General features: G+C 39.4%; 10 protein-coding genes and 1 pseudogene across 15 annotated transcripts in view; 8 read left to right on the forward strand and 3 right to left on the reverse strand.

Annotated features, from left to right (window-relative positions):
• Positions 1-1,189: 1,189 nt before the first annotated feature.
• Positions 1,190-5,006, reverse strand: LOC126793268 (beta-1,6-galactosyltransferase GALT31A). The gene is made up of 11 exons (XM_050519730.1): positions 4,740-5,006; positions 3,704-3,803; positions 3,565-3,626; positions 3,207-3,418; positions 3,064-3,127; positions 2,893-2,965; positions 2,532-2,652; positions 2,342-2,429; positions 2,139-2,264; positions 1,948-2,057; positions 1,190-1,628 (listed from the first exon to the last, which is right to left on the reverse strand). Exons 1-11 carry the CDS (start codon positions 4,847-4,849, stop codon positions 1,480-1,482), a joined length of 1,215 nt encoding a protein of 404 aa, XP_050375687.1. The 5' UTR covers positions 4,850-5,006; the 3' UTR covers positions 1,190-1,479.
• A 4,250-nt stretch (positions 5,007-9,256) lies between these two features.
• On the forward strand, positions 9,257-16,165 carry LOC126796334 (subtilisin-like protease SBT3.5). The gene is given in 9 exon segments (XM_050523141.1): positions 9,257-9,492; positions 9,617-9,708; positions 9,815-9,912; positions 10,073-10,116; positions 10,119-10,236; positions 10,327-10,456; positions 10,528-11,071; positions 11,184-11,269; positions 11,368-16,165. Coding segments are annotated over 9 exon segments (1,392 nt in total). The 5' UTR covers positions 9,257-9,387; the 3' UTR covers positions 11,543-16,165.
• LOC126794169 (equilibrative nucleotide transporter 3-like) lies at positions 15,621-18,127 on the forward strand (annotated as a pseudogene).
• An 88-nt stretch (positions 18,128-18,215) lies between these two features.
• On the forward strand, positions 18,216-24,032 carry LOC126796336 (loganic acid O-methyltransferase-like). Of its 3 annotated transcripts, none has more exons than XM_050523143.1 (5): positions 18,216-18,316; positions 18,427-18,593; positions 22,071-22,181; positions 22,532-23,188; positions 23,392-24,032. In XM_050523143.1, exons 3-5 carry the CDS (start codon positions 22,086-22,088, stop codon positions 23,731-23,733), a joined length of 1,095 nt encoding a protein of 364 aa, XP_050379100.1. In that variant the 5' UTR covers positions 18,216-18,316; positions 18,427-18,593; positions 22,071-22,085; the 3' UTR covers positions 23,734-24,032. The 3 variants fall into 3 exon arrangements, with proteins under 3 accessions (XP_050379100.1, XP_050379099.1, XP_050379101.1); XM_050523142.1 differs by having other exon boundaries at positions 22,074-22,181; XM_050523144.1 differs by lacking the exons at positions 18,216-18,316; positions 18,427-18,593 and adding an exon at positions 21,778-21,972.
• Positions 24,033-24,941: 909 nt separating this feature from the next.
• Positions 24,942-28,216, forward strand: LOC126796333 (subtilisin-like protease SBT3.10). 3 transcript variants are annotated; one of them, XM_050523139.1, is made up of 10 exons: positions 24,942-25,067; positions 25,157-25,248; positions 25,339-25,436; positions 25,515-25,667; positions 25,744-26,408; positions 26,490-26,581; positions 26,668-26,907; positions 26,974-27,088; positions 27,215-27,407; positions 27,502-28,216. In XM_050523139.1, the coding sequence occupies exons 1-10, from the start codon at positions 24,945-24,947 to the stop codon at positions 28,065-28,067; spliced, it is 2,337 nt and encodes a 778-aa protein (XP_050379096.1). In that variant the 5' UTR covers positions 24,942-24,944; the 3' UTR covers positions 28,068-28,216. The 3 variants fall into 3 exon arrangements, with proteins under 3 accessions (XP_050379096.1, XP_050379095.1, XP_050379097.1); XM_050523138.1 differs by having other exon boundaries at positions 24,966-25,067; positions 25,744-26,581; XM_050523140.1 differs by having other exon boundaries at positions 25,049-25,067; positions 25,344-25,436; positions 25,744-26,581.
• Positions 28,217-29,258: 1,042 nt separating this feature from the next.
• LOC126794252 (histone H4) lies at positions 29,259-29,750 on the forward strand. The gene has a single exon (XM_050520919.1). The coding sequence runs from the start codon at positions 29,302-29,304 to the stop codon at positions 29,611-29,613; it is 312 nt and encodes a 103-aa protein (XP_050376876.1). The 5' UTR covers positions 29,259-29,301; the 3' UTR covers positions 29,614-29,750.
• A 999-nt stretch (positions 29,751-30,749) lies between these two features.
• On the forward strand, positions 30,750-32,735 carry LOC126794748 (50S ribosomal protein L11, chloroplastic). Its single transcript, XM_050521520.1, has 4 exons — positions 30,750-31,055; positions 31,143-31,315; positions 31,406-31,469; positions 32,265-32,735. The coding sequence occupies exons 1-4, from the start codon at positions 30,824-30,826 to the stop codon at positions 32,474-32,476; spliced, it is 681 nt and encodes a 226-aa protein (XP_050377477.1). The 5' UTR covers positions 30,750-30,823; the 3' UTR covers positions 32,477-32,735.
• Positions 32,736-34,871: 2,136 nt separating this feature from the next.
• On the forward strand, positions 34,872-37,345 carry LOC126793785 (metal tolerance protein 1-like). The gene is made up of 2 exons (XM_050520408.1): positions 34,872-35,019; positions 36,028-37,345. Exon 2 carries the CDS (start codon positions 36,028-36,030, stop codon positions 37,207-37,209), a length of 1,182 nt encoding a protein of 393 aa, XP_050376365.1. The 5' UTR covers positions 34,872-35,019; the 3' UTR covers positions 37,210-37,345.
• A 685-nt stretch (positions 37,346-38,030) lies between these two features.
• Positions 38,031-40,427, reverse strand: LOC126793566 (protein DMR6-LIKE OXYGENASE 2-like). Its single transcript, XM_050520126.1, has 4 exons — positions 40,144-40,427; positions 39,807-40,054; positions 38,426-38,747; positions 38,031-38,295 (listed from the first exon to the last, which is right to left on the reverse strand). The coding sequence occupies exons 1-4, from the start codon at positions 40,363-40,365 to the stop codon at positions 38,050-38,052; spliced, it is 1,038 nt and encodes a 345-aa protein (XP_050376083.1). The 5' UTR covers positions 40,366-40,427; the 3' UTR covers positions 38,031-38,049.
• Positions 40,428-42,796: 2,369 nt separating this feature from the next.
• On the reverse strand, positions 42,797-44,806 carry LOC126793568 (mitochondrial import inner membrane translocase subunit Tim13). Its single transcript, XM_050520127.1, has 2 exons — positions 44,640-44,806; positions 42,797-43,169 (listed from the first exon to the last, which is right to left on the reverse strand). The coding sequence occupies exons 1-2, from the start codon at positions 44,754-44,756 to the stop codon at positions 43,017-43,019; spliced, it is 270 nt and encodes an 89-aa protein (XP_050376084.1). The 5' UTR covers positions 44,757-44,806; the 3' UTR covers positions 42,797-43,016.
• A 15,771-nt stretch (positions 44,807-60,577) lies between these two features.
• Positions 60,578-62,366, forward strand: part of LOC126794017 (B3 domain-containing transcription factor NGA1-like) — a 3,473-nt gene continuing 1,684 nt past the window's right edge. For both annotated transcript variants that reach the window (XM_050520660.1, XM_050520661.1), the window contains exon 1: positions 60,578-62,366. This exon is cut by the window's right edge and continues 217 nt beyond it. In XM_050520660.1, coding sequence (XP_050376617.1) covers positions 60,960-62,327 — 1,368 coding nt within the window. In that variant the 5' untranslated portion in view covers positions 60,578-60,959 and the 3' untranslated portion in view covers positions 62,328-62,366.

Below are 62,366 nucleotides of genomic sequence, written 5' to 3' on the forward strand. Positions count from 1 at the left end.
GGCCAGATTTCCGATCTCGCAGAGGAGACTCGCACAACGATCACGAACAAAGTATCGGTGTCTCCACCCCTGGTTGCGATCCAACAATGATCTCCACGTTCAGACTGAATGGAGGTGCCACAACATCATTGGACGTAGTTCAACAATCTCAACCACTCCTCTGAGCCAACCTGCAAAGTTAAAACGATTCATAATCCTTGAGTCTCGCTCGCCGTGGACGGGCTCGACTGGAGATGGAATCACAATGAGCACTCGTCGAAAAAACCAACCCATCCAACTACAGGGAAGACGGGGGCTATCGTTGCTCGGTTCACAGCGCCGAGCAGGTTGGGGAGATGGAGAGGCCACCAAAGAGGTGGATGCTAGTCACGTGTAGCAAAGAGCTACCATTCAGGCAGCCACGAAGGTGCATTCCCGCGCCATAGGGGGCGGCGGCTACGGTTCTTACGAACATAGAGGGTGGCGGCTAGGGTTTCATGTGGGAGTTTATTCTTTTAAATGTTCCATCATATGATAATCAATTATGTTCAAAACTGAATCGTTCTGAAATAAGTAAAATGAAGTTTTTTGTGAATTGTTCGAACACGTGCATTCCAGCATCAATTACCAACCTAGTGCCTAAGTCGCTCGATCATAGTTGGACTTGGATCACAAGCTAGCTGATGATCCGAAGTAGTTCCAAACCATAATGTGAAGCCTTGCAATTCATTCTTTGAGAAATTGACGTTCGATACAGATTCTATCAATTTGTGTGCTTGAAAATGATGCCAAACGGACGATGATTAGGTGAGTAGGTCCAAGGAATGATGGGCTCATTTGCTCTTACATGCTTAGATTTTCTTCAATAAGGAATATTGGTCAGTAAGCCAGTTGAAGTTTTTTTTTCTTCCACTACTTCCCTTGTATGATTTATGGGAAAATCCCATCAGATATGCTACTTCTTGTCCAGATTATAATTAGCATTTAGTAATAAGGGCTGTCACACCGACCCTAGCCTTTAATGTCTACATGGCCATCATAGTCCTGGTTTACTTCGACTAGTGAAGATCTACAGTATGGTACATGTCAATTTCAAATGGTCGGTTATCTTTGAGATGTATATACTTCACAAAATAGCCGCGTAAACGAAAGAAGGATGGATTCATAACGCGTTGTGGTAGAGCCTCAAAAAGCGCAGGAGCGTTGACAGTTGAAACATGAAAGAGCCGAAAGCTTCTATCTTAAACCCTACGTACACGCAGCACATGCTTTACATCCAACTCCAAGCATGTGTTACTGTTAGTATGACCAAAATGGTAAGTGTTTTAAGTAGCAAAGATAATCAGATCTACACACTAAGATTGCATATGTGCAATGGAATAAATTAATCATATGCCAAACTGTCCCGGGCTTGAACGAGCAAAAAAGGGCAAATGGTTACACATTTTCCTGTTGATGCTTACACATTTACATTACAATACTACAATTGAGCTACTAGTTTCAGAAACTGGTGTGCCAAATCGCACCGTCACCCTCTCCACATCTCTGGTGCACCTCCTCCATTCTCTCCACCGATTTGCATATGCCGCTGCAGCTCCAATCGAATGATGCAGCACAAGGGTTCCCTGCTTGAGCTTTCCACTCGCAATCTATGACAAGAATACAGATCTTGTGTAAAGAATAGAAACTTGAAAAGGTACACTTGAAAAGTACCTTTTCTAGTTAGAAGCATGAACTAGATATTTACATTTTAAAGCTTAATAGTACTTCATCTAAACAGAAGCATGAACTAAAAATTACATGTTTAAGCTTGCTGCAGGTTTTAGCATTCGGTCAATTTAGTTCTAAAAGCAAAGGTTAGCTTATACTTAATGTAACTCTTAATTGATACATGGATCATGAAAACATCAAATTTGAATGAATGATTATTGGTCTTGAGAAACCAAAATCACATTTATAACAACTTACCTGGTGGAGTCCCACAGCAAAGGCTTCGCTCGTCAATGTGCTGAACATCAAGACCAATAAACCAAGAACCCATAGAAACATCTTCATTTGCATATTTGTGAAGTATGTGCCTAGGGGAAACAAGAATTCAATTACTGATATTTTCTAGTTATATATCCTAAGGAAAAATTATGCTCCACACAAGGTCTTACTTATTAACTGAAATGTAGGTTGCCAAATCTTTGGAAATTGCATATACTTGACCTGTGGCATGCCGGAAATATTTATTTCCCTCCTCTCCAAATTTCCAATATTCAGGTTCATGATATTTGACACCCCTAAAGCAAAGGTATATACATCATCATTTGCGAGCACTAATGAAAATAACAAGGATGCCTGATGTTTGGTTGCTTACTGATGTGCCAGGACAGGTCCAGATTTCATGCATCCAATATATGTACGAGGCTTTGATCTATGGCGGGCCAGAGTAGAACCAACCATGCCTGTTAAATGTTAATTGAACTTAGTATCCCTGAATTCAAATGTAAGCTGTTCCCCCCATCCAGTTTGAAAAGCAGAAACAACCCACACACACACACACTGACCAAGATTTATGTGCACATCGTCATCAACTTTAATATAAAAGTCAGCATCCCACGTACTGACAGCTGCTGTAAAATATATTTGGGTTTTTGACGACAATTCGTGGTATCCCTCTATATGGTTCTGCAGACACACAATCGTAACAAGGCATAAGATTAACCAAACTATCTAACTTTTAAATCAAAGGTGAACAAGAAAAACTTAAACAACTAGAACAAGCGCACCAAAGGATTTAAGAATTTTGTTTCTTTGAAACTACCCAAGAAAATATATCTGCATGCATCGCACTTAGCATGAGTCTCAAAAATACTGACTAACAGAACTGACTACCATAGTCCTCAGCACTTAGTGACAGTACCTTACCAGTCGGAAAAAATCCCTGTGTTTCTCATCTTCTGCATCAATGGCACGATCTAAAACGCCCCCGGTAGATGCACTGATGATTAAAAATAAAAATGGAACCATTATGTTGGAAGTTTATCAATCTGAAGTAGGCATTAAAATGTCAGACCCTTGCAACAAGAGTTTACCTACCTGTGTCCAATAACAAACCGCATTATAATTCCCTTCTCTTTCTCTAACTTCTTTAATTCGTCACCTAGGGAAAACAGATGATTTATTATAGCAACTACTAGTATTGATGTTAGAGAATCCATATAAAGTCTTTATATTCAAACCTCCTGGCATCCATGTTTCTCTGATTGAGTCCCTTCGCTTTCTGCTGCTGAAGGCAGTCATGATTCCCATAACAAAGAAAACCTTTTGGCGCTCCTTGAAAGATTCGCTTCCTGGTTTTGTAACCATCGGCGATCCTTGATTACTTTCAGATTTGGAAGCTCTAGCTGCTGCTAGCTGCACCTCCAATGCAGAGATTGTCTTGTCTAGCTTCCTAAGAATTTCAACATGAATGTTACATATGAGGCACTTTTAGTCATGCAATAGCACACAAAGTAATTAACACACAAAACCAAGAAAGTGATTTTGAGCTCTAAGCAAATATCTATCTAAATATAATAGTAGAAAATCAGAACTTACCTGATCACATCATGTGTTTGTGAGACTTGAGAAAAAATGTCTCCTGCATCATCAGTGTCTTTCTGCAATTTCAAAGGTATCATTAAAGTGTGTCACTGAATAAATGGAAGCTAATGAATATCAAGATCTTATAACTTGCCTTCTTGTCACAGTTGACAACAGACGGAAGCGATACAGGATGTCTCTCCAGTGATGAAGCCTCTTCATCCATATCATCTGGTTCGATGGCAGCCCAAAACCTGCAAAGCAAATATGAACATCAAAGTTCATATAGGGAAAGAACGGTATGGTAGTCTCATTACAGCCTGATCTCCCATATGATCAAGTCAATTTTTGACAAGTTCCAGTACAATGTGATAGTACCCGAACTTATTTTACTTGGGAATCATATTCTGGTCATAAGTATTTCTATTAAAAGTTGGCAGGGTTTTGAGAATAAACATAAAGCTTGAATATAACGTGAAATTCTTAATTTGCAATCGACTCAAAAATGGACTATTTATACGGGAATTAGCATATAGCCAGCATTTCCACATTTAACACTGCCAGGAAATTTTGAATACTCTCAAACAGTTGCCATTAGTTTATTGACTAATCTCACTCCCATCAAAAACAATTTGTCAATCTCTGGGGTAGAACTTAAAAATAGATCATCAAGCTCCAAACTTTCTACTGAGTTACAAAATCAAACTCAAAGCAAAGGAGTACTCAAACCCAAATCTGACTTGAATTACATAAAAATAAGAGACTTATTAGCATCTGCTAAATCATATATTCAATAAGTGACTTAACCTCTCAGATTTCAGAGCTAAATATCACCAAATCTACCACATTCCACATTCCAGATTCCACGCTTAAAACTCAAACATGTATACTCTCCTTAACGACTTACTGTCTGCTCACATCTATCAGAAAACACTTATTAGCATTCGCCAATTCAAGTGTGGAGATTAAGATCAATACTTCGCACCTAAATTTATAACTCATGACAGTCTAAAATTACTGCACAAGATTAGCAAAAGTATGAATCTTGAGCACAATGGGTTCCAAAAGCTGAAACTTTTGAATACCAGAAGCCAGAGAAACCTCATTTACATCCAAACAACATAAAGATTAAAATGTTAAACGTCTCAGTAAGCAAATCTAGAAGCTGACTCTCAAAGAAAGGACATAACCTGTTGACAACAAGAACACCCAAGAAGAAGCTGGCAATGCAGAGGAGAGAAACCCATCTGGTCGAGACTCCATTGCCGACCTTGTGAGGTCTGCTCAGACCCATCTTCATTTCACAGAAGGCTTCACCTTTAAGGAAACCTTCTTCTCTTTGCTTAACCCTTTTTGTTTAGTCAGGTGGGGCTGTGTGGAGCGTTAAGAAGAAGACAGAAGCAAAGCCATTAGAGATACAAAGAGCAGAGTTGACGCCAACACAACCATGCCCTGAAATAAAAGTAGACCCAACAAGTTTGAATGGGAAAGGAAGAGAATTGATGGGGAGTTTTAAGGGGAAGTGTTGTGCTTTGTTTTTTTTCCACCTTGATCGATCAGCTTTCTTAAACCAATCAATTTCAGTCTCTGGGAAGATGGGCTGCCTTGTAATTATGCCTTCATCATATTATTCTGTCACGGGAAATATTATATCTTCGACGAAAGACACAAGTCGTGAAAGCTTTAACTACCAATAATGCCCCTTTATTCTCAAGCAATGCATTGGCCGGCTACTTTCTCTGCCTCTTTGTTTTTTTCCACCTTGATCCATCTGTTTCCATTTTTGTTGGTTTTTATTTCCTGCCAACTTTTCTTTTTTCTTTATTTTGATTGTTAATCCTTGATTTTCTTTCTCAGTTTTGTAATTAATTAGCTCCAAACTCATATGTTTAAGTTGACTCAGTTATTACTGATTTTGTAATGTTGTGATAGTATGTTGCACATCCCCAGTACTTGTAAGTTGTAATGGGTTATTTTACTTCCACCCAGCTATAAATAAGTTATTCAGTCTGAATATTAAATTAGTACCTTAGAAGCTTAGATGTTTGTGTTGTGAAATTCAAAGTTGGGGTCTCGATGCATATAGGGTACAATTGTACATTACACATAAATAATCACTATTAGGAGACATTAATATATTAGGTGGGTAGTCACCACCACTGCTTGTGCATAATTTCATGTTTCAAGCACAAAAAGTTCAACCTTGAACAAAATGGCCTCTAAAATGTGATATAAGAGTTACGGTTTATATCAAAATGTGAGACCTGCGTGATGACCCGATGAGGTAACTATTTCATTAATGCATTTCTTGTAAAATGGATGTATATTTAGGTTATAAATATGATCGAGAGTATAGCATGAATATACTCATAGAAAATATAAATAATTGGCTCAAGCTCATATACCCCCAAATTATATAGTAAGTTATTGATTCATCTTTATGTTTACAGTTTCACCAAGTAGTTTGACAAAACTTTGAATTTCCTAAAGCTAACCTTTCTCTTTTGTATTGATTAATGATTACTAACAACCATAAAGGCTTAAAACATGAACTGTTTTCCTAAATTTAAACTTTAAAGGGGTTGCACATTAGGTTATCATGATGCTAAAGGACTTTGAGGGTAGTTTTGTCCAAAACAAAAGCGAAGATGCGCAGGTAGTCCCCAGAATTCAAAAATTTTAAAGAGACTTAAAAGGTTAGTTAATGGCGGTGGTGTAAATTCAGCAAGAATAATACCCTATTATTGTCATATCAGGCATCATGGCCGCACCAAATGCCGGGAGGTACGGACACGTGTAGTGACTAGGACAAGACAAGACGACGTGAATACATGGTGAAATCGACTGTGTACTCTGCTTTATACACCCAAGTTGCATACACCCCATTATTTACCATTATTACCCCTTCCTCACGGGTCTCTATTGACTCTCTTTGACTGTGGTTCCCACCTCCATTTTCTCCATTCTTTTTTTTTAATTATAAGTATCTTTTTTCAATCTTTGTTTTTAATTTAACTGTGGGATGAGGCTATGACTATGAGTATCAGATCATCAAGTGCTGGATTTTCTTTGTTTTGATCTGTTTTGCTTTCATGCTTCTTTATAATATTCATGGCTGCAACTTGAAACAACATGCTCAATCTTGTAAGTATGGGGCTCTTTTGATCTTCTGTGTATTGTTTTATCCAATAAAATTTTAAAATTTTCCATGTCTTGTTTTATTTCCCAATTATTTTGTGCCATGCTCACATGTTGTGGTCTTCTTAAACCAACTTGCAGTGTTCTTATACCAGTCTAAGAAATCAAATAGTTAGTGAGGGAGTTAGAAATTTATCATAATAGAAGCGTAACGCATTGTTTAGAGTCCAGGTTTTGTGAGAAGTTTCATTAATTAGGGGCAACTGAGGATATTGGAGTGTAGCTGATTTGAAAACATCATGCTAATTCTTTGCTCAATCATGGAATCTCAGAAATTAACTTAAGTACGTTGTATGTGCTCCATTTTGCATCATGGGCATTTGAGATTTTAAAAAAAAATCTCCTGATACAGTTCAGGTGTTGAAAGTGGAAATCCATCTCAGTATATATAGTCTATAGAGTAGCTGAGAATGATGGAGGTCACCTGCTTAGTTTGTATAATTGTATATAGGGATGCAACCATATATGTAGTTAAATTGTTCGCTTGTTTCATGAAACATCAGGAAGATTCATTCTTAATTCTGCTACTAAGCTTATTTGGTATCATTGTTTCTGCACAGCATCATGTAACTATGTCATATACTATAAAATAATATTCTTGGAAATTTGCTTCTGGTAAAACTCAAAACTAGACTAATGCTGAACAAATTAGTCAAGCTATACAGTTTCATTCGTCTGCTCAACCTGCTGAAATGATGGATCCGCAGCCTGCATCTGAGATGCCCATGATTGTTATCTAGGCTTAGTGGTCCTATGGATTAATGCTTTATTTTCCTGAATTATCATTTTCCATATTTCCACAATATGTGAATGAAAAGTCCAAAGTCTTAGTTGATTTAGAAAGGCACTTGATTCTGTGATCTACAAGGATTTGAAAATTCTGTATGAAAGGCCATCAAGATTATAGAACATAAAGAACCAAGTGTTGACACATGAAATTTAATGAAATAAATCATCTTCATTAAATGATTAAATCGACCAAGACCGATAAAATTACACACATGGCCCAAAAGTCAACAAAGTTGGTGCGGATCCGAATAAAACTCGTGTCATCACATAATCGGATGATCGTAATCAAAGCTACGTGATTCCGACTTAAATCAAAAATTGAATGTCATTGACGATTCGAAATGGTAATCGGAGATTTGATTAAATTAATAAATTTCTTAACGATTATAATTAAGTTAATTATTTTCTGTTTAATTTAGTTATGAGAATAACTCATTGTTAAATTGATCAGAAAATACATATTGATTTAATTACACAATTAAAGAAATTTATTATTTTAGTGTCATTAAAATATTCTACAAAATAAAATCCTTGACACTATAAATACCCTTCTAACATGAAGAGAAGGAGACTTGAGAAGAAGAGAAAAAATCACTTGAGCAAGATCACTCTCGACAAATCCCGAAGTCTCTCAAGTCCACGAAGATCATCAAATCCACGAAGAATCATCAAGCCACCAAATCGCTCGTTCTTCATCAAATCCAAATCCAAACTCAAGTCCACGAAGAATCGTCAAGCTACAAAATCGCTCGTTTTTCATCAAATCCAAATCCAAACTCAAGCCTACGAAGAATCATCAATCTGCCAAATCGCTCGTTCTTCATCAAATCCAATTCCAAATCAAATTCAAATTCTCAAGATCAAGTGCATGTCACCCTTGAGTCAAGTCATATGTGGAGATAGAATCAGAGGAGTTCACAAATATTGTAACCCCGCGCTTGATATTCAATAAATCACATTTTATTTGTACACGTGTCTGCATTCTTGTTTGTTTTCATATTCGCGTTCTACACCAAGACAACCAAAGCAATCTGTGTCTAGTTTCCAAAGCTATTGAACAGAAATGATGTTCTTTAAAAAAAACAAACATTTTCATTTCTGCATCATCTAATTTTCCATGAAATTACGTCTTGAACAAGCCACTGGGCCAGAATAGCATGTTTGATTCTAGCAACTGAATATTAAGCGGGGAGGGTTGTTGTCAAGAAAATTCAAGAAAAGGCCAATACCAGATAAAGCCCTGCTAATTAACCTTTATGCACAAGGGAAGCTTCCTTTGAGTCTGTCTAAGACCTATGTATTACCCTTCAAGGTCTCATTTTCCAAATTGCCTTTTGGGTCAAGAATAACCTAAGCTCATCAGAAGCAATATATTAATCCTCCAGTAAAGTTTGGAACATCTACATTGCACTTGATATAAATTCACTAAAATTAAACATAGTTATAAGCCAGCTAAATTTTCATTAATCTTTGTGCAATCAAATGGATATAATCCACTCAAATCATTAAATCATCACCAAGATCATAAGGCTGCAAACATGGGTATCTAATTCTATTTTCTGTCTGTCCACATGAAAGTTGACATCTTTAATTTGACTTTGCATTTGCAGCATATATATATTTTCTAGTTTCCCACCACTATTATGAACTTGACCCGTCCTCCAAGCTATTATACTCACCATAAACCCTTAATCCCTTATGCTGTTTATTCAGAAATATTATATGTGGTTTACATTTCTTTATCCATAATACAATCATAGAGTAATCTCTAAGCTCAAGTGCTCAACATGTTACTCCTCAATTGATCTTTTTTTCAGCCTCCTCCTCCTCACCTCTCTTGCTCTAGAAATTATGAGTTTAGGAAGCTCAGTAAGGCTTTATTTACTATGCCTTCTCTGTGTTCTGAATGACCAGGGAATATCGATAACAGTGGCAGCGGCTAAGACTAATAGCCAGGTACATTCCTAATACATCATAAAATCTAATTAAGTGTGCATAAATGATCTTCTTTAAGCCTGGATAGGGAGTTCTGAAACTCCTGATACGGTGATACCTGCATATGTTCTTCAACTAATTGCAGGTTCATATTGTTTATCTGGGAGAGAGGCAACATGGCAATGCCAAGTTGATCATGGATTCTCATCATGATCTGCTTGCCACCATAGTTGGAAGGTATTAATTTACAGCGGAAATTGTTATATTGGATAAAAAGAAGTCGAGTATATATGCTGCAGTAAAACGTTTATGAGTTTATAGTTTGTTGCTTCTTATGCTGCAGTAAGAGTTTGGCCTCAAAATTGATGGTATACAGTTACAGACATGGTTTTTCTGGTTTTGCAGCCAAGCTTACAGAGACTCAAGCCCAAAAATGTGCAGGTATCTTGCTAAATTGATGAAACAAAGATATGTTAATTTGCAATGACCAGAAATTCATGTTATCTTCGAACTTTAGCTCATGTACTAGTAGTAGTCATTTATATGTATTGTTCTTAAGTTTTTTGTCATGAGCTGATTAAAATGGTGCAAAATCTGCTAGAGTTGCCTGATGTTGTTCGAGTCATACCAAATACGCTACACAAGCGTCTGTGCAGACTAGTAGGAGTTGGGATTTTCTTGGCCTCTCTCCTCACTCACCTTCAAGCAATATTATTCACAGCAGCAACATGGGTGATGGAGTTATCATAGGTGTTCTTGACACAGGTGACTTTCTTTCTTCCTCTCTTCATATTCATGCACACTTATACAAAACCGGATTCTTATGTATATTAAGTACAACGAGGACTTCAGCAGGTGTATGGCCAGAGTCTAAATCTTTCAATGAAGAAGGCCTAGGACCAGTTCCATCCCACTGGAAGGGTGTTTGTAAATCTGGGGAAAAGTTTAATGCCAGATTGCATTGCAATAGAAAAATCATCGGAGCGACAAATAAGATAGCAGGCGCTGGCGTTTTCCCAGAATTATGATCAAGGATTGCTCTATGAACCACCCTCGACGTTGGTTCAACGAGGGAATACTTGCTGAGTATGGACAGCCATTGAACACATCGAAAAGAACTGAATTCATGTCCCCAAGAGATGCACATGGACACGGCACTCACACTGCTAGCACTGCAGCTGGTTCTTTTGTGACTAATGTTAGTTACAAGGGCCTTGGTCATGGTACAATTAGAGGGGGTGCCCCAAATGCTCGATTGGCCATTTACAAGGTTTGCTGGAATGTGCTTGGAGGTGTATGCTCAGCAGCTGATATTCTCAAAGCTTTTGATGAAGCTATCCATGATGGAGTTGATGTATTGTCACTCTCAATCGGGGGTTCAATTCCACTCTTTTCGGATGTAGATGACCGTGATGGCATTGCAACTGGCTCCTTTCATGCTGTAGCCAGGGGCATTACTGTTGTTTGTGCAGCTGCAAATGATGGACCTTTGGCGCAGACAGTTCAGAACACATCACCATGGATCATAACAGTCGCAGCAAGCACCATGGATCGAGCATTTCCTACTTCCATAACTTTAGGAAATAACGAAACGTTCCTGGTACTATTTCCTTTCTTTCATTGTGTGGCAAGTTACAATTTTCGGTTTCTGAACCAAACCAATGGATTTTCTACAGCAATTTATAATTTTATATACTTAATTGCTCTTCTAGGGTCAGGCTATTTTTACAGGACAAGAGATTGGCTTTACAAGCTTGATATATCCGGAGTCTGAAGGGCTTGACCCTACAGCTACAGGGTACCATGATCTGAAAATTGTGATTACTTGCTTAGAGTAATGTCTCATACTGTATAATAACAGCTTATATAACATTACGATGATGTACCATTTTACAGTGTCTGTGAATCCCTCTCACTTGACAAAACCATGGTATACGGAAAGGTGGTTCTATGCTTCACTTCACTCGGTCGTAGGATAGATGTAATAACAGCTTCAGATGCTGTGAAACAAGCTGGCGGTGTTGGGCTAGTCATAGTGTCACGGGCCTACTTACTACGCAGCGGAATATGACCCGTGCGGCGCCAAGGTTACTCTTAACCAAGGCCAGCCTAACTCTTCATGCATTCATGATGCCAACTTTCTTTTCTTACTTGTGCGCCTCCCGTGTCATTCCGATCTTTCTCTCTTACATTCCTTGCTCGTGAGGTTCCACCAACGAAAGTTACTCACACATGAGTCTCACAACTTGTGACTTACCGATCACTTCCTCGTGTCATGGTACACTCGCCCAATAGATAGGTTTCTATGTCATCCCGGCTAATGCCAACCCCTTAATAACATGCGTGCACCTTGCACCTTGTAGCAAGCGGCATGACAGTAGGTCGAGACCTTGATGGTCCTCGCTTCCTTCTATCTGACCGTCCCTTGGAAGCATGCGCACGTTACTTGCCTCCTGAGCATCCATCCTCATGCTCACTCGGCATATAGTCATCCTTTGTCAACCCCTCACCCACGGGGTATTCATGTGGGCAACTCTGCTCTTGGGTGTTAACTTCTTGGGCGAGTCTCGCCTCCACGGCTCACCTCCCACATATCATCTGACATCATATCCGTCTTGCCAGCATACTCTGATTAGGCCACTTGCCCGCATCTGCCCATTATAGGCTTCTTCCTTCTAGCACGGTGTCGCCCTTCTGTGCTTGCTGACAACTCTTTCGTTTGGGCAAGGTCGAACCCCTAACCTATGCCCGCGTCGCTTTACTCCGTGGCTATTGCGCACCACGAGGTTCCGACACATCTTCCTTAAGCCCATGCATTCGCCCATGCCGCTGGCATAAGAATCTCCCACATACGAACCTCGCCACCCGCATGGACCCGCAATATCGGCATGCCGGCTAATACTGTCCATGAGACATCCTGACTCATGGAAACGCATGCCGCCACTCTTTGGCGACATCCGCCCGGCTCCTAGGTCCCCCAAGGTCCCCCAGGAGTGACTCACTTAATGCCCCATAAGGCCGGCACCGAGTGTGGTGGAGAGTCAGGCACCAGGTACCCCCCTATAAAGCATATTGGAGAAAACTATACTTGGCAGGAGGAAACATCAAATATCCGAGGAGGGGCAACTTCCATAATTAATTCATACAAGCTCATAAAAATATGCCGTCAAGTGTATTGAACTTGTTTCGACATCCCGGACATTTTATGTGTTCAGACTTTTCCCAAATTCCAAGCTTAAGTACCTCGAACCTAGAAGTTCGTCTTAATTATGAAACTGCCACATGAACATGCCATTGACAGCCAATCCGCCTGCAAACAGCCCGCATACTAGTCGCTCGACACCCTCTCTTCGGCATAGCGCCTAGGAAGTGTCACAATGTCACAACTATTTGTGCAGCTCGTGACACCCTCCCACACTTACAATGTCAATGCCCTTTATTGACATACGCCTGCACTAACTTTGAGTGCAGCGCGTGACATCCTCCCCCACTTAATGTCAATGCTCTTCCTTGACGTGCAACTCTTGTCCGCTTCTCGTTGTCTCTATAGGCTTGCTTAATATCATACTTCTTTCAATTACTGTTGTCCCTCCAACCTTGGAATCACATCTCGTGAAGACCTTCTCGCGCCCACCTATGAACTTGGCTAGTGCATGCTTGTCACAACCTTCTCGCGCCCACTCATGAACTTGGCAGCTGACACACCTTTGTCACAACCTTCTTGCGCTCATATGTGAACTTGGCAGCTGACACACCTTTGTGAACTTGGCAAATGACAATGTCTTCACTGCCTACTTGCGCTCATATGTGAACTTGGCCAAAGACAACCTTCAACATTCACTCTTGCATAAGTCATCTAGAGTTTATCAACCCTCGCCCGCCTTTCTCATTGCTCAATTGATCATGCCGACTTTCTTGATAGCATTCCCGGCTTTGTTTCTTAAGCTCTTCACTTGTCCACACTTGGGACTTGCCCCATCATCAAGGCAAGACATCCGGCACACTCGCAGTTACCCTCTTGGAAGTCTGCCGCGCAGCTATCGTGAGTCCTCATTCTATTCTTCACTTGTCCCACCTTGGGACTAACACTTTGTAGTGGCATGACCACCCGACACTCTCGCGGTTCCCATATGTGGGCTAGTCTGCCTTGCTTAATCACTCTATCCTCTTGGCCTCTTGTCTGGTAGTGTTTGCTTCTCATTCGCGACTTCTCTCGTAGCACTTGGGGTTCTCCCACACTTTCCTCTTGCTTCACTCTCTTAAAGCTCGATACGGATAGTGCCAGAAACTTTGTCTTCCCAAGCTTCACTCTCAAATGAGCACCTGATACTCCCACAACTTAGACAGAAGTGCGTCCCCCATAAGACGTTGCACGAGCTCGTCCCCCATAAGACATATCGCTCGCCCTCTGGCATTCAGTGTGTTTTTCTCAAGTGCACACCTAGGTAAGGCCACCCACTGCGACATTCATCCATCGCTCATTCTATTTGACAATCGGCCCTACCCGCTTTCATTGAATTCACCTTTGCCATCTTGGCTTTTCTCAAACTTGGCCACCGCGGCCTCTTGACATTTATTGACTCACACTCCTGAGTCCTCTAACTTTCCACACTCATGGCCACCACGGCCTCCTGATCTTGCTTGGCCCCTCTTGGCCTTTCATCTCACTTGATTGACCCAACTTGGTCGTATAGGAGCTCACTAGAACCTTCATCTACAATTTCTTATTTGCCCACCCTTGGCTTTATCTCTGACAACTCATGTTAACTCTCTGGCTTCATGAACTCGACCATCGAAGGAGTGATGCTAAAAACTTCATTGGAAATGCGCTCTCTCTCGGAGGCTTACAATCTCAAGGATCCTGCAAGAAATTGGCCTACTCTCGGTTGCTTACAGTCTTGAGGATGATAACAACTCACGACTCCCCTTGAGAAGTAGGCCTACTCTTGGCTGCTTACGATCTCAATGAGAAGGTCTGATGGATATGCTCCTTCGACTCTTCCTTGGACAATTCATCTAGTCCCCCACAAGTGTCAACTCATTCATACAAGGCACTTGCCTTTTCCTTCCTTGTTCTAGCTTGCTCATTTCTCAACCCAACACTTGGCCTGTTGTCGGCCATTACATAACTTCATAGGCTTGCATGGACAATGCAACCGCACCCACAATAGAGCCTGTCACATCCGTCTTCATCGCTGTTCAATTAGTATCTCTTTCAATCAAGTAATGTTCTGCCCTGGAAGGTCATTCACCACGAATCGACCAACCAGGCTCTCATACCAACTGTCACGGGCCTACTTATTATGCAGCGGAATATGACTCGTGCGGCGCCAAGGTTACTCTTAACCAAGGCCAGCCTAACTCTTCATGCATTCATGATGCCAACTTTCTTTTCTTACTTGTGCGCCTCCCGTGTCATTCCGATCTTTCTCTCTTACATTCCTTGCTAGTGAGGTTCCACCAACGAAAGCTACTCACACATGAGTCTCACAACTTGTGACTTACCGATCGCTTCCTCGTGTCATGGTACTCCCATGACACTCGCCCAATCAATAGGCTTCCATGTCATCCCGGCTAATGCCAACCCCTTACTAACATGCGTGCACCTTGCACCTTGTAGCAAGCGGCATGACAGTAAGCCGAGACCTTGATGGTCCCCGCTTCCTTCTATCTGACCATCCCTTGGAAGCATGCGCACGTTACTTGCCTCCTTAGCATCCATCCTCATGCTCACTCGGCATATAGTCATCCTTTGTCAACCCCTCACCCACGGGGTATTCATGTGGGCAACTCTGCCCTTGGGTGTTAACTTCTTGGGCGAGGCTCGCCCCCACGGCTCACTTCCCACATATCATCTGACATCATATCCGTCTTCCTTCCTTCCTTCTTTCTAGCACGGTATTGCCCTTCCGTGCTTGCTGACAACTCTTTCGTTTGAGCAAGGTCGAACCCCTAACCTATGCCCGCGTCGCTTTACTCCGTGGCTATTGCGAACCACGAGGTTCCGACACATCTTCCTTAAGCCCACGCATTCGCCCATGCCGCTAGCATAAAGATCGCCCACGTATGAACCTCGCCACCCGCATGGACCCGCAATATCGGCATGTCGGCCAATACTGTCCATGAGACATCCTGACTCATGGAAACGCATGCCGCCACTCTTTGGCGACATCCGCCCGGCTCCTAGGTTCCCCAAGGTCCCCCAGGAGTGACTCGCTTAGTGCCCCATAAGGCCGGCACCGAGGGTGTTGGAGAGTCGGACACCAGGTACCCCCCTATAGAGCATATTGGAGAAAACTAGACTTGACAGGACGAAACATCAAATATCCGAGGAGGGGCAACTTCCATAATTAATTCATACAAGCTAATAAGAATATGTCGTCAAGTGAATTGAACTCTTTTCGACGTTCCAGACATTTTCCGTATTCAGACTTTTCCCAAATTCCAAGCCTAAGTGACTCAAACCTAGAAGTTCGTCTTAATTACGAAACTGCCACATGGACATGCCATTGACAGCCAATCCGCCTGCAAACAGCTCACATGCTAGTCGCTCGACACCCTCTCTTCGGCATAGCGAATCTTAGCTGGATACACTATCTTCTTCCTTGGTACCCTGTTGCTAATTATTGTGAGTACTATTACCTACACTACCCCTTTCTCCTGCCTCTACCATGCCAATGTTTGACCTCAGTTTTCCTCTTCTAATTCATCATATACATTGATTTAGTTTAACTTCACTATCATATTTGTAAAAGGTTGATTTTGCTACGTCTGGTAGTGGAGGAATTGGATCTTATATTGGCATATGCGCCATCGTTGGTGCATTAGGGGTTGCAGGTGCCCATGTTGAAGGTGGGATAGTTGGTAACCTATCTTTTATGTGCCCTGAATTCATCCAGGTTGGTTTTCTTTTCACAATTTTTCAGCATTTCTTGTTTTCTTCTCAAACTTATACTATTAGCCTAATGACCTATGTTACAGTACACTTAATTGATGGTTTGCTTCTGCATTCTGCAGTCCTTATTATCTAGTTTGTCTGCTAGCTGCTGGTGCTATAACCTCAGTCTTGAGGCTTATAACAAAGGCGGTCTTTGATAAATACAACAATGGTCTTCGCAAGGGGGCGAGAATGTGACTGTCACTACTTCACTTATATACCAAATGGTGGTTCAGTTCAATCAATATATAAAAATTTCCTTTATATTGATATCAAATTGCAGTGTTATTCCTGTCGGTCTCCACATTCATTCAGTTCGTGTGCATTCTTCTGTATGCAATTTACTTCCCTAGATTGCCGATAGTAAAGTACTACCGCTCAAAAGCAGCCTCGGAAGGCTCTAAACTGTATCAGCTGATCTTGCAACTGCTGGCGTCCAAACAAAAGCAGATATTGAAGTATACATTACAACTCTACATAATATCGCAAGGTGTCTTCCAGTCAAATCTTTCTAATTGCTAACTGACGAGTGTCTCAAAATGTCACAGGTCCAAACCAATGCTGCTCTTCCACAACGATTGAGCAATAAGCAGTTGTTCTATCGAAATCTAGATTATGGACTTGGCTTGTTTTTGACATATGCTCAACATTATCAATATTCCCCGGTTTCCTATATGAAAATACTCAAAACCACAAGCTCGGCTCATTGTAAGTTTTAATGTCCTTTTCTAATGAGAGAATTCATGTCAATCATGTGCATATATTGCATTACATTACATGTACGTACTACTGTAAGATTGGTTTACATTTAGATTGTGTTGATCCTTACGGTGTTAGCTTGTGAACAATTGATCAGGTATCCGCTTGATCTGATCACAGTGTACAATGTGGTGGATTTGACATCGAGGTACATACCTCTTGTGCACTGTCTGAAGATGGAATCAAGAAAGGGTCTAATGATTGCAATTCTATTGCGAATGCTGTTTGTTCCAGCATTCTACTTCACAGCAATATATGGTGACCTGGGATGGATAATGACGCTCACATCATTGATCACTCCTAGGATTTTCAAATGGCTACTTCACTGTTTTTGTCATGATAGTGGCCCCCAAAGCTAGGTTACCAGGTAAGTAGTCGATGTGCTGGTGTGATTCGTAAGTCTAGTCTCTTTTATTCTTCTTGGTGGATTCACATAAAAATTACGTCTTCTGATTTATATGCAGGGATCTGAGCAGAATGCCTTGGGTAATTTGCTTGTATTGTGACTTTTCTTTGGCGTATTTGCAGGGCTGTCCATCAACTGTTTATGGCTAGCTGATTAGTGAAGACTAATTTTGTGTTTCTAGATTCTGCTTAAACGAAGACCACACAGCAGTAACTTGCTGGTTCTATGGTATTTAGTATTCACTAATCGTTCAGAATGATATGTGAACTTTCCTCTTAGCAAAATACAGATATTATTATCCAGATACCAGATTAGTATTCTTAATTTGTGTTTAAGAAACATCAAATACATTTCTGTCTTAAAATCACGAGAGGTATGTTCAAGACTTCAAGGGAGTTCCTACGGCTACAAAAAAAGTCGTTCTGGTGTCGATGGATTTGTATTCACCATTCAGTTGTAAGGGTATTTGAGCGGATTGTGGATGATAATGACTAATGAGGCAAATAAACACATTTCTTGAAGAACCCAAGACTCCTTGCAGCGCAGAACACATGTATTATTATGATATGCAATCCAATAAATCTGGTTTCAGCATATATAATTCACCCGAGGTTCTTTTATGTGTTATTCTTTATTGGATGGCAAGATATATACAGCTGCAACTGGTGTGAGCAATGTTTTTAAAGACGAAAGCGAAGGCGATTAGTTCAAGCCTCGCGAGGCGAGAGTATCAGTACGCTAAGGTGATTGTCTTTCTAACAATTAATTTTTTAATTAGATATATATATATATATATATATTTTATTAGGAAATAATAAATTATATATATATATATATATACATGGCGTTTCAGGTGCGGACGTCTCGATTCTGGCGACGGTAGCCTGTAACGATGCGCCGGACCAGCACAGTCGCACTACCCACCTCTCGGCGATCCCGTCTGTGTCGGCAGGAACTATATCGGCACAGACGTGTGACGGGACCGTCGGGAGGTGGAGAGTGCAGCTGTCCTTACGTAAGGTACGGACCTGAAAATCTTCATATATATATATATATATATATTTGAAAAGTAAACCCAGCCCAAGAAGAAAACCCATTTAAAAGGCCCATATATTTGACCTTTATTGTGCAAATGGTGTATACACGTGATAATCTAGGCCTCACTATTTAGCCTGCGGAGACCTGTAAGCCCGATGGGCTTATACCCGGCCTGGCTCGTGAGAAAACCCGCCAAAATCCGCTTCTGTGGGTAGAGGGCCAGACTTAGTTTAGAAGTGTGAAATCTGGCACGACCCACCAAAAGCCCGCAAGCCCGGCCCGTAAAAACCCGCTAAGAAATAATATATTATACATATATCAATTATATGTCTTTTTTGTAATAATTATACATAAAATATTATATATGTTAATAATACTTGATTTAAAAGTTTATATTATAACTTTATACTAGATTTAAAATAAAATTGTAACATTATAAAACAACTATATGAAGTAAACTTCTCGGGATTAATCGACACCAGCTGATGTTATCGGTACTAATATTTAGAGACTATGTTAGAACTTCATCTAATTCGGACATCGTCTGACTGTCAGAATTTCCGATAAACCGAAAACACCACTAATATGCCCTAAGAGATGACTCATTAGCAGGATGCCAGCGTCGAAAGCTTTTTTTGGCATATATAAAATCATCTAATTTTTGTCACCGATCGTGCGCGGTCGCACGAAAGAAACTCATTTGAGAAAGCCCCGGTCAATGAAGTTTTAATATGTCAAAATGTCTTTTTTTTGTTGACCGTAAGTACGGCCGGTCAAATTATGTCCAAAACGAAAGAATTTTTTACGGGGTCCCTAAATATATATACCGATCACATCTTCTGGTGTCGATCGACTGTATTTAGAACCGGATTTGTCGATCGCCAAAGTGTCTACTAATGTATCATAACCTTTATACTAGGTTTAAAATAAAGCTATCGCATTATGAAATGACTATATGAAGGAAACTTCACGGGATTAATCAACACCAACTAACATGATCGTTACTTATATTTAATGACCCTGTAAAAATTTCATCCAATTCGGACTTCGTTTGACCGTCGAAATTTCCGGTAAACCGAAAACACCACCAATATGCCATAAGAGTGGACTCATTACAAAGATGTGAACGCCGAAAGCCGTTTGCATATCTGAAATCACTTAATTTTTCTTACCCATCATGAGCGGTCGTATTGAGAAAACTCATTTGGCAAAGCCCCGGTCAATTGGGTTCGATATATCAAAATGTTTTTTTGTTGACCATAGGTATGAACGGTCAAACCATGTCCAAAACGGACGAATTTTTAACGGGATCCCTAAATATATATACATATCACATCTACTGGTGTCAATTGACCATATTTCGAACTGGAGTTGTCGATCGTCTAAGTGTCTACTAATGTATCATAACCTTTACATTAGGTTTAGAATAAAACTATCGCATTATGAAACGACTATATGAAGGAAACTTCACGGGATTAATCAACACCAACTAACATGATCGTTGCTTATATTTAATGACCCTGTAAAAATTTCATCCAATTCGGACTTCGTTTGACCGTCGAAATTTCCGGTAAACCGAAAACACCACCAATATGCCATAAGGGAGGACTCATTACAAAGATGTGAACGCCGAAAGCCGTTTGCATATCTGAAATCACTTAATTTTTCTTACCCATCATGAGCGGTCGTATTGAGAAAACTCATTTGGCAAAGCCCCGGTCAATTGGGTTCAATATATCAAAATGTTTTTTTGTTGACCATAGGTACGAACGGTCAAACCATGTCCAAAACGGACGAATTTTTAACGGGATCCCTAAATATATATACATATCACATCTACTGGTGTCGATTGACCATATTTCGAACTAGAGTTGTCGATCGTCTAAGTGTCTACTAATGTATCATAACCTTTATATTAGGTTTAGAATAAAACTATCGCATTATGAAACGACTATATGAAGGACACTTCTCGGGATCAATCGACACTAGCCGATGTGATCGGTATATATATTTAGTAATCCTATAAAAATTTCATCTAATTCGGAACTCATTTGACCGTCGAAAATTTCGGTAAACCAAAAACACCACTAATATGCCCTAAGGGAATACCTATTACCAAGATGCGAACACCCAAAGCCGTTTACACATCTGAAATCACCTAATTTTCGTCACCAATCGTGTGCGGTTACACCAAGAAAACCCATTTGGCAAAACCCGAGTAAATGGGGGTTTTAATATATCAAAACACATCTTTTTTGGTTGACGGTAAGTATGGATTGTCAAACCATGTCCAAAACAGAGGTATTTTTTACAGGTTCTCTAATTATATATACTGATCACATCTGCTAGTGTCGATCGACCATATTTCGAACTGGAGTTGTCGATCACCGAATTGTTCACTAATGTATCATAACCTTTATATTAGGTTTATAATAAAACTATCGTATTATGAAACGACTATATGAAGAAATGAAATCGATCGACACCATCCGATGTGATCGGTATATATATTTAGTGAGCATTTTTAAATTTCATCAAATTCGGACCTCGTTTGACCGTCAGATTTTCGGTAAAAAAACACCATTAATAAGCTATAAGGGAAGACTCATTACCAAGATGCGAATGCCGAAAGCTGTTTATATATTTAAAATCACCTATTTTTGTCACTGATCGTGCGTGGTCGCAACGAGTAAACTCATTTGGCAAAGCCCAGGTCAATGAGGTTTTATTATGTCAAAAAACACATCTTGTTTGGTTGACCGTAGGTACAGACGGTCAAACTATGTTCAAAACAGACAAAATATTTGTAGGGTCTAAATATATATATCGATCACATCTAATGGTGTCGATCGACAATATTTCGAAACTAGAATTTATTTGTGAATTTTTTAAGAATGTTTTCTAATAATTCTTTTATTGTTCCAAACCTTTAAATAAAATATATTATATTTTTTTATAATACAAGTCCGCAAGACCCGGCCCGTAAAAGTTCGCAATGCCCGTTTTAGGTGGGTGAGATTTGATCTTCATATTTATAAAAATACACTAGATCCGACCCGTCAGTTATTTAAATGTACTAAGTCCCAGTCCCGGCCATCGACGAGCCCTAGATAATCCCATGTTAATTAAAGATACGACGTCGTTTCCGGGTGAAGAAGAAAGAAAACATCATCTTCAACCTCTCGCCTTCCCGCACCGCACCTTCGCCTTCTGCAAAAACCGCCGCCCCGACGCCTGTGTTTGGTCAGGCGAGGCTTTTCTCTCCCGCTCCGCACCAAGGCGCGCATCATTTGAAAACAGAGGGTGTGAGCATGTTAGCTGGAACACCACTATTGACGTTGTGTCTATTTTAGCTCAATTTGTATGCTTCGCCTTTGTGTAGTGTTAAGTTGCAGATTTGCAGATGTTGATTTTTTATATATATACAAGAAACCGACCATGCAGTAGTTGATTTATTAGCAGAGAGAGAGAGAGATGGCAGCAGCAGAGGAAACCAGTAAATCATCTGAAGCATTTCCAATGAAAGGTGGAGATGGACCAAACAGCTATTTCAAAAACTCCATTTATCAGGTTCAGTTCATTTGTGTTTTCTGATCTAGTATAGCAGTTTAATCCCGTACATTTTGTTTGTCTTGCTTTCCAAAGCTGAAATAACTAAGAGCCTTGATCTATTTGTAAAGAATCTTCTAATGAAAAGAAAAGAAAAAATTATTTGCAAACCTCAACAATGATCTCATCTTTCCCAATAACATATGTACATAAGTGGTTGCGATTTCTGCTATAGTCTCCTTACCAACATTCAATCATTTTACATATGTTTACCATGGCCAAAAGCAGAATATTAGATAAACTAGAAACTTCTGTTAGTTCTGTAGGTAGACCAGTTAAAAATTTATGAATCCCCTATCCTGCTTTTACAGAGAGGAGCTGTGGATGTTGCAAAGCAAATTCTAAACAATGAAATTGCAGAGAAGCTTGATGTAGAAATCTTGTTACCCTCAAACACCTTTTCTCTTGCAGATTTGGGTTGCTCAGTTGGGCCCAATACATTTTCTGCAGTTGATAACATACTCGAAGCTGTAAGACTCAAGTATCAATGTCAAGGGCTGGATTCCCAAATCCCTGAATTTCAAGTTTTCTTTAATGATCACACCCTAAACGATTTTAACATGCTGTTCAAATCACTCCCTCCGAACCGGCAATACTATGCCGCGGGCGTGCCAGGTTCTTTCCATGGTCGCATATTTCCTAATAATTCCATTCACCTATTTCACTCGTCTTCTACCAACCATTGGCTTTCCAGAGTGCCAAAAGAACTAGTTAACAAAAACTGCCCTGCTTGGAATAAAGGAGAAATTCATTACTCAAATTCCACAGATGAAGTAGTGAAGGCTTATGAAGCTCAATATGCAGAGGATATGGAGTGTTTCTTGCACACCAGGTCACAAGAGATTGTGTCTGGAGGACTGATGGTACTTATCATTCCAGGTCGCCCCAATGGCACCCCTCATTCCAAAACTCTGCCAAATATGATGCTACAACTCTTGGGGACTTCCCTCATGGAAATGGCTAGAAAGGTAAGCAATGATGTACCGCTACACGTTTGAAACTAGTATATATATATACTTCTAGCTGAATAGTCTGCTATGATCTTGTTGTGCACTGAAAATTAGTCTGTAAAAACCAGCAATGAGAGGAACTTTTTCCTTGGCATATGATTCCTAAAACAGAAGGCATACATTCTTATTATTTCAGCCATGTATTATTTTTGTTTGTGCAGGGAGTTGTTGTAGAAGATAAAGTGGACTCGTTTAACATACCTGCGTATTACATGTCTCCCCAAGAGTTGGAAGCTGCTGTAGAACGAAATGGCTGTTTTAACATAGAGAAAATCGAAAACTTACCGAGTCCCTTGGGAGATGGCGCTGCCATTGGAACTCGAGTATTAGCATATCATATGAGAGCTGCCTCGGAAGGACTCATCAAGCAGCAATTTGGAGAGGAAATATTGGATGAGCTGTTTGACTTGTTCTGTAAGAAACTTGAACAGAAGCCCTCCATCTTTGAGTCGGGGAAGGGAATTTACTTTCTCGTTGTGCTGATGAAACGCATGCCAAACTGATTCAAGTTGCTCAAGTAAATGATTTGTTTTTTTCAAACCTATCAGAGGTGAAGAAAGACTCACCGTCACAACTGAAGTGCAGCTGTGAAGTCTGTGCAACGAAATGAATTGATAAACTTATTTTAAAATGATAATTGTATTCAAATTATGAATTACAAAGGAAACAAAGGCTATTGTTTTGCAAGCATATTGTTCTTCATTATAGAATGAGCATTTTAAAGGAAACAAAGGCTATGAACCATAAGATTGCAAATGCGAGGTTGGCAGGACCAAATAAGAACTTGAGCAGAAAACTGAACCCCAACTTTTCCCATCACTCACCTGTGTTGTCATCATCTCTCTCCTTTTTCAAGCATTATGGGTTTGTACAGGAAAGACCTTTCGTCCCCAAATAATCCTGCTTTTCCTTGAAAAGAAAGAAAAGTCCCCACTAATCAAAGGCAAAAGCATCACTTATGAGTTGTGGGCTGGGAATCTCACAGCAGGGCTTTGGTAAAAGGCAGCCAATAAACGTTGTTTTAGGGACCTACATCAATACAGTGCAACACTACAATCATTCTTCACTTTTAAGTACAAACATAAACACAGAGCCAAAAATACCTATTACACATTAAGCGTGCATATCCAGAATATCAGACCAAAAGATCCAGAACAATAATTTTTGTTATTCGTAGACAATCCTTGAAATCAGATATTAGACTCTTCGAGATTAATAAGAATGTGGCCGCTACTGCATTTCCGCAAGCCCTCTAATTTTATGCTTGCCACTACGAATCATGGTTGACAACATGGAAATCACAAGTGTTTGTGCCCTACAGTTCGAGTTGACAAAATAAAAAGCTGGGGAAGTGTAAACAAATTATGAAAAAATTAAGCAAAACTCGCTATCCAATAATCCAATATGATTTGCTCACAGGACATACTGCTAGCTTTATGTTAAGCCTGCATTAGGAAATATTGCCCTTTGCGTGTTTCTTTTACTGTAAGCGCCAAATATATTTTCAAATACATTAATTGTTGCTTTTCAATAGATTGAGAATTAAGGGGCAGTACTACAATACAGAAAAGACTTTCTTGCTTTCAACATGTTCATCATATTATAATATGCAAGTGCAAGGATGACTAGCTTGGTAAAGTGTTTGCTGACATGAATGAGTATAAGTGGTACCTGTGGGCTGTAGGAAATCGTAGGAGCTTTCTCTCCAATGTTGATGGATTCCAGTACAAGAAACATGACTTCTGCAAGAAAGAACTACTCTCTGGTAGTTCTGGCTTTCATCTTATTTCAGCATCATCTGTATAGATTAGTCAAGGCCACAAGTCAAGATTGTAAAGTGAGTGTCTCTCCATTATTTCATGTTTTAGCTCCAGCTCTATTTTCATTTTTCTTTCAAGACAAGCGTTTGACAAGGGATTGTTTCAGGTGCACATTGTATATTTGGGAGAAAAGACACATGACGATCCAGCATCCACAAAAAAGTTTCACCATAAAATGCTCACAGACTTGTTAGGAAGGTATAGGATTCATTCTACAGTCTCAGTCTACACTATCCTTGTCAATATGGCTCAAAAATCAGTCATAAGAATATATTTTTCATGTTGAAGCAAAGAAGCTGCATACAGTTCCATTCTCTACAGCTATAAGCATGGATTTTCTGGATTTGCTGCAAGATTAACAGAATCTCAAGCAGAAAAAATTGCAGGTAACTATTTAAGATGAATATTGTAGGATATAGCTAGCTGATTTAGCACCAATTCATGTCTATCACCATAAACTGCAGAGTTTCCAGGAGTTGTCCAAGTGATCCCCAATCGCATTCACAAGCTCCATACAACCAGAAGTTGGGATTTCATTGGAATACATCATCATTCTCCAGAAAATCATTTAACAAGAAACATGGGAAAAGGAACCATAATTGGTGTCATTGATTCAGGTAATAAACCTGTTGATGAATGCTAGACCAGTAGACTTCAAACAGCTCTTAAACATATATTTAAACACCTGTGCAGGTGTTTGGCCAGAGTCTGAAAGTTTCAATGACGAAGGCATGGATCCTATCCCATCACAGTGGAAAGGAATTTGCCAGCAGGGTGAGTTCTTTAACTCCACACATTGCAACAAGAAACTTATTGGTGCTCGCTGGTTCTTAAGAGGAGCGCTTGATGAATTCAGAACACCATTTAACAAAACTGACGGAGTAGACTTTCTGTCACCGAGGGATGGAATAGGCCATGGCACTCATACAGCCTCTACAGCGGCCGGCTATTTCGTCAAAAGAGCCAATTATAGAGGACTAGCTTCAGGATTAGCCAGAGGAGGAGCACCTCTAGCTCACTTGGCAATTTACAAGGTTTGCTGGGCCAATAGAGGATGCACTGATGCTGATCTTCTTAAAGCATTTGACAAGGCCATTCATGATGGAGTTGACATTCTATCTGTTTCTTTAGGGAATGAGGTTCCGTTGTTCTCTTATGTCGATCTACGTGATACAATTGCAATTGGTTCCTTTCATGCAACCATGAAGGGGATTACAGTTGTTTGCTCAGCTGGAAATGATGGTCCTACCTCGCAGACTATTGTAAACACTGCACCATGGCTCATTACTGTTGCAGCAACCAAAATAGACAGGGCATTTCCAGCTGCCATTACACTTGGAAATAACCAGACTTTTTGGGTAAATGAGATGATCCTTGGAACTAAAGCTGAAAAAATGAAGCAGCAACTTACCAAATTTTGGAAATGTCATCTATTTCAGGGCCAATCTATTGACATTGGAAAGCATAACCATGGATTTTCAGGCCTCACATACTCCGAACGCATAGCGCTAAACTTCACAGAAGAATCAGCGTGAGACCTCTCTTCCTTCGTTTTGGTTAATATATTATCTTATCCTTGTATGTACACTGTGTCACAATATTCCATGTTACTTCAAGCAAGGATTGTCAGCCTGGAAGTCTCAATGCAACATTAGCCTCAGGGAAAATAGTACTATGTTTCTCCATGTCAAATGAACAAGACATTGCTTCTGCATCAGCTATAGTGAAAAAAGCTGGTGGAATTGGACTAATATATGCAGAGTTTCCCAATGATGGGCTCGTGTCATGCGAAATTCCATGCATTATCGTAGATTATGAAGTAGGAACACAAATACTTCTCTACATCAGAAAAGCAAGGTAAGCTCACATAACAACAATGTTCTCAGAATATTTAGAAAACTGATATCTCACTATGCTATGAAGGTACCCAATTGCCAAGCGCAGTGATCCAACCACTGTTGTTGGAAAATGGGTCTCTCCACAAGTTGCTACTTTCTCATCTAGAGGACCTAGTTCCATAACACCAACAGTTTTAAAGGTAGAAGCTCATACCTATTTCTTCAGCCTAGTTACTTTCACATCAGAAAAATAAATTACTTTCTCATGCGTGCTTTATATATGTAACAATGACTTCTTGTTCCAATACCTGATTCGATGAACATAGCCTGACATAGCTGCACCAGGAGTGGACATCATAGCTGCATTTCGACCGCATGAGAAAAAACAAAGCAGCGGTTATGTTTTGCTATCAGGAACTTCAATGGCATGTCCTCATGTGACGGGAATTGTAGCTCTCATCAAATCTGTACATAAATATTGGTCTCCTGCGGCAATAAAATCAGCTTTAGTCACTACTGGTGAGTGAAACCCAACTTTCTATTTTATAGTGAAAATTATAAATCCATCCCCATCTAACTTACAATGACCATTTCACATCTATGCTAATTGCAGCATCCCAGACTGGAACAGATGGGACAAGCATTTCTGCCCAAGGCCTAACTCGGAAGGAAGCTGACCCGTTTGACATGGGTGGAGGGCATGTGGATCCCAACAAGGCAATGGATCCCGGGTTAATATACAATGCTACTACAAACGACTACATTCAGTTTCTTTGCTCCCTGGGTTACAGTAGTGCATCACTTACTAGATTAACCAAGACTACCATCAACTGCATAAGAAAAGCTGATGCAATGAACCTCAACCTCCCTTCTATCGCAATTCCAAACCTCAAAAGAACCTCAACGGTGACAAGAACAGTGACAAATGTGGGAAAGATTAATTCAAAGTACAAGGCCATGGTGCAGGCTCCTCCTGGCGTAAAAATGACAGTAAAGCCTCAAACTTTAAGTTTCAATAAAACCACCCGAATCCTTTCCTACAAAGTTACCTTCTTCTCAACTCAGAACCTGAATGGAGGTTACAAGTTTGGGAGCCTAACATGGACAGACGGTGAGCATCTTGTCAGGAGTCCTATAGTTATTCGTATGACCGAATTTGAATCACATGCTCATGTATGAAATTACCTCTAGAAAAATATGGCCAAGTATCTATCTGTGAGATGAAAAAAAAATTCTCCCATGTGTTTAAACCATAGAAATCATGCATGAACTTCAAAACTATCTGAGTAGATCAAGCAATTCAGTAATTGAAGAGCATTACGAGCATTAGCTAATGCAACAGCAAGTTCTGGGTTTTGGCAGAAATTCTGCACTGGCCAACAGCTGTGGTGGTTTCTTTTCCTACCATCTAGCTCACTGGGTATTCACCGTACTTAAACTTTGAAGCATTGAATAAAGATTGTGCCTTTTACTAGCAATGGTGGTCATCAACGGCGCAGCATATGCAACTCAACAATACGCGTTAGCTAGCTTTGCTAGGCACTTCATCAAACAGTTGGTGGGCAGCATAAGAACGATTTAAAATTTAGCACAGAGAACAAAGAAAAACACTAAAATTGAAGCAGAACTGCAGGTGTACTGGTAACCAACGTTAAATAGGTCACAAGTTTTTTTTTGTTTTCTTGATACAAGAAAGAAAAACCTGGAACGAAAATTCGAGAGAAGGGTCACCACGCCAACTGATTCGAATGAAACATTGACAACTAAAACACAGATTAAACTAAACACAAAGAGTAGCTTGATTCTATTAGCTAATGTCACGGAAAATTCTACGAAGCACTCCATTGTATATAGACACTAGATTGTGTATGTACAAAAAAATCAATAAAAAATATTGACCTTAAAATGTAATAAGAACCACTAAATTTTAAAAATTTTAAAGATTTTAAGCTCCATACGAACCAACCTAGACAAATCTCTAACGTCCCTACAAAATATTGACCAGACGGCATCATTAAAAAAAAATCATATAACAACAAAAACAAAAAATTGAAATGTCTCCAAATATAACCGGGAATAAAAGCCATGTCAGCCACGATCCGCGTACTCCTTCGTTGCGCTATATTAGCCGTCGGATAATGAGCTAAGCTCATCAAAAATAAAGGACATTCACGCGGATCGACCTTTTCAGCCGTCGATGCATTCAATCCAATTGAGTTTCAAAAGAGGGATCAAAATTGAGGCGGCAAAACCAAAAACCAAAAATCCGAAATCAAAAATCAAAAATCAAAATCAAAATCAAACCTTTCCCTCTCCTATATATAAACCCCCTCTACCCCTTCCAACCATCATCATCTACCAAATTCACTCATCTCTGAATTTGAATTGCATACCAAATCTCGCCCAGAAAAAAATGTCAGGAAGAGGAAAAGGAGGGAAGGGTTTGGGGAAAGGAGGAGCGAAGAGGCACAGGAAGGTGCTGAGGGACAACATCCAGGGCATCACCAAGCCGGCGATTCGGAGGCTGGCTCGCCGTGGAGGAGTCAAGCGCATCAGTGGGCTTATCTATGAAGAAACCAGAGGGGTTCTCAAGATTTTCTTGGAGAATGTGATTCGTGATGCTGTGACTTACACTGAGCACGCTAGGAGGAAGACTGTGACTGCTATGGATGTGGTGTATGCTCTCAAGAGGCAGGGCCGAACCCTCTATGGTTTCGGTGGTTAGATTTCGAATGTGTAGGATCAATCTCTGTGTGGGGAATATTGTATGCATTTGTTAAGTGGCTTAGTAAGTTTGAATTTGTAATCATATGATTGTTTGAACTTTTGATGGATGAATGCATTACCTGATTAGATTGTTAATCTATGTCTTCTTGCTCTGGTCGACCCAATTGTCTAGACATTCACTATGAAACACATTATGGCAATTGCCCTGTTCTTTGACCTCATGGCTGCCTTCTAATGCAATCGTAGCGAATGTCCCATACCTTCCTATACAATGGTCCAAAAATATTGTCTGGGACTACAAGCCATGTAAATCAAGATAAAGTTGAAGGCTTGAAGCTGCAACTGCGGATTAAGTCACAACTTTTGTATCTGCTGGTTATCACGAACTTGTTAATATTTTATGAAAACAACTCTTAGCTTTTGTGTATATATACTCAATGGCGATTTCAAAATTCCATTATCAAAAATAATCTCTGCTTCTTATCAAATCAACAAAAATAATCTCTGGTGATAAATCCATCATACAATAACTATTGAGATATTGGAGAAAATTTAACATATAATTATTGTATTTTTATACAAGTTAAAATGACCATATGTGTAGTTTTCATAGATGTGACTGTTTTGGCTTGTTTAAGGCATAATAGTTGCAATGCCACATATGGTAGATTTAAGTTTTTTTTTTTAAGTCATTCATCATTTGATCGTAAATGAGTTTAAAAAACAAATGAAGTAATTTAGAGGTGTTAGTGAAAATTTTGCTTCTTTTGAGAAATTTAGTATACGTTTGGTACTACTTAAATTTGTGACATTATATAATGAGTTGACAATAAAATTCTCCACGGTCTCGCACCACACCTTCTGATGTGTAGTTTGTGGCCTTTTGTGCTTCAAACTTTTGCTTTAAAAAAAAAACTAAATTAGTTTAGCTTCATGTCAATCATCTCTCTACTAGAAGTTGCTCTGAAGTTTATTTATCCATTGCACTGGAACATTCAATAAAAATAAAGGGCATGAGGTTCAATAGTTCAATCATACCAATGGGACAATGGGTAACAAAATCCACAAGCACACGACGTCGTTTCCCTCTTCCAGATAGAGATGGGGCCGCCCGGCGTTGTGGAAGATAGAAATCACAGAACACAGTACCGGGGTTCTATCCAAAACTCTCCCCTCTGTGCTCTACTCACTGAACCCAACCTCCACCAATGGCGTCCTCCATTTCCGCCTCCCAACACCTCCTTCCCTCTTTCTCCTCACCCATCACCACTAATCCCGACTCCACCAGGTCTCGGCCGCTCTCCTCTTCCCTCTGGGGTTCACCCATCAGCGTCAGCAGCTTCTCTTCCACCCTCAAACTCTCCCCCAACTTCCAAACCCGGCGGAGCCTCAGTGTCATTGCAATGGCCCCACCCAAACCCGGCGGCAAAGCCAAGAAAGGTAAAATTCCAATTGGTTTAGGCTAGTTTGGAACCAGATATTCTAGTTCGTTTGTTTGATGGGTGTTTGGTTTTTCTTTTTTTGCAGTGGTGGGAATGATAAAGCTGGCGCTTGAGGCAGGGAAGGCCACTCCGGCGCCGCCCGTGGGTCCCGCGCTGGGTTCGAAAGGTGTGAACATCATGGCTTTCTGTAAGGATTACAATGCCAGGACCGCCGACAAGGCCGGTTATGTCATTCCCGTCGAGATCACCGTCTACGATGTCAGTAACGTTTTGCTGTTGTGGATTTTGTTGTGTTGGGTTGCGTTTGCAAGATTGTGACTTTGTTATCGGATTTTTTGTTGGCTGCAGGATAAGAGTTTTACTTTCATTTTGAAGACTCCACCTGCTTCGGTCTTGCTTCTTAAGGCTGCCGGTATGCCTTCTTTGATTTGGTTCTCTTGAGTTCTTTGTATAGAGTTTTGCTCAAGCATTAACCTATAACTGTTGATTTGATAATTGCTAGTCTGCTAGTAGATATACAAGCTTGGTTTGTAACTTGTACCTCCAATGTTGTTTGCTGAAAAAATGTTATGTAAATAAAAAAGAATGAAACTTGAAAGAGAATATTGCAATGTTGTTTGGTGAAATGTGGTATATCATCAAAAAGAATAAAACTTCAGAGGGAATATTGAAGTAGACCTAAGTATAAAGGTTGTTCATGTATTCATTGCTAACCTACATACACGTTTTTGGTTAATGTGGGGACTGAGGGACTGCTGCCATGAGTTGGGTAATGAGTTTATATCTACCATTGAGTCTTTGTGTAGTATGTCATTGGAGCCAAAGACTTCAGCAGCTAGTGTGCTGCTATTACATTGAAGAATTAAGAATTTACATGGGCTAAAAGCTATTTCTGGTATGCGTTATTTCTTATGATAAAAACCAAGTGTGAGAGTAGTGGTTACCCTTTGAATATCATCCTTGTTTTGACCGGTTTTGTTTATCCCTGTCACATAAGTTATTCATCAAGTCATCACCTCTGTTTCCAGCACTGTCACTGTCACAGGTTGAACTATAATAACTTATCATTATGGACTCATGGATTGCTGTCTTATATTAGTTCACATTTGAACCAGTCGCATATCAGTGTTCCTTTGTTAGATGGCATTCATTGCCAGCGTTTGATATCCGTAATTGTTACAATATTAACTTATTCTGTGTTATGTAGGAGCTGAGAAAGGTTCAAAAGACCCACAATTGGAGAAAGTAGGGACGGTAACTATTGACCAGCTGCGTACAATTGCACAAGAGAAGCTGCCAGACTTAAACTGCACAACTATTGAATCAGCAATGAGAATTATAGCCGGCACAGCAGCTAATATGGGGATCGATATTGACCCTCCTGTTCTCGAAAAGAAAAAGAAGGAAGTTCTGCTGTAGTCCAGTAGTCCTGTTCAACATTTTGTTTCCTTGCTTAGGCTTTGTTCTTAAAATGATATTTGTAAGCTTTTAGAGGATCGATGCAACTCAGAATGTAATACCATCATTTCTTGTTGCTGGATGTAAATTTCTTTAACAATATTGCACTGCATTCTGTATTATGATTCTTATTCCAATTTGAACATAAAAAAACGTAGTTCCCAATCCAAACCAATGGTTGTAATGATTTTGATTACGTTTTACTGTTCTGTTCGAACATCACCATCTGCACTGTTCGAACATCACCATCGGCACTGTTTGAAAGAAGTTTAGGGTCTCCTTTTACTTGAATGCTACGAAAACCTTTTGCTCTATGCTTGGCCAAGGTCTTTACGCAGAGCTAGAGCGTCACCTACTATAACCAATTCATGGCCAATAGTGTATCATTCCCATTTGTATCTCTAGTGATGAAATCAGCAGCCATGGTATTGTTATGTGTTCCACATTGGTTGCTGTCAATCGATTCTAGTGGTGCAGATGACATCAATCGATGCTTCTTGTGTAAGCGAGTATCATACTTGCAAGGAACGCAAGACTTGCCATCGACGATGTTTTCATATCACTACATGGTGCAGTGTAGATGATAATCATGATATATAACCACAAAATTTTGACATCATAGCGGAGCACAGATGCTCGACAGAGCGGTGCATTGGATGTGACATTGTGACATCGACGGAACGTGAACAGAATCTAAGGTTCCTCAGACAGTGTGAGTCAAAGTACTTACAGTTGAGCCTCCAAACTCGAAGTCACCACATCTACAATTCTAAATCGGAGTGAATTCATGAGTTAATTGGGGGAGTTTACAAATCGGGTCTTAGTTCTAGTATGTTTCAGTAGATTAATGTACAAATATGTTTCAGGGATTCCAAGCCTCATCCATATTAGACTGCGTTCACAGAATCGGTGCCGTGGGATAACTTAATCCTTTCGTGACCGGGATAACAAGAAAAGACATTTTTCTAACGTTTCAATTGGGTAAAGTTATTGACCACTCACCCATCATCGTCCTTTACCTTCAAATGAAACACTCAAGTGAGAAATGTTTATAAGAAATACAAGAAAACTACTTTTATTTTTGCGAACGAAACCGAGGTTATTGTATCAACAAGTACACATACCATTCAATTCTTTAAAACACATTGTTAACACCTCCCCCACACCTCCCCCTTGACGGGGTAATTCCCGATAGGATTCCCCCTCATACCGGCCGCCAGACTGGCCGGAGTTAACTCGGAAATGCAAGGCACTGAGCCGACATGGCATGTCACACCACCTCTAGCTCAGGCGCCAGTGTTGCCCAAAGTAGCTCACTAAAGCAGTAAAAGCTCACTTTCCTACATCGGGAAAATGAAGAAGCATTTCTCCCAATGCGCCTATAAAAACAACAAGAAACCTTTTAAAAAATGTAACGTATTTCTAAATTCTTAACCTACAAACTTAAGTCTCGTCTCATAATCTAACTTACATTTCAGAGAGTTCTAAGCTAACACACCGCGGACCCTTTGACTTTAATCCCGATTTTTATGCATGTTAAACGGACTAGAGGTTAAATACAAACTGTTTGAACAAGACCTCCAGATTTTGTACTCGCAACATACATTAATCTGTTATGAGAATTGGCCTAATTATAGTTAGTTAATTAATTAAGCTGTTACGGTTCTGACCTCCTTCACCTCAACAAATAAAAAAACTGTTAAGGTTCAGGAGAGCACGGCACGTGCCGGTCCTTGTGTGAACATTTGGGGATATGGTATGAACCTTGTATTCTCTCTATTTCTCTCATTTTATCTCAGACCTTCGGGTCTTATCTTATCAGAATCATACGAAAAAGGATTATAAATCATACAAAGTAACCGTTAATTTTTCCTGGCCAAGTTTCCATTATTACCAAAAGAGGACAAAGGTTGCTCCTCTCCTAGAAATATGCATGTTTGCCAACTGCCAATGATATACGACTCATATTCGTACAGTGATAAGTGATTTATTCAGGTTAATTTGACTGTTTCTGAGATCAATGAATAACTGAACAAGCCATTAAATACGAAAGGCCACACCAACTTCCAAGCTGTAACTAAACAACCAGAGAAAACCATATACTACTTCTTCGGATTAAAAAAAAAATTAGAGTAATTATAAGCTTAATTGGGATTAAGATTTAAAAAATATATAAAATGGCGGCCCAGATGGAAACCCTTAATGGATATTGAATGACTAGAAAACAAAAAATCCAAGTTCATCATGGACAGGGAGACAACGCTTCTTCACAAAAACTAAATTACAAAAACCCTAAAACAGCTTTACAATTTAGACCAAATTTTCAAATAGAATTGTCAGCATTCATTGTATTTATTCTTTATAAAAAAATATCATTCAGGGCCAAAACCCACCACCGTTGTTCTCTCAGGGAATCTCAGGACCACCTCCCACCGTCACTCTCTTTCTCAGCTCCATTAATATACAACCCTTGAAGATCCTCACTTTACATTCCTGATTCTGAGGTATGTGCATCTCTCCTGTATAGTTTCATTGTTCTCCTTTTGGTTTCTCTCTATAATTGTAAGCTCTCCTTTTCTGGATTCAAGTATGAATCTGTCTTGGTCTGGTTTTGCAATTCTGTGTGTTGGAATTTACTGATTCAATCCTTTTTTTTATTATTACCCAGATCCTGAAAAGAGGATAGGGATGCAAAGTTCGTTGCTTTTATGTGATTTGGGTGGTATTGGTTGGTTGTCTGGAGCTTTTGCTCTGTTTTGGTTTACCTTTTCTGATTTTGTTTACCTTTCTCACTTGGATTGCTTGATGGACCTCGTGATTTTGTTTCGTCAATATTCATACATTACTTCCATTCAGGATAAGGTCAAATTTCTTTGTTGTGTTTTTGTTTTCATGCGAGCGTTTGCTCTCTGATTCCGGTGTTCTAGTGCTTTAAGTACGTCTGCTCCGGTAGTTCCTTTTGATAGTTTAGAAGCATTAGAGACCTTGTGTGATTATCACTTTGCGTTCTCTGTCTTTAGTAGTCCAGATTCAATGTAAGCTTCAGTGTTTTTCGCTTAATATCCTGTTTTTCTTCTAGTATTGGTTGTGCTAATCGGATATGAATAATGGTGTTGTGGTCTGTTGTATGATGTATATTAAGGATGATGTTGGTTATTCATGTTCTGGATTTGGATGACCTACGTTGATCGCCTTCCAGCTTCTGTTGCTTTGTCGGGTGTTGGAGAAAAGTACTAGGATTGAATCGGTCTGTACCTGTCTTTGGATTACTATGTTGGTCTGTTGTACGATGGGGACATAACACTTTTACAATTATGCATTTGTTTTCATTGATTATCATATCATAACCAATGCTGATTTGGTTATTGGTTTCATTCTGGTGTCGTATGTTGCTATCCGGTATTAAATTATCAACTCAGTTCCCGGTGTTCTGCATTTTAAAGTACTAGGTGATTTTTGTGGCTGTATCTGATTTAATAGTTTTGCAATTATCATTCTTATTGCTTATTCAGATGGAAGCACAACATTCTGGACACGGGCATATAATTGAAGTGCATGGAGATGTGAAAGATATCGAGTCAAGCTTGCGTGGTAGCAAGGTTTGTGCGGAAGCACCTTGTGGATTTGCAGATCCTAATAACAGTTCGAAAGATGCTAAGGAACGTTCCGCATCAATGCGGAAGCTTTTTGTAGCAGTTGTGCTCTGTATCATATTCATGACTGTGGAAGTTGTTGGGGGTATTAAAGCCAATAGTCTTGCTATTATGACTGATGCCGCTCATCTATTGTCAGATGTTGCAGCGTTTGCAATTTCATTGTTCTCCTTGTGGGCATCAGGATGGGAAGCAACTCCACGCCAGACTTATGGCTTCTTCAGAATTGAGATACTTGGTACACTTGTTTCCATCCAGATGATATGGCTTCTTACCGGGATCCTTGTTTACGAAGCCATTGCCAGACTCATCTATGAGACCGGGGAAGTTCAGGGCTTTCTGATGTTTATTGTTTCTGCATTTGGTTTGGTGGTTAATATTCTTATGGCGTTCTTGTTGGGTCATGATCATGGCCATGGTCACGGGCACGGCCATGATCATGGTCACGGCCACGGCCATAGTGACCACGATCATGGACACAGGGAGCATCATCATCACAATGAGGATCATTGCGACCATGGACATGATGACGAGCACCATCATTCTGAGGGAGCAGATCACACACGTCCACTGCTCACTGAAAATACAAGAAAGAAGAAGCAACGAAATATCAATGTGCAGGGGGCTTATCTTCATGTACTCGGAGACCTCATTCAGAGTATTGGAGTTATGATAGGTGGAGCAGTCATATGGTACAAGCCAGAGTGGAAGATTATCGACTTGATATGCACCCTTGTATTCTCAGTAATTGTGCTGTGGACAACAATCAATATGATGCGCAACATATTGGAGGTTCTTATGGAGAGCACTCCTAGAGAAATTGATGCCACAAAACTTGAGAAAGGTCTCTGTGAGATGGATGAAGTTGTGGCAGTTCATGAACTTCATATTTGGGCCATTACTGTTGGGAAGGTGCTACTGGCTTGCCATGTTATTGCTAAATCGGATGCAGATACTGACATAGTACTAGAGAAGGTGATAGACTATATCAAGAGGGAATATAATATCACTCATGTTACCATTCAGATAGAGCGTCAGTAGCTCTGGAATCAGGTGATTTGTGACTTCGTGTCATCATTGTAACTAGGTTGGTTGAGTTTCTTTTAGACTGAAGTTTTTTTTTTTATAATATCCATCTTCTATCTCATGCTTTCTACATTACAGAATTTGATCTCTATATGCCTTGTCTCCTATTCGTGCTCAGATGAAACGCATGTCTATGTGTCTGCATTTCCATCTGCTACAGTAGATATTATCTGTGTTTTATTGTTCAGTTTCATTCTTATACATTATCAGATACAAACTTATGAAATTCCAAATTAAAAAAGGAGTACTAAGACACAAACAGATACAACTGGATATTGGATATTACACGCTCTTGAAAAGCTCCACAGTTTAAAAAAAGAAAAAAGAAAAAAGCTCCAGCATTGAAAAGTTAAATGCAGAACATGCCACTCGAATGGTGTGAAACCCTGCCTGTATTGCCAAAATCTTTCGGTTTTCCTCAGGAACATATAAGATTTAGCTTCAGTGATATGCGCTTACTAGCTGCTTAGCATATTGGGAGTGAGTAGTGACTTTCCATTTTAATTTTAGATGGTTTCAGTTGGTAATAATTTTCTTAGTATTGGAGTGACTGTTAGCTATTCGAAGTTAGCTTTTGTGTCATGCAGTTTATTTGTCAGTGAAAATTACATGGGAATCAACTAGGATGAGTCATTGTTTGCCGAATATAGATTAGACAACCCCTGCTTTCCTCTTTTATTTTTCATTTGAAATTTAGCTGCACAACCACTTCTAGTGATTTTGAAAGGCTAAATTTAGAAAATTGAATAGCCTCAAAAAAGTAGGATGCGCTGCTGTATATAGACTGACAAGTGATCAATTTTGTTTAAACAAGTCTAAGCAACACTCTTTGGCTAGTCCTCTGTCCCAAAATTTCCCATAGAACTCTGCATATGTGAAGTTTCTGTACATTGCTGGTTGATCATGACTGACGAGCTCCTTGGCCGGACTGATCAGTGCATCAGGTGATGGACAGTAGAAGGTTGGAATTGATATTCTCTCTTTATTGCAGTTCACAGCAGCTCTGTGCAGCACACTCTTGTACCTGTCGTTGCTAATTACCTACGCACAGAAAGAATATGCGCGCAGAAATAATTAGAAAAACTTCTAGATTAGTGACAGCTTGATATGTTATGTGCACAGTAGACCAAGTGTGACGGTATCCGAGATAGTGGCAAGGTGATGATGGTACCTGCATTTGATCACCAATATTGACAATGAAAGTGTTGGGAATAGGGTTTACAGCAACCCACTTGCCATTTCGAAGGACTTGCAATCCAGGCACATCGTCCTGGAGAAGTATGGTGATTAGGTTACCGTCGGTATGTCCCGGCAAACCGTAAGTAAGCTCTGGTTCTGGACATGGCGGGTAGTAATTCATTGCCATATGTTGGGCTTGCTTGCCTAAAGCCTTCACAATGTAGTCCTTTTGCAGTCCCAAGCTCTCTGATATGGCCTCAAGCAGTTTTAGCACTAGCCCTCTAACACTGGTGCAATATTCACTCACTTCCTCCCTATGACACAATCAGTGCAAGTATTCAATTAGTTCTGGTACAAACAAATATGTGACACGTCACAAGTGAAATCTTGAAGACTAGGTGTTATACTGTTATAGGTTCTTAAAATACAGTCTCTAGGGATGAATTTATATGGGGCAATCTATTCTGGTGACTTATACTTCCTTGCTTTACTTGCCGATCACGAAGATTTGCTCATTGGATTACAAGTGCATTCTCTTCTGTATTTGAGTGTGTCTTGGATTATGAAGTTTCTTTTAGGAATACACTAAAATACACTTATATGCATGTATCTGTGGTATAGCCATTTGATAGAACTACAAGTGTGTTTGTTAGTTACCTAGACTCAAAAGCTCTTTTATAGTTAGGCTTGCATGCTAACCAAATTATTACTTTAATTGTGAACGGTCAGCAGATTCACCAATGCAAGTGTTTACAAATGATAAGACGCAAGAAGAGTAAATTGGAAGATATGGCACTTTAAGGCTGCAATATCGCGGGAATTGGCAACTCAATTTCAGACTACTACCTTGTGATGAAGCTATATAGAGGCATCCTTTCTATGATATTAACCTATAGTTTTGCTTGTTCAGAAAATTAGGTGATTAGCTTGTTAGCTGCTATCATCTCATTATTCATAATATAATTCACTATATAATGATGTAATCTTGATATAGTTTGAGGGAGATGCGATGATCGAATGTATTGGCTCAGTAGTTGCCATCAGCCCCATCACCATCTCTCTCCCTCAACCTCAAATGTTTGTCAGCATCTGTGTCAACAGTTTCTTTCCCACCAAATCAAGGATTATCATCTATTATTTGTGTTTTGGTTAATAACTTCTTTTATTTATGGCTATTATAACAGTCTGGACTTATAATTTCCAATGAAATGCTAATAAATCAATTCATTAAAATCTGATTAACTCCACACAGAATTAAAACAATCTATGGGATTAGTAGAATCAAGCTTATTGCATGGATTATTAAGAGTCCGTCAAAATATATTAAAATCTGAATTGAATACACCCCTTAGACTGAGAGCTTTGTAGTGTACCTGAATGAGGGGGGATTGGAGGGCCATTCATGGACGTAATCTTCGAGAGGGTAGCAGTGGAGTCTGAGAAAGTCTCTCCAGTTGGCGGTTTTTTCTGTCTTGACATTGAAACTAGTGGAAAGCCTTGTAGTCTTTGAAGGGTCATCGGAGTACATCTTCATCCTTTCACTCTCCGGCAACCTGAAAAACTCTCTTGCTGTCCTTAACATGCCATTGATCATCTCCTCCGGCACCCCATGATTTTTGACCTGAATTCGTTAGAAAATGGATCGGTTAATACGGTACAGTCGTAAGCTTCACTGATGAACAAAAATATTAACTACAAACACGTACGTACCTGAAAGAAGCCATCATTTTGGCAAGCTTGGGCAATCTGTTTGATAATATCGGAGTGGTTGGGTCCATTGAGACCCTGAAGATCAATGAGAGGGATGGAGCCCTCTGATGACGCCAGGACGTCGGCATAATTTGGACGGTCGGAGACGGGCCGAATGTAGTTTGAAGGCACACGGTCGACGCCGGAGATGAGGTCTGTTAAGAGTAGCTTCGCTGTGGCCATTGCAAAGATGTAAGACCAAAACTGGAAGAGAAACCCTGAAAGCTAAAATGGCAGTCGACTGAGTTGGCAGTTGGCTGGTTTGAGAAATGAGAATTGCTTGGCATCCCTATTTATAATGTCTGTGAGTGAATTAAATAACAGAGTTCAAGTTGCGTATGAAACTACGAATACGCCGTCGGAATTGATCAAACAAATGGAGGCTTCTCCAACAAACGTGTCGGATTTTAAAGAGAGACTAACATGCAAATTGCATCGTCATCTCTTTTCAGGTGGTAGCTAAGCGGCTATTTGTTTCAATCGTCTATAATCCTCTCGTTGGAACTTGAAAGATAGCAGCCTCCGAGATAACAGTCCGTTTGGTAAATGTTTTTCTTTTCTGTCGCAGAATTTCTAAGACTTTTTTAGCTCATAAACTTGTAAGGGTGAATTATTACTTAGTGTCTGGTCGCTCTGATAATGATCATCAGAACATTCAACTGCTAAATCACTTGTAACTGATAATAGTTTTACATTTCAATTACTTGATTGGCGTATCAAACAATTAAGACGGCTTAAGTTCATGTAAATCGATGGGACTAATCAAATAGGGGGAAATTATTGTCATGTGAATATGACTCATCAAATCGGGATTAGGTACTGTCATTGCCGATTTTCCATGTGAACTTTGGTCGACATGGGAGTACCGATCCAGCTGAAATACAAGGTGCAATTTCATTCAAGGATATTCATTGTCGATCCAACCAAAACTGCAAAATTGCGGTGGGAAATTTGATAATGCAATGCTGGTGTGATCGAGGACGGCAACTAGTGACAGATTTGGACAGTTCAAGATAGTCCCCACTATATATAATTGGTTTACATGAACTACCAAAGAATGACACTAGAGAATGACATAATATATAGAACGTCATCAAGGATTCAACGTAGCAAACTCAGTGCTAAAAAATTAAGAGAGAAGACCTATGTATAAAGCAAAATGATTAGATTGAAGACTAGAAACCATTGGAGGAGAGGGAATAAACAAGTGAATCGACTCTATACATGTATCTTTCATTGATTTAAAAAGTCGATCAAATACTTTTGTTTTTAGTAGGTTGGAGAAATCTCACATCGATCGCGATGTTAATCTGGTTATGTTCACCGATCAGTGGTGTTTGTAAAGTTGAAGGTCACTCACTGACAAGATTAATTTGTTCACTTAGTTGGAATCTTTAGCAATATCAAAGTGCTCGATAGAGAAAAAGCATCAACAAGAAACATTTCATGTTTAATTTAGAGTGATAAAAAAAATGTCGATAAAATGCTTCAGAAAAAATTACAGTATTTAAAGTTTGACAATGAACACAGAACACCATCTTTGTATGTCGACACCGGTGCGATGATGGCATTGATCGGTCTCTGATCATCCCCCGCACATCTACAGTTAGATAATGCGACCGGAGCCTGGAGGCAGCTGATACCGTGTGTTAGTTTTTATTCTAAATTAAGCACTTAATTAATAATAGCTAGCCTCAATCGTGTATTTGATTCTTTAATCATTTGTCCTTTAAAAATATAAGGTGTCAGTACTGCAAGGCAGAAAATTTAACCATGATAATCGAGTAACAAATGCTACTCAGATATCACAATTTTAAGGTTTAAAAGACCTGGAAGAAACGAGCAAATTCAAATGCAGAGCCCCATGCACCATTGATTAGACCAAAAAGAATACTTCAGAACTGAAATCACATACAAACCAAATTCCTGAGTATATATATATATCTCAGATACAAGTCCTCGAGTACGTTGTTTAAACTTTGGTAAAACTCTAAACCCGTTTAGCTGATCTACTTAACTAAACTATGACGAACATGGTTAGTAGTTAGTACATGTGATCAAAACGAACGTGGTAATCCGATCCGATCATAAGTACATTACTTATCTTAATTGATAGACGTGCCAAATTGGGAAGATATTAGTAGTTCTTCCGGGGGTGAGGCCGGCAAGATTGATGTGCATTGTCGACTTGTCGTTTAGTTTATGAAAACCAAAATCGGATCTGCATGGGTAGTCATAGTGACATCGCTACGGCAACGTCATTCCTTACGAACCAGTCTGTTTCTTAATGACATCACCCTGCTCCCGTCATCTCGCCCCCGAAGAATTAGAGAATAAAATATGCGGCAGTCTTTCTTAAAATTAGGCCACCGAACACGTTGAATAACTAGAGGATGATATAATCAGAAGAAGAAAAATGGAGAAATAGCCAATTCGTCCATTTGTGCGAGCTCTCTACATGACTCGGCCTCGACGCGTTTCCCACACATAAAGCGAAATTATACTTTGAGATTACACACAACCTATGAATCGACATGAGTTTCATCATCGTACATGACAAAACTATATGATGTCTCAAAACATGACAATATTATAGCAAGATGAAACAAAGCAGTATCCAAATAGTGAGTTAATAGGAGAATCGCTGAGGAAAATGTATGCATAGCTCAAAAGTCAAGTACATAAAATTAGCACAATAATGTGAATGCAGCACCGAGTCCTAAGAACGACGTTGATCTTTAATATAGAGTACAAAACAGCACAATCTCAACTTGCATTTGTAGTCTGTTATCTTTTGCAACTTGAATTTCTTCACAAAAGCAATTTCATGAACTTTAGTGCTGGGTTGCACTAAAGAGAGCTTTACTGATGATACCAGTGGCCTCAACATAACGATCCATACATCTAGAGACGCAGCTGCTCTCACCCCCGCTTAGGCTTGATCCTGGTTTTGTTATGCACTTGTCAAAGCACTTCGTTCTCAGGGTCTGTGTCAAATGAAAAACAGATGTAAAAAAATCACAGAGAATTTCTAAGCAGAGGCATACACATATGAGATTAAGCTTCAAATATTCTCCACAGTGACGTATGTAAAGCAACTTCAAAATACTATGTATACATGTCATCCAAAACGTGAAAGTACATACGCATACCTACAGTGGAAATCTGTAGCTCATCATCAAGGCTAGCAAAAGAAAGACATAACCTAGGCATGGTAACTAGTGATTGATTTTTTGGGTAAACATAACACCTAGCCAATTCTAAGCCTTCATTGGACCTTAGTGATACCCCTTTAAGACACATCTCCCCTGGCAGATAACTAGCTAATCTCATTAAGGAAATCGAAGTTGCAACTCATCTCAAACATCCAAGCCAGTGTAAATTATAAAAAGGATTGTTTTGCTGCGCAACCATGAAAGTTGTGAGGAGAAAATTCTATTAGAATGATTGGCCATCTTATAAGAAGGAAGAATGAGGAGGATGGACATGCATTAGGGTTTCTCTAGAAGCCACCGGGAATATGTGCAGAGTTAGGATTGAGAGAGCATCAGAACCCCTGATAATCTCGATCTGTGAGACTAGCTAAATGACACATAATACACCCATATCCAGCAATAAGTGGTTTTGCAAAAACAAAAGTTCACAACAATCCTTCCCATGTGCGCTTTCTGGATCCAATTTGTCAACTCTCACAAGCCTCCTTGTACTTACAAAATTAAAAGCAAAAACAACTATAGAAAAGCACAGCAATTTCAGGATTAAGTAGTTCGGCAGCCACTATTCTAACAAAAGATGCCACAGGAGTAAGTAATGTATAAGCACAGCCAAGAGGGACTCAAAATTTTGTCAATCCATTATTTTAAGTTCCTTAGCAGTTTATGGGGATAGTCAGTTGATCTTTGTATAATGAGCCAGGCCAAAAGCACGGACCTATAAAACAGGGACTCAGGATCTCACATACCATGACAGTTCTGGACTACTATTCCAGTGATTCGGTATTCGAACACTACAATAGCTACAGTTTATATCACTGTAATTTAGATTGACATATATTGAATAGATCAAACAACAGACATATAAATTCAAGACAAAGAGAGACGTAATTGATTCCTCATACGCTATTGTTCTTAACCTTGTAGACCCAAAAAGATCAAAACTATTTTCAAAACAGAACTAGGTAATAGTTAATCAATCCAAGTAGAGCTGACACTAGCACTAACGATCAAATAAAATTTCTACACCTTCATGCCCCAATACTAAAACTTTGGAAGTTCAACTGAGCGTCCGACATACACAGAAAAAAAAAACCAGCGTGGACAAATACTAGGTATTGCGGACAAACAATGGAACCCAGGTTTGGTTTCAATTAAATGATATCGCAGAGTTGGTATTGAACTAAACGAACAGATTAAAAAGAGCATAAACAAAGTAAAGCGATGAAGATGATGAAGGAATACCTCAAGGAACTCTTCGGCATAAGCCTGAGCGAGTTGGTTCTGAAGCTGGCTCTTGAACGTTTCAGGATTGAATTGGCTTGAAGAAGAAGATCCGCTTGACGGCGATGAAAAATCCATTGCTGTGTCTCTCTGCTCTGCCTCTCTCTCTCTCTCTCTCTCTCTCTCTCTCTCTCTCTAAAACCCTACTGCTGCTGCTCTTCAAATTATTGTGGAAGGGCACCTCTTTCGATTTGGGCTTACACTGTAACTTGGCTCTACTTCAAGGCCCAATAATCCTGACCCCGTTGGTCGTTTGTTGAAGCCACAAAGCCCAAGACGTCTAACTCGAACAGACGCTGGCCTCCTTTTCTCTGTTTTTTTTTTCGAGAAAATATTAATAACTCAAACTAGTCAAATTTGCCGTCTTGTCGATAACTGGTTTGCCTATGATTCGAGAATCAACGACATTACTAGTAGAATATAACCTGGCATTGCATAAAGGGGAGGTGCTTGATTCCTCATTCAACCCAACGTCCACGATCGTCAATAAACACGTTATATCAAGCTCAGTACGTGCTAAAATACTTATAGCTCGTGCCTAGTTATGGATAATCTTTATTATTTGGTTTTGTTTGTGTTGGGCTAAAATCAAGTCCAAAGAAGAACAAACAATTGTCCTCAGAGGGATCAGATTGGATTCATTTAGGTGCATATCAGTACAATCGGGGGATTCAAATCAGGTTCAAACTTCAGTGCTTCAGCATCTTCATCCAGGATCCATCCAAGCTAACCTAGCTTTCAAAAAAAAAAAAAACGTTCCCGCTAGCTAGTTTGTTCATAACAACTGAATCCTAATTTTCACTACTGATAATTAGAATTTTGCTGTTTGTTCTTGCTTCATAAGCATATCTATTTGAAATATTTTTAGACAAAAACAAATGAACAAACCATTGCTTCATTTTCAACACGGGAGAGATGGAGAAGGCGACGATATATGAAGATACATAAAAGACATGACAGCCGCCAACTGGATATATATCGATGATAATCGAACGATCGGGTAGAGTGTGCAATTTCCTGCTTTGATCTGATGCTGCTCTCTAGCTATCTCTCTCTTGCAGTGGTCCATTCCATTCAAGTTTTCCAGAGAACGCGTGGTCCTATCCCAAACACAACCATCATAGCATATATATTCACCAACTGCATGATTATACTTAGACTTTTCCTTCCTTATTTTCTTCATTAATCAATTCATTTCGAGATCCATATATACTTTAGTACTTCTCTGTTAATCCCCTCCCTCGATCATAAAACCCAGAAACTAGGGTTTGTAAATTCAACTTAAACTAATCACACTGCTGGTCCATACATACATGCATGTATATAGCCACACCTACGATATGCTGAAGAAGAAAGAGCTACAGTGTTTATTGGGCTGCTGGGAATAGGATAAGCCTACAGACTAAAGTACGTTAAAGTCCAGCAAAAAGCATCACACATAATAACATATACATGATGCTCTTGTACAAATACACAGTCGTGGTCACGTCACTTGTTCCAATACAACCCCGAAACAAAAGTCATGGCAATATTTCTGTCATCAATACTTTAGCTTCAAATAGGTTGATGTAAATCGATAACAAGCTTCAAGAACCGGTGCATGTGAAGCTAAAAGAAGCAACTAGTGAGAGATTGAGCTAGCCCCAACCTAAAAATAACCCGAAGTCCTGCAACCCTAAAACCACTAGAGTGGGGCGATCGAGCAAGCGATCGAGCAAAAAAGAAGTGATCATCGATGAAGAAAAATAAAGGTGTAAGCCCCGAAACCATAACTAAGAAGTACAGTACAGGTAGGCTTAACGAGTTATGATGATCGAAATCCTATTAAGGCTCATTCTCAATGGGGCTTAAGCTATGTGTAGACATATGTAGGGTTTTGTGGTTTTGTGAATATATAGAGGGGAAGAGGGTCCATAAATAACTCCAACGGGTGAGACATCATAGTCCCACTTCCCCATCTATCTGCGCATTGTATTTGTTAAATTGCATAGTTTTTATATAAATGGTACATTGTTGCTAGCCATGAACACTTGGGGTAAAGGGAAGTAGATATTCTGGTTGGGATTATGTGCATTGCCTAACCATATATACAATCTCTTTTCGCCAGATTCACCCTTTTGAATCCGTGGATGATCTATGAAAACAACCCACATTAGGGTTTGGGGTGTTTACTCGGTGATTTCCATTTAATTTCTTCGATATCAGATAGTTGTTGCTAGCACGCTGACTGCTGACAGATCAGATGGTGCAATATGTCTATATTGATCGAGCAAGAACGAAATGAGAATAATAACAACGTAAAACAACATAACGTAACTCTTTATTGATTGATAATTGGGCATATATATAGACATTACATACGAAAATATCCCGAAAAATCAGATATTTATATCTATTACATTAAAATATAATATATTCCAATAAAGAAACCTAAATAGGCTAAGACACGCACAAATGTAGAATAATAATGCTCCCGGAATACTTACTCTTATGTCGCATGGTGCACATAACGTTGTCTCGGTAAAAAAATTGTCAAGCAAAATAAAAACTTGATCAAAGGAGAAAAAGAACACAACACACCGTCTACATTTGATAACATTATGTGAGCTAGACTTCCCCTGAAGTCTACGAAACAATTCTCCCTTGATTAGTGTCATAATCATGGAGTACAAAGAACAATGTATACAACATTCATTACATGCTTCTCAAAAGTAGTTTTTGGCTAATGATTAATCATAATCTAGCCACACATCCTTAGATCACACATGCTATACTTAGCCAAACTTAGATCTTAGAAAACAAGATTGCATAACAACTCAAAACAAGAGTTTGCAATAAAAATCAGATTCCCGCAAAGAATGATCATTACGCACTTAGATGACCATAACTTCTTCGTTATAATAGGTATGAGTGAACCGTAAAATGTTCTTCGTTATTTCAACCGGAGCAGTTCACAGTGCTCTGTAGAAGTTGACTGACTTGTAAATTCCGGTACAGAACTGTCCTACTTAGCTAAAACTGTCATAACTCACTTAATACGACAGATATAACCAAATGATTGGTGTCCCTGTAAAGTAGACACATAAACCTTTCCAACTGTACTAAGTTCATCATATTTTATCGAGTGAACTATCATATAGGTCTCATTGAAGTTGACCTACGAAACAAGACAGATTTTAATTTGTCACATTCAATGTGTCTTTCACAAAGGAATAGGGGAATGGACCAATGAATGACTAATTTTAGTCTGAGACGGAACCGTACGCATCTTTTATGTTGCCAGTGTTGACTGCTACACCAATGCTGGAGCTACTGGCGGCGTTGGTGTGGATATGATTTGTGTTGGTTCACTAAGTGCAGAACTAAACCCATGTCAAAAAAACAATTCAAGTCTAATGACAATCCATAAACGCATAGTTAATCACATCATAATGAAAGTAATAGTGTGCCAACAACACTAACATATATGAATCTATAACTCATTGAATCTCTTCATCATCTTAACTTAGACGTAATATAGAATACATAATTAGCTTTCATATGAATACATATGGGTATAAGTTCTTACAACCGATTGTATTACGTTCTCTTGAACGTCACAATCTGACTGTATATGCTCTCCAGTGGTCAGGAGGCATTTAATTGAGCAATTAAGATCATTCAGGCACTTTCATATCTATGTCAAAATCCCTTTACAGATATGTTATGACCATTATCATATGCTACAAATCAGTTTTCATATACATTATTATTGATCCAATAGCGGAAATCAATTATGTTCATAACGAGATAATATAACTCATCGTAGTCAATACTAGAATAATGAGACAATCTTTTTGCCATAAGTCCTGCAAATATCGCATGGCTTCATCGTTCTCATTATACTTACGAACAATGACTAACATAACAATTTTAGTTCAGCCTGTATTGATTATGTCCACTTCGGTCAAGTTGCTCATCGTTGACATTTTACAACGGAATAAGAGCATAAGCGAATACATCACCAATCATGGGAGATCAATCCATTAACACGCACGAGCGCTTATATGATCAATTGAGAGATTTATTATGTTCTCGAACATTAACAAAAAGAGTATATAGCGTTCCACATAAACTTAGTTGATAGACATGTTCAGAGAATATCTCTTGATAATGGGCGAAATATTTGTGCATTCGCACTTCGCTTCTTTCTGGTTTTTTATTCTAAAGAATTTGATGGTCTTTCTCTCTTTCGGGAAAGAGCCAAGACCGAAGCTATGACCCTTACTAGTTCATTTTCCATTTGCATCACCACGGGCGCTGACAACACCACAACTTACGATGGTACCGTCGTCGGCTTCCTTCCCACTGTCAGGGATGGTGCCAACATGTTTGGACAAGATCATATGAAATTTTCTCATATTTTGAGAGTTCCAACCTTACCGACACATCACAGTATTTATGTGTGATCTCATCACTTTCGCAATATGGGTAAAGTAATTGAGCATCAAATCTTTAACTTTCTGGAAGTCGATAATGCGTTGTACTTCTTGCTTACTCAAAGCAGTACGGGATCTTAATGAGACATAGTGTCACATCACGTCAATTCCTGACATTAAAACCGGAATGAGAGCATTCTATATCTCCCCCTAACGACGGGAAGTATGTCTCATCAAAGTGACTGTCTGCGACTAACGCATGATATAGATCCACCGTTGTAGATTGAAAATAACGGACAAATATTGGTGATTCATAACCAACCAAAATACTTAATCGTCTCATGTAGATCCATCTAAGATACTAAAATTGAGGCACATAAGCAACTTAACCAAATAGGCGTTAGTAAAGAGAACGTTGGGATCGTATCCAATAACCATCTGTTACACACTAAACGTTTGGTAAGTTGTGGGTCTGAAACAAATAAGTGTCGCTACATGCAACATTATTACATATCCCTATGCAAAGACTGGTAGGTTAGTACTTATAACCAAGCCCGAGCCTCTGCCAGATCGTTATGTGAATGAACGTGAGGAACAAAATGTTTAACGACGATCCCAATAGACATGCAATACGAAATCATTAAAGATCTTCGAGGTGAACTCTCCAATGGTATCCAATTGAAAAGATTAGAGAGGATGAGAGGGTGGTGAACCCTTAATTTGATGAATTTAGCTAAAAACTTAGCAAATGCAGCATTTTTTGTGGATAGCAAAGCGACATGTGACCAAGACGTCGATGCTTCAACCTATACCATAAAATACCGGAAAAGGTCCGCTTATTGGTTGAATAGGTTCACAAATATCATCTTGAATACGTGGTAATAATGAAATATGCTTAATTGGAGCCTTCACATGAGAAGGTTAACAATAAGAGTCATCAATTAAGCACGTTTTGTTAGGAGTGCGTGTAAGGGGTGTACATGGCTATGCGGGGTATGCAGAGCAGCTACGAGGCAGCTGCAGGGTTGCGGGACTACATAGGATACAAGGTAGCTGCGGGGCTGTAGGGACAACTACGGGGCAGGCAGCAGGGTTGCGTACAACCTACTTTTTTTGAATTTCTGACAAAAATATTCCTCTCTATACTCAACATAAGTATCCAGATGAAAATTATTGGCATGTATGGCATTTTAAAACTTAGCAAGGATATAAAACACAATGTTGACGACATGGAGAAAATCGAAAAAGATAACCGAAAAATCATGCCAAAGAATGCTCAAAACTAAATGAAACTTTAGCAGGAAAACGCTTCAACAAAAAATGTTGAGAAAGTATCGGAAAAAACGAGAAAACAACGACGAATCGCCGAAAAACCGTTGGCACCGGTGACCGGCACATCGGCCGCTGGCGGCCGGAATCTGGCCGGTTAGGAGGCCAACTTCATATCGGACGGGGAGCGCCATCAGAAACCCGGCAATGGTGCTGGAAAGGCCGGACTAATTAAGATGGACTAATATTAAGCGGAAAACATAGTAAAAAAGATGGACTAATTAAAAGTCTGTAGCAACAAATTCTTGGATATCGGATTAAGTAGAACCTTAGCCTGAGACTCAAAAGATTTTCTTACTTGGGAATGGAAGAATGTTACATTTTCATCTCCAAAGTTTCATCAAAATAAATATATACAAAGGCCAAATATGACTTGTGTTTCTTGGGATGTGGAGCATGCATCAATGTCGACTATGGTAAGACAACGTCATAGACGTAAATTGAATCACTTGTTAAGTACTTGTGTCCCATAGAATTTTCTATTTTGTGATCTTTTTTCAGTAAATATTTCTGCTTCAGAATAGTGAATTTCAACTCAAATAAATGAGTACGAAGACCTTGGGATTATCGTCCATAATCATGAGTTCAAAAACTCAAAAATTCAAGTAACAGTCGCGACGACGCATCCATAAGAAACGAGGGTTGTATTGGTTTCGAATGAACGAAACTATTCAAGTATGTAATTGGAATTAGAAAGGTTGTGATGTATATGGTCACAAAATAACCGATGCATAACAGCAACTTTCATGATCGCACCCAAAACAACAGTACACTTAACGACCACACGAAATCGATTTCTTTCCTTTATATAATAACGTGACTCCCCCAAGACCATCAAACGAAAAACGTCGGCCAATGGGAATTATATTCCTCTTTGGTCTCATCGGCGTTGTAGGAAGAGCCGGAAAAGAGACATGAAGAAGGCTAATATCGCCCGATAATTTATATATAAAAAACAGCAACTTTGTACTGCATACTTGTTGGTCTGCCAAATAGACCACGTATAATTAAATTGCTCTGCAAATCGATCATCATGCAGAAAAACTCCTTGATGAATTATTTTTCCTTGTCAATCTTTGTACTGATGGCATAAAAAGCTCTTGAGTAACATCCATCTCAGGTATGCATGTCATCACAATGGTATGACGATTGATTATTTTTCCTATACAAGCACGTGCAACATAGTTAGAAACTAAATGTACGAAGAAATAAATAGGAAAATAAAAGGAAAGAGAAAAGATAAAGTTTACCAAAGAGGCTTAGTGGGCTGGGTAGGGCCGGAGGCTCAAAGTAGCTGCTGGGTTTAAGGATGCAGGGCGAATATGGTTGTTGGGCTTGTCAGAATGTCCAAACCGGCATTAGGTCTTGCCAGGTCAGATCAACTGGCTCGGGTCGAGATATGTTGAAAACGGGTCAAGGCCAGTTGGGAGTTGTATGCTGGGTCATCAATGAGGGAGACCTCCATGGGTCGTCGGACAAAGAAGACCTCCATGGAACGTTATTGGAAGCTCAAGGCATCGGCGATCTTCAAGGCTTCCGGATCGTACGGATTCAGCGACGTTAGATCTGTATGAGTCATCAGAGAATGTCGTCGACGGTACGTGAGTCGGCGACATCGAGGACCAAGTTGGGGAGGCAATCGGAAGATCCGAGTTCTGGGCACTGGCATCTGGACTGTGATGACGGCGGAGGCAATCTCGTTGGAACATGAAACGTTGGCCGGGCTTAACAAACTTGTGTCGACTAACGCAAGCAATGAAGGAGACATAGTGCCCAAAGCAATTAGGATTACAATTAGTTTTTCTATTTCTGACAACAATTTGTTGGTTTTTCAAAGGGGAAAACAAGTTGACGGGGAATATGATTTCAGGACTTAGGTTAATTTTTCTGGTGGTGGCCTCGTCGCTCAGACACTTTAGAACAAAGTGCATAATAACATAATCGAGGAGGAACGAAACAAGAATAATAACAACGTAAAAGAGCATAATGAAACTCTTTATTGATTCATAATGTGGCCTATATATAGGCATTACATACGGAATATCTCGAATAATCATGGATTCATATATATTACATTAAAGCATAATCTACTCCAATAAGGAAACATAAATAGGCTAAGACACACAATAAGGGTAGAATAATAATTCTCCCGGAACATATACAAATTTACATATTTATGTTAAAATTTGTGATGTACCATCCCAATCGGACAACATTATATCGCAGTCATCACACACACACACACACAAAAATATATATATATATATATATACATATATATATATATATATGCATACAAACATAGCTTCTCAACTGCAGATGTCTGCATGGTCCTCACCGTGCGGATTTGGCGATTTAGGCGATCGACTACTCGTGACGACGGCGCGGAAGGTGTTGGCCGCACTCCTCCCCTCCTGGCGCTCATGTCTGTGCCGGGCAAAGCTGCAACGCTGACACACGACGGTCAGAATTTCAAAATTTCAAATTTTTGGGCACTTTGCGGAAATTTCTAGATTTCACCCAATGTGGGCCGGCGCTGCAAATTCGGCCAGTACAGACAAGAGAGCCAGGAAGGGAGGAGCACGGTCTGCACCGTCGTCGCACGTCGCCGGAATTGTAGAATCCGCACGTTGCGGACTGTGCGGATGTCCGTAACTGAGAAAAAAATATATATATATTACCTATTCGTTGTTTAAGAGTTACATTCATCAAAGCATATAATTATATTGAATTGACATGCTGCTAGTCTCACTCATTTGCTCGAGTTTAATCTTCCACATGAACCCCACGTTTAAAACCAAAATAATATGCATCGATCATTACATACAGATCAATATTTATTTCCTTACGAGGAGGGGACTAAGAGATCCTTTTACAACCTAACAACAGCATCCTTGAGACAAATATGTAAACGTATAAGTGATGCACTAACCTTAAAGATCAAACCATGCATATCGATTATCATAGATAAAAATGCATATGCGGATCGACGCCAAGTACTAAATAAGAACACACATTGACTTTCCACAATCATACAAGAATGCACTTAATTAGTCGTTCTAAGTTAATGATTCCTTACGCCTAATTAAGTGCCAATTATATTTCCATATCCACCACAACCCAAAGTTTGAATTTGACACTGATCGATCGTGCTACAGCTAGGTCACCAGCTAGGTTGGCTATTTATCAAACCAGCCACTTGTTTATCAGATTAATATGTGAGCTCAACCCTGGCCAGAGGTTAAATTTAGTACCAGATAATACAAAATTGGCCATACTTTAGATGAAAGTCTAAATTAAGCAATCCAGATCGATACACATAATCAATAATTTTCATCAAACTCAGAATCACATTGACCGCAAATTAAGATGCCGATATCGTTTTACATGGGATTCAGGGTTTGTGATAATGATCTTAATTTCTGCATTTCAATAACAACGAGTTCCTCATTCTAAGTAAGAGTCAAGGACTGAAACTTATGTGTTTATAGGGTAAGATATAATTAATTATATTCATGTTAAAAGAATGCACATTGTCCAATATTCATAGATAGTTGTAGTTAATTAAATAACCTATAAGTTACTTGTTTAGGCATGCATACCACTGTTTGATACGTATCTGGCGCAAAATTGTTCATCCAAAAAACCAAGATGTTGTTAGAGACGAAATTTTGTGTAAATGAGAGAGGTTTCGTTCTCGATCAAAAGAAAATGATTGAGGAAGAACCATACGCTAATTAACGACGCTAAATTATTGGGCTATTCGGCCTATTCCTGTAATTTTGAATACTTTCTTCTCCTCGTTTCAATTAGGGCGGTGCTATTAGCACACCCTTACTCACATGATTTTTGTTTAAAATGATGTCATCAATACCATTTTATGTGGAATGAGGTGTGTTAATAACAAAAAAATGTGTGTTAATAACATCACCCTTCATATGCTATATATGGAGCAAGATTTTGACAAATCCCGGGAACGATCTGTTTAATTATTGGTTGCATAATCGAATGTTGTCAAAAGACTGTTAATTATCACAATTAGGATGTATAAGAAGAAAAAGGCAGATGTAATGAGCATTTGAGCTAGCCAAATTCAAGTTAATGCTAGTTTTAACACGATTGTAATAGATTTAAGAACAAAATACTAGTTACTCCTCAAACTATCACAAATTCGACAGTTTACTATTTTAAGTTTCAATTTCGATTGATAACTCCTTATACTTTCTAAATTCGAGCAATCTGGTCATTCCGTCATATTTCCATCCAATTTGAGTGTTAAGTTGTTTTTTGGGCAAATAGAAATTGGATGGACTTAACACCCAAATTGGATGGAAATATGACGGAATAACCGGATTCCTCGAATTTGAAAAGTATAAGGAGTAATCACTTAAAATTGAAACTTGAAAGAGTAAACTATCGAGTTTGTAAAACAGAGAGAAGTGACTAATATTTTATCATATATTTATTAACAAAAAAAGGGTTAACCGCGGTGTAAATCGATCCTATACCTAACAAAAAAATTAAATGTCAGAGAAAGGTCGTACTTATAATGCTAGCTTGTTTTCCAGATATAATCTACGCACATTAAGTATCAGATTCGTTTTATCTCTAGAAGTAATTTAGTTAATCAAGTTTATTAGGGAACAATAAGACAAGAACCCTGGTTGAGCGGCTAAAACAACTGAGACCTTCATTGTGGGATGCGAAAATAGCAAGTTGTGGTTGGAATTGGAGATTCGGGTGACCTTGCAGAAATGTTTCCTAGTCAATGTAAACACAATTGTATATGGATATTTAAGAAATCAGAATGTTTAATTAAGCGATTCCTTTCGATAAACACAAACGTCACTGTGCTCGATCAGGGGTTGATGACGATTGCCGCATCTTCACTAACGCAACACCTTGTTTCTAATTTATACGATGAGTCCAGCATGCTCATCGAAACCATGATCCTGATTAATTAATCAGCTAACTAAATTAATTAATTGCAACTACTATATGTTATCAAATGAGCTAGAATATTATCACGGTGCGCAAAATGACAAAGTACGTTATACTGAATTTGTATTTGGCTTGCATATGTTATGGGATTCCATATATACATTGATTATACAAGCGTGCAGCTGGTGTGGTCCAGTTTTATTTCTCCAAGTGGTCAGGAGACTAACTCAACCACCTTGTTACTAAACAGTAGTGTTACAGCATTCAAGTTTTTTATATTGATGCTTTCAAACATCAAACACTAATTGTAACGACCCCAAAATTTCGAGCTTAAAAACTCAAAATTTTTAAGTCGTTAAACTCAAAACAATTTCAATAAAATCGAAATCATTTAAAATGCACAACGGATCATTACTGAGTTCTCAATACAACTCAGGAACCAATTATTACAACCCAAATTTATAATTCAACATTACATAAAATGGAAATGTAATAATCCTCACAACTCTCACAAAACTCACAAATCAAACCACACCAATTTTCCCACAAAATTCCACGCAAGAAACCTCACCACAAGCTGGATACGAACAACTTCGAGTCTCCGGAGTCGTCTCTCAAACTCCACTAATCAACACCTGCGGAATTATCCCCTACACCATTGGATTGGTGCACCGGGATTGTAAACACAAACCCGGTAAGCTTATAGCTCGTATGAGTAAAATCGAAATATAATTCGCATATCAAAATATACGAAAAATCACAAATCAACAAATATAAATGCCCTCATGAGTCAATGGACAGCCCATCTGGTTGTCCCAAAAGAATATGAAATGAAACGCTCATGAGAAAATTAAGTAACCCTTCTGGTTACCCAAATGCATTTATAATACGGGTACCAAGAACGCTGGTACACATCTGTTACCCCTCTCGTAATACACCGCCGATATTGGATAGCCACCCGCTACCCAACATCCAAAACAATCTGAGTACCCATGAGCAGATAACCACCCGTTACCTCACATGCAGTACTAAGGTGATATTGGGTAACCACCCACTACCCAACATCCAAAACAATCTGAGTACTCATGAGCAGATAACCACCCGTTACCTCCCATGTAGTACTATGGCGGACAGACTAGAGCTCTAACTGTATCGTAACTTTCGCCCGGCCAAATGCTAGGTTCCGACTTGCCAAACACGTACAATAATCTCACATCATATTGTACCAATCACGTCCGAAGACAAATCAACATTTTAACAATCTCAATGTTAAAAATCACGTACAATAATCTCACATCATATTGTACCAAAAATCATGTCCGAAGACAAATCAACATTTTAACAATCTCAGTGTTAAAATCACGTACAATAATCTCACATCATATTGTACAAATCAAAATCACATACTCAATAAAATCTTGTCATCAAAATGACATCATCACAATAAAAATCATAACAGTATATTATATAGCAAACTATATACATATGTATTTATTTACCATTTATACAATATATATATAATCCGCTATATCTTATACATGTTGTAATTTTATAAACACGTCCGAAGACAAAACGTTTAACACACATCTAAAAATCATGTACACTTTAATTCACATACTCGTCATATAATTCTCGTCATCGAAATGACTAATTCCAATGAATTCATAACAGTATATAATATAGCAAACTATATATATAAGTATTTATTTACCATTTATACGAATATATGTATCTCACTATATAATATACATGTTGTATTTCAATATTTAAACTCTTGCAAAATCTTAGATTCGTAAATATGTGAGATTTTACTCACCTTATCGACTCGAGCGTAATTCCACAATTTCCGAAGATAATTCATTTCCTTGATTTGTCGATCACCTTGAAAAGATAAGAAAAGAATTTAGAAACGTTTCGTAAACCTTTAAATGCCGAAACAGTAATAATCGGTTACTGTTCAGCAATTTTCGGTTTTACGAATTACTGTTCACGGTTACTATTCATGGTTACTGTTCACTTATTACCATTTAAGTATTAATGTACAAATACACATCCAATACGTATCTTTGTACGAGTACATACTGTTTACGTATTTCTGTATGTATAAATACTATTTAAATGTACGTACTGTCTCAGTAAATAAAAGTTACCGAATTACCCTTCCAAAATTACTTTTTACTTTTACTAAAAGTAATTTATATTTACATTTACCGTACGTAAATAAAATTTACATTTACCGTACGTAAATAAAATTTACATTTAAATTTACCGTACGTCAGTAAATTACAAAATTACCCTTCTCGGAATCACTGTTCACGCCGCCGCAGGCCGAATCACTGTTCACACCGTACGTCAGTAAATTACAAAATTACCCTTGGGGTCGATTGCGGGGGTGGTGCGACCCGTCTCTCTGAGGAGGAAGATCGGTGGCGAGCCGTGAGGGAGAGGGAGAAAGCTCGAGAAGAGAGAGTCGGGAGGGAGAGCGAGAGAAGAGAGAGCCGAGAGGGAGAGAGAGAAGGGAGGCGGAAGTGAAAGAGAGAGAGGGGTTTCCACAAATGGAAACCCTACAACAGAAAAAGTTCTTTATATACTCGTTTCCAAATCGGAAACTAACTTCCGACGTTAATAACTTCTACATACATCGTCCGATTAGAACGCGTCACATACCCACGAACTCGTATCAACGAGCCCTACAACTTTCGTGAAGGAAGATTTCGCAACCGAGCGATGGGATAAAAGTCGATATATTCGTTCGGAAACGTAACGTTTTTCGAATTAAACGTTTCCGAGAACGTAACCATTACTCATTTCATAATGTCGTAACAATTCACCTTCAATCTAATTAAATTTTACAATCTTTATAGAATTCCAAACAACTCAAATCTTGTTTGGAATTTAGGGTTATTACACTAATTAAGCCAACCTTTTCTTCGATACACTTTGATTTTGGTCGCAGATTTCCATGGGTGACCTTAATTATCACAGTAAAATGCATATACGTACGAGTGATCGATCTGCTTCATTGCTCGTGTTGTACTAATCGAGGGACACTTAATGTAGCTATAAGATTTTGATAGAAATTTTGTTGTTATTAATTAATATTGTAGAATAGAAGTTCTTGTCTGCCGGCTTAGAGGAACCTTATGAAAATTCTGGGGAGGCATATGTAAACGAGAAAAAAAGTATATCAGAAATTAGGGCTTGGGAGTTGCGGGAAAGCTGGAGGATAGAGACGTCGAGGAAAACCAGCTATATATGCCCTAGCTAGCTCGCATTTTAATTATTTTTATTACATACCGGGGCTTCGGCCTGCGGGGGTTTAAATTAATTATATAGCATTCAGTAGGTGATGTTCATTTATCTGATTTTATGATATTCTATATATATGTGTGTAGCTCGGAGAGCCAATTTCATGATCGAGAAGAATGATTGGATGGTAGGGATCATGTAGTGGATTAATATTTGTTTTATACGATTCTGAGCCTACTGATATAAACCAGGTGCATGTTCAATCTCATCTGTCATGCAGCTGCTTACGAAGTTCAATCAAACATACTAAGCAGAAGCATATATATATATACACACACAATCCCTAGCCCTTCATTTACTCTAAAGCTGGTGAGCTTGGTAAATAAATTTCATGGTCACCCCATTATCTTTTAGATTAATGGCCGGATATATAGCCAGATAGGTCAATGAAATGAAGCGTATATTTTCAATTGTAGGTGTTCCCCATAAACCCGGTATATAATAAATTGGCATTATGATTATGTGACTGAAGGATGAAGCATAAGGAGGGGAAGGCATTTAGTCGACATTGCTATACACCTAATGTGCCTCTCCATTTCAGTCGAGTGTACAGTATTTTGCACAAACAAATGGTCCATACAATTATATAAGAATTAATGAAAGCAATTTGATTAACTTACACAATAACTATCAAGCTGTATAAGTTTTATTTCATTTAAGTGCCTAATGTATCTCAAATTAATGGATATGGCCACACTCAGTCCATCTTAATAATTTACCATGTACGACGTCGTAGGTGCTACTCTGCTAACCCCTTATTACTGCAGGCTTTATTCTTTTCGATATAAATTGAAAACTGAACTTGAATCTTAATTAATTAACCAGTTACTAATTAATAATCAAATGTTATACATTGGATATATGCACATTTCTGATATCCATACCGCACTCGTGCCCTTATAAGCTAGACATCATTGTTTTCCAGAGACTCCTATTCTAGATCCTGCGGCACCGGAGAAGCCCGCCGCGGCTCTCTGATAAAAAACCCTAGGGTTGATTGCTAGCTTGGTCGTATTTATTCTATTTGGCAGATATTTGCTTATAGGGTTGACGACTATATATATACATGACCAATAGGCAATACTTTGGATATCATCGATGTGATTCAACTTAGCCTGGAATACTAGGAATTGCTCGATCTTTATTTACACCAAACGAAAATGAATAGGAAAAAACTTTCACGTATATATGTCTAACTTTAAAAGCGAGCGAGATGAACGGAAGCAATAATTCAAAAGTTTCTGTCGAATGAACTCCGAGAAAAAAAAACCCTCACTTACCATAATTAATCACCATCAGGTAAAATATAGTAGTTCACCGTTATTTATTAGATAAATAGCTCCAGTTGCTGCAGATAGATTCTTAAAATAGGTACCGTAGAAGCAAAATTCCAAAAATTAAGCCAAAAAGAATAAAAATGGTCCACCGATCCTAGTTGGTGTATTGAATTGTAACAAGTTCATACCCTCCCAAAACAGCTGGCCCTTTGGGCCTTATAGTAGATAACATTAATTAAATTAAATCCATAATAACGAACAAAAACAAAAAAAAATCATGGAAAAATTAAAATGAAAATACGGTAAATACCATGCACCCGGGAAGATGACAGGGACAAGCTCACATGAGCCCAACCAGATAATACTTGGGTCCCTACGTATAATTTCTGAGAATTTATTGATCATGCATCCCAAACTTCATTCTAATTTTCTCAATTAATAAAAAAATAACAAAAATATAAATCAGAAAAGAAAAATCTCATGCCTACATGCCTAACCAAGTAACCAGAGAGAAGGTTCCAGGCAGGGAAGCACCCACCTCTTCTACAATGACTGCTACTCTCTCTCTCATTTTCTATTTTCTTTTAAGGGTGTAATTTCTCTCTATATCTCTCTCTCAAAGCACAAGGTCAACAACAAGAGGAACTTTGCACTCTTTTGAAACGTCCATGGGGTGTCTGAGTCTTCTTGGTCAAAGAAGAATGCACCGACCGTCATTGTATTGAGAGCTACCCCCGCCTTTCTTTCTCTGCTTCCTCTTCTCCTCCGAGCTCCTCCTTCTTCCTCCTCAATCCATCTCACTCTTTATGTTCCCCACAATTTCTCATGTTGTGAAATCCCAACCCTAGCTAGAACAAATACCAACAAAACGAGGACAAATTAAGAGGAAAGTAGGCTGAGAGAGCTAGCTACCAAAATTGCCTACCCCTGCTGCTCAGAGCCGTGTTTGAATTTAATTTCCTCCTCCACCTCCTCCTTAGATCTTCAAGATCTAGCTTTTCCTGATCATGAATTTCGGCGCATCCAGAGAAGGAGGAGGATTTTCCGAGGATGAAGCAAGAGGTAAGCTTCCCTTTTCATCTTACTCTCCCACCTCTCCCTCTTCCTCTAATTCTTCACCTCACTTCAACACCACCAGTACGGCCACTCTTCTCCCCGCTGGTCTCCGCAGCTCCTCTGCCAGCTGGGATACTTACGGCGGAGGTGGAGGTCCCGACACGAGGCTAGAGCTGATGGACTCGTCGCCGCGTGATAATAACAATAACAATAGTCAAGAGATGAACAATGAAGCTCATACAAGTTCAGCAGCAGCAGTAGCGGCCATAGAGAAAGAACACATGTTCGACAAAGTGGTGACGCCGAGCGATGTGGGAAAACTTAACCGGCTGGTGATTCCTAAGCAGCACGCCGAGAAGTACTTTCCACTCGACTCCTCCACCAACGAGAAGGGTCTGCTCCTCAACTTCGAGGACCGGACCGGCAAGCCGTGGCGGTTCAGGTACTCGTACTGGAACAGCAGCCAGAGTTACGTCATGACCAAAGGCTGGAGCCGTTTTGTCAAGGAGAAGAAGCTCGACGCCGGCGACATCGTGTCGTTCCAGCGCGGGCTCGGCGAGTCGGGGAAGGACCGCCTCTACATTGACTGGAGGCGCCGCCCCGACGCGCCTGATCCCCACCACCACCACCACGCGCTTCATCATCATCACCCCAGTTTTGGAATTCCTCCCCCGCATCATTACTCGTTCCACCGCTCGGTTCCATGGAGCCCGCTTCTAATGCGACCACCTGGATCATCAGCGTCGACCATTGCACGAGAGCATCATTTACAGCAGCTTAATTACAGCATGAATATTCATCCCTATCGAAACAGCGGCTATTCTAGCGGCAGTGCTGGCGGTGGTTATGGATATGGAAATGTGGTGAACATGAACCCGGTCTGTTCGGGGCCGGTTTATTATCTAAGATCAAGTGGAGGAGGAGGATCAGTAATCCCACAGCAGTTCCATGAACAAGAAGGCATTGCTAGTGCTCATACTCATACTCATCATCAAGTTGGTCTGGCGAGTCAGCTGGGTCGGGTTAATGTGGTCGAGCCCATGGTTTTGCAGTCGGTGCCTGTGGTCCATGGTAAGGTAGCCGCAGCAGGCAAGAGGCTGAGGCTGTTTGGAGTAAACATGGAGTGCCCCATATCCGATCAGTCGGTCGACGACTGCGACATTTTGTCCTCATCAACTACTACTACTGCAATGGCTCTTTCCCAACCCCCACTTCAGTTAAGGCTCTACGACGGCACGCCGGCCACCACCGACTTGTTCAACAGAGGCAAGACGTCTTCTTCCTCGTCGACCTCCATGTCATTGGATTTCGGTGTTTGAACGATGAAGACAACAGCATTTGCTAGCTAGCAATATTAA

The sequence above is a fragment of the Argentina anserina genome, chromosome 5 (assembly GCF_933775445.1).
Source record: "Argentina anserina chromosome 5, drPotAnse1.1, whole genome shotgun sequence".
NCBI classification, from domain to species: Eukaryota; Viridiplantae; Streptophyta; class Magnoliopsida; order Rosales; family Rosaceae; genus Argentina; species Argentina anserina.

Coding starts and splice junctions, on each gene's coding strand:
- LOC126793268 (XM_050519730.1), bottom strand. CDS start 4,849: ATGAAGATGGGTCTGAGCAGACCTCACAAGGTCGGCAATGGAGTCTCG. Junction 2,966..3,063: donor CGGTTTGTTATTGGACACAG/GTAGGTAAACTC, acceptor TTTAATCATCAG/TGCATCTACCGGGGGCGTTT. Junction 1,629..1,947: donor TTGCTGTGGGACTCCACCAG/GTAAGTTGTTAT, acceptor TTCTTGTCATAG/ATTGCGAGTGGAAAGCTCAA.
- LOC126796336 (XM_050523143.1), top strand. CDS start 22,086: ATGGCAGCAGCAGAGGAAACCAGTAAATCATCTGAAGCATTTCCAATG. Junction 22,182..22,531: donor TCAAAAACTCCATTTATCAG/GTTCAGTTCATT, acceptor CTGCTTTTACAG/AGAGGAGCTGTGGATGTTGC. Junction 23,189..23,391: donor TCATGGAAATGGCTAGAAAG/GTAAGCAATGAT, acceptor TTGTTTGTGCAG/GGAGTTGTTGTAGAAGATAA.
- LOC126796333 (XM_050523138.1), top strand. CDS start 24,966: ATGACTTCTGCAAGAAAGAACTACTCTCTGGTAGTTCTGGCTTTCATC. Junction 25,437..25,514: donor TCAAGCAGAAAAAATTGCAG/GTAACTATTTAA, acceptor CATAAACTGCAG/AGTTTCCAGGAGTTGTCCAA. Junction 26,582..26,667: donor AACTTCACAGAAGAATCAGC/GTGAGACCTCTC, acceptor TGTTACTTCAAG/CAAGGATTGTCAGCCTGGAA.
- LOC126794252 (XM_050520919.1), top strand. CDS start 29,302: ATGTCAGGAAGAGGAAAAGGAGGGAAGGGTTTGGGGAAAGGAGGAGCG.
- LOC126794748 (XM_050521520.1), top strand. CDS start 30,824: ATGGCGTCCTCCATTTCCGCCTCCCAACACCTCCTTCCCTCTTTCTCC. Junction 31,316..31,405: donor TCGAGATCACCGTCTACGAT/GTCAGTAACGTT, acceptor TGTTGGCTGCAG/GATAAGAGTTTTACTTTCAT. Junction 31,470..32,264: donor CTTGCTTCTTAAGGCTGCCG/GTATGCCTTCTT, acceptor TGTGTTATGTAG/GAGCTGAGAAAGGTTCAAAA.
- LOC126793785 (XM_050520408.1), top strand. CDS start 36,028: ATGGAAGCACAACATTCTGGACACGGGCATATAATTGAAGTGCATGGA.
- LOC126793566 (XM_050520126.1), bottom strand. CDS start 40,365: ATGGCCACAGCGAAGCTACTCTTAACAGACCTCATCTCCGGCGTCGAC. Junction 38,748..39,806: donor TCCAATCCCCCCTCATTCAG/GTACACTACAAA, acceptor ATTGTGTCATAG/GGAGGAAGTGAGTGAATATT. Junction 38,296..38,425: donor ATATTGGTGATCAAATGCAG/GTACCATCATCA, acceptor TTCTGTGCGTAG/GTAATTAGCAACGACAGGTA.
- LOC126793568 (XM_050520127.1), bottom strand. CDS start 44,756: ATGGATTTTTCATCGCCGTCAAGCGGATCTTCTTCTTCAAGCCAATTC. Junction 43,170..44,639: donor ATGCCGAAGAGTTCCTTGAG/GTATTCCTTCAT, acceptor CATTTGACACAG/ACCCTGAGAACGAAGTGCTT.